Below are 72089 nucleotides of genomic sequence, written 5' to 3' on the forward strand. Positions count from 1 at the left end.
TGCAGACCAAGCTAGTCAGGCTTATGGGGCGATAGTTTCCAGGATCCGTTGAGGCACCACCTTTGTGGAGAGGGACCACAGTTGCTGTACGCCACTCTTTGGGTACATATCCTGTAGTAAGGCTGAGATTGAACAGTAGTTTTATGTTTGGGTTTAGCTCTTCTTGGAGTTCATGTAGGATGCAGCCTGGGACACCATCTGGTTCCATTGATGCTGTGTTTTTTGCTTTGGAGAGGGCGGCTCTTACCTGAGCATCTGAGATGTCAGGGGGGCAGCACTCTGCTGGGATAGATATCACATTGGTTCTTCCTGGTATATGTGTTACAACTAGAAAGTGTTGGAAAGATACCGCCCACTGACAAAAACGTAGAGCTTCTCGACATAGGGGGTAGGATCTGGTTCCCCCTTGTTTGTTTATATACCATACCACTGACAAATTGTCTGACTGGATTGCTATTGTCCCTAGAGGAAGAAAGTCGTGAAGTGCTTGCAACACTTGTAGTACTGCTCTAACCTCTAGAACATTGATATGCAAGTGAGCCTTGTGTTCTTGCCATGTGCCTTGGACTGTCTTTCCTAGATAATGCTCTCCCCACCCTATCTGGGAGACATCCGTGGTCACAACAGCAACGGGTTGGCAAGGAATGAATGGTCTCCCTATCGTTATTTGATTGGACTGGATCCATCAACGAAGGTCCTTTTTGCAAGATTCCATTATTAAAATGGGATGAGACAGATGCAGTTGCTGAAGAGACCACTGAGAAAAGAGTAGCCATTGTAGAATTCTCATATGTAGTCTGGCTAGTGGAACTTTTAGTTATGTACTTACTATAACGATAGATGTATGGGATCCATCTCGCCTACATTCATTACTGACGGGCTCGGAGCCGAGAATCGGTTCCGACTCGGCCCTATAACTAGCATGAAGTCTCTCATTGGCTGGGCCAACCCTGTATCCCAGGATGCACCACGCCCAAACCCTCAGATCTTGTTTGCCCCAATATTATCTTGGCACACACCACACCACAAGGACATATAGGTAAGAGGAGAGAAAAATAATATCCTCAAAGGGATCAGAATACAAGTTTCCTCCAAGTCCAACAGGTAGGGGGAAGGAGGGCAGGTACGTATGAATGTAGGCGAGATGGATCCCATACATCTATCATTATGGTACGTACATAACTAAAAGATGTAATGTGATCCTATCTCACCTACATTCATTACTGACGGGACAGCGTCCCTAGCACCTAAATCCTGGGAGGCTCACTGGAAAACACTCCTGAGCACTGTGGAACCGAAGGAAGCCCAACCTCTAGAGGCCACGTCCAGTTTGTAATGAGAAATAAAGGTATGTGGAGAAGTCCAAGTAGCCGCTGCACACATCTCATCTATGGATAGTCTAGCATGAAAAGCCACTGAAGTTGACATAGCCCTGGTAGAATGCACCTTAACTGGAAAGGGAATATCCCTACCCGCTAATGCATAAATAAATGAGATGCAGTCCCTAATCCACTTAGCTATGGTGCCCTTAGTTACAGATCTGCCAACTTTATTGTCCAAAAAGGACACAAACAACTGATCTGATTTCCTCTCCTGTTGTGTCCTATTTAAATAAAACCTCAGTTGTCTATGCACATCCAACTGGTGAAATTTGTATTCCGCTTTGTTGAAAAATCGTGGAAAAAAGACCGGAAGCTCAATAGGCTGGTGGAGACAAAGGGCAGAAGAGACCTTAGGGAGAAAGGAAGGATTAAGTCTCATTGATACTCTGTCCTGATGAAAAATCAAATAAGGAGGTTTAACAGAAAGGGCTTGAAGCTCCGATACCCTTCTGGCTGACATTATGGCTACCAAAAAGGCAGTCTTCCATGACAAAAATTTCAATTCGCAAGAGGCTGCCGGCTCAAAGGGAGAAGACGTTAAAGCTGTGAGCACCACATTTAAATCCCATGGCAAAATGGGTTGCGAAATCGGGGTGGGGGGGGCGAAGCAACCAGGCTCCTTTCAGGAAAGCTTTACACAGCTTATGACCCATGAGGGAGGGCTCGTGTGCAACATGATAATTAGAGATCACTGCCAACTGCATCTTTATAGTGGAGGCAGCCGAACCCTGTCTAAACAGTGATGCTAAGAAATCTAACACCGCCGACACAGGGGCTGTAAGGGGATCAAGATCACGTTGCTGAGCCCAAATTGCAAATCTCTTCCATTTACTAGAGTATATTTTCCTAGTAGAAGACTTGTGGGAGGAGGACAGAATATGTACTACTTCCGGGGTAAGGATATGCTGTCTGACTAAGGTCGGAAGTGGAGAAGCCAGGCAGCGAACTTGAGAGTTCGTAGGGATGGATGGAGCTGTCCTGACTGATGAGTCAATAGGTCTGGAGCTGGGTCCAGAATCGAAGGACCATCCACCGCATACTTTCGAAGGAAGGGGGACCAAACTTGACTGGGCCAGTGTGGTGCAATCAAGATCATCTTGCTTCCCAAGCAGGTAGCCTTCTGAATCACTCTTGGTAGAAGAGGGATCGGAGGGAAGGCACAGAGCAGACCGGAGGGGCAACTGTGGACTAGAGCATCCCTGGGTGACTCCCCCTGTGGGGGGATCAGAGTGAAAAAATTGCTGCACTTCGCATTCAGGGGGCTGGCAAAGAGGTCGCAGCAGGGAAGGCCCCACCTGGAGAAGATTTGAGCAGCCACTCGATCATTCAGAGACCACTCGGGAGGCATCAGAATAGCTCTGCTCAGCCTGTCTGTTATCACAGTTGACTTCCCCGGAATGTGCGTTGCCACTAGAAAGTGCTGGGAAGTGATCACCCAGTTCCACACTCTCATGGCCTCCCTGCAAAGGGGGTAGGACTTGGTTCCTGCCTGCTTGTTCAGATACCAGACAACGGACATGTTGTCGGAAAGAATCGCAATAGTTCCCCTGGGAAGAGAGCTGTGAAGTGCCTGCAACGCTAGAAGCGCCGCTCTCATCTCCAGAACATTGATATCCAAGTGAACCTCGTGGTCTTGCCACATACCTTGAACCGTCTCGCCCAGATAATGCCCCCCCACCCTATCTGGGAGGCGTCCGTGGTTACTGTGGCAATAGGGGACGGGGGACACAAGGGTCTCCCTTGATTCAGGTTGGACGAGAGAAGACACCAACACAGATCCTGCCGGCATCTCTCCGTGATGAGAATCAGATGGGACAAGGGACGATCCTGATATGACCACTGGGCCAAAAGGAGCCACTGAAGTAATCGCATGTGTAACCTGGCTAGCGGACCTAGCAGAATGGTAGCCGCCATTGATTCCAACAACTGAAGAACAATCCTGGCTTGTGCTTTTTCCCGGGGTAGTAAAGCCAGAACTTGGGCCTGTAACACTTTTATTCTCTCTGCCGGTAAAAAAGCTTGCATTTCTACAGAGTCTAGCACTGCGCCAATAATGGCAACATGCTGTGATGGCAGGAATACAGATTTTGCCCAGTTGAATGAAATCCCTAGTAGATGGCCCAATTTGACAGTACCTCTCATGGCTTGAACAAGTAGATGCCTGGTGGGGATGGTGAGGAGCCAGTCATTTAGATAAGGAAACACCTGAAATCCTAGACGTCTCAGGTGAGCTTTCACCACTGCCAGACACTTGGTGAACACCCTGGGGGCTGTGGTGAGACCAAAGGGCAGGGCTCAGAATTGAAAATAACTGGCTCCCAGGTGGAAGTGTAAATGATTCCTGGAGGCCTTGTTTATCTTGATGTGATAATAGGCATCCTTGAGATCGATGGAGCACATCCATACTCCTTTTTCCAGCAAGGGGAAAATGGATTGCAACGTGACCATTCCGAACTTGGACTTCTTTACAAAGCAGTTTAAATGGCTGAGATCCAGAATGGGTCTCAAGTCCCCTGTTCTTTTTGGCACCAAAAATAATCTTGAGTAAATTCCTAATCCGATCTGGTCTGCGGGGACTGGTTGGATGACTCCTTTTTCTAGCAGCCTTGAGACCTCTATTGTTGCCTGATCCCGTTGACTGGGTGGGACGTCCGGGATTTTCCTTGATGGTGTGGGGGATGGATAAAGGGAATGGTGTAATCTCCGGTGATGATATGAAGCACCCATCGATCCTGAGTGATGGACTCCCAGGTCTGAAGATGCTCCAAAAAATGACCCCCCACTGGCTCCTGAGACGCACAGTCGGGTAATCCTTCAGGGACGTTGGTAGGAGGAACAACTAAAGGACTCGCGGTCTCCTGTATTGCGGGGGCCTCCACCGCCTCTAGGGCGACGCCTTCCATTAAAATTCCCCCCTCCTCTGCCCCTGGAGGGGTGTCACTATGATGGGCAGGGGAAGACTTTTGAGACTTTCTGAACCACATTTTCCCTCCCCTCTGAGCCTTGGGATAAGGTCTAGTGGGAAGCGAAAAATGGGCCCCAACGGCAGACAAGGTCTTACCCTCCTGCTCACATCTAGTGAGGGTGTCTTTCACTTTGGGTCCAAAAATGGAGGACCCGTCAAATGGGGCATCCGTGAAAGAAGACTTGAAAGCCTCCGCAAAATGACACAAGCGCATCCAATCTTGCCTTCTGAGGGCTTCTGAGGATGGATGGAAGTAGAAGCCTCTGCCACGTCCTGCTGAGTGGCAGACGCCACCACCATAGCATCCACAGGTACTCCCTTGGTCAAAAATTCTTTTCCGGGAGGCGCAGATAAGAACTTATTAGGGTGGCTAGGAACCGGCTCCACAGAGTCAGGGTGTTCCCACACCCTTCGACAAATAAGGTCCAATAATTCATCGAAGGCTGGAGACACCCAGGAGGTGGAAGGCTGGGCTCCGAAGGCCTTGAGGAAGAATGACTCCTCCTCTGAAGGGTTTTTGGATGGCCAGTCGCCCCACTGTCTCAAGATCTCCAGTATATCGGAAAACGAGACACCATCAGAGGATGACTTTGGGGACCCTTTGGCTTCATCGAGGTCAGTATCCAAGGTGACAGACTCATCTGGGGAGTCTACGTGCTTCCTCTTACACAACTTCTTCCTTGGAGGCTCTTCAGGCACAGACTCTGAAGGGCCCTCAGAAAGTAGGGGACCACACATGGAGGTATCCTCAGGCCTAGGAGCCCCGCTGTCCAGAGATAGGGGGGCACCAGAAACTCTAGTCGCAGCATCTGGGAAAGGAGTTGCCGATTCAGGTGAAGTCACTATGGACTTGGCCAGCGTGCTCCTCATAGCCTCGAAGGCAGGTCCACCAGAATCGGACGAAAAACCCACCTCCGAGACCATGACCGGAGTCGAGGTACCCCTAGCCGAAGCACCAAGGGGAGACTCGGAGCCACAGCCTGAAGCCCCGATGTATCCCCCTCGGGTTCGACTGAGGACACCTGAGTACCAAAACCTGTAGAAGGAATGGAAAAGTTTGGAGCCGAGGTCGGATCCGAAAGACTAGCAGGAGGTTTCACAGCCAACCCAGGGACTTCACTCGATTCGGCAGACTCCGGCTCTGAGAACACCGGGGTTGTCAGAGGAGGAAGAAACAGAACTGATATAGTAGCCGACTGGGCTGGAGCTGAAAATAATTTAGTTAACACTGGCGACTGGAGGAGGCTCTGGACCACCCTATCGACATCCGAATCCAAGAGTCTGGAGGACTTGGAGGAGACAGAAGGGGGTCGAGAAACCTTCTCTGTCGGAACCAAGACAAGACTGGGGGAATGGCTCCAAATCTGCTCCAAAAGGATCAGAGCCGAAGCAGGCTCGAGAACCACCGCAACCTCCTTCGGCGCCAATGACCGTGGAGTCGAAGAAGCCGACTCCGCAACAGGCAAGACTTCCTGCGGCTCTGAGATCAGTGGAGCCGAGGAAGGAGACATAGTCTTGGACAGTACCTCCTGCGGCTCCGAGACCAATGGAGCCGAGGAAGGAGATATAGTTTTTGACCTTTTCTCCGGAGGCTCCGATGAACTAGTCGGAGCCGGAGACTTCATTTTAGTCTTGGACCTGGATTTCTCAGAGGGAGGAGAAGACGCCAAGGTTTCCTCAAAGGAGGGTTTAATCAAACCCTTAAGGATAAGTTTATTTTTTCTCTCCTGTAAAACCCTGGCAGAGAAGGCATGACACACACTGCAGGATTCCTGCAAGTGTATGGCACCAAGACAATATACAGAGATGGCGTGGTCATCAGTCAGCGACATCTTATACGCACATTTGGCCCATTTTTTAAAGCCAGATGGCTTATGTTCTTTTGGTTCCTTGCCCGACATAAGGAACACAACCCACAAGTAGAGCAACAAAAATTCGATTTAAACTATAAATCAACACGAAGCACACTCAGCAACACAAGGTAGGGAGGGAGGAAAGGGCTCTAACTTAAACGCCCGAACACTAACGACACAAGATAGGGCAAAGGCCCTCTAACTTAAACGGGCCTAGCCCGCTAAACAGAAGGATTAACTAACAACAAACGCAATCCGTCACAAAAAATGGATACAACAGGCAACGTAGCTATTAGAATAGCTTTTTTGGTATAATAACTGGAGCAACAGCTATAAGTTCAAAAAAAGGAGTGGGTACTTAGCCAGAGCCAAGTTGAGACCACGTCATTACTCTAGGAGCGGCAAACGAGATCTGGGGGTTTGGGCGTGGTGCATCCTGGGATACAGGGTTGTCCCAGCGAATGAGAGACTTTGTGCTAGTTATAGCGGCCGGGTCGGAGTCGATTCTCGGCTCCGAGCGTGTCAGTAATGAATGTAGGTGAGATAGGATCACATTACATCTAGAGTTATAGTAGAGGCCATGGTTCCTAGAAGTTTTAGCACTGTCTTCGCTTTGACCTTGTGTTGGGGAAGCAGGCTTTATTTTTGTTGTCTTAGATTTTGCACTCTGTCTGAAGGAAGGCGAGTCATCATTGTGACTGTATCTATTTCTGCGCCTATAAAAGTCACATATTGAGAGGGTGACAAGGCAGACTTTTCCCAATTTATAGTAATGCCTAGCTGAGTGCAGACTTGGATGGTTGAATCCCTGGCTTGTAGAAGTAGGTGCCTGGTGGTGGCAGTCAGGAGCCAGTTGTCCAGGTACGGAAACACTTGGAATCCAAGACATTTCAAGTGAGCCGTTACTACCGCCATGCATTTGGTGAACACCCTGGGGGTTGTGGTGAGACCAAAGGGCAGAGCATGAAATTGGCAATGACTGGCTCCCAGCTGGAAGCGTAAATGACTCCTTGATGCTCTGTCCATTTGTATGTGGTAATATGCATCTTGGAGGTCTATGGAGTACATCCAATTGTCTTTCCCTAACAGGGAGTGTAGACTGCAGTGTTACCACTTGGAACTTGGACTTCTTCACTGATTCATTTAACTTGCTGAGATCCAAGATGGGTCTCCAGTCTCCTGTTCATTTTGGCACTAAAAAAATCTGGAGTAAGTTCCGAATCCTATATGGTTTGCAGGGACGTTTTGGAGGACTCTCTTTTGAAGCAACTTTTGGACTTCTATAGTTGCTTGATCCCTGTGATTGGTTGGAACATCTGGGATTATCTTGGTTAGATATGGTGGAAAAGAGAAGAGTATGGAGTATCCTCTAGAAATTATTCTTTGTACCCACTTGTCTTGTGTGATGTCATGCCAGGATTCTGGGTACAAAGATAAGTGATCCCCCGACTGGCTCCAGAGAAGTGCAGTCGGGCCCCACTTCAGGAGCGCTGATAGGGACATTCAAGAAAGGAATCACTGCCACCCTGGTTTTACCACCCTCCCCTGCCTCTAGGGCAACGTTTACCATTATTTCCTCCTCCTCTGCCTCTGGAGAAGGAATCACCTTGTGCGTCTGGGGAAAATCTCTGAGATTCCTTGAACCACATTTTTTCGCCTCTCTGACCTTTAGGGTATGGTCTAGAAGGGACGGAAAAACGTACTTCCATGACAGAGAGAGTCTTCCCTTCCTGCTCGTATCTGGTGAGTGTGTCTTAACTTTGGTCCAGACAGAGAGGAACTGTCAAAGGGGGTGTTGGTAAATGAAGATTTGAAGGGCTCCACAAAGTTACATTAGCACATCCATGAGTGTCTCCTAAGGGAAACTCCTGAACCCGCTGCCATGCTCACTCCATCTGCTGCGTAAGATATCAGCCTCATGGAGGAGTTTACAATAGAGTTTAAGGTGGACAACTGAGCAGTAACCTTCTCAGGGACTCCTTCATTTAAAGTACCTTGGAGAGTATCTCCTAGCTCTTTTAGGAGATCTCTTTGAAGCGTAGTAAAATGGGTGAGGTAATTCAGCGATCTGAGTGTAAAGGCTGCTGAAGATAAAATATGCTTCCCGTATCTGTCCATCATTCGAGACTCTTTGTTCAGTGGGTGGACAGATGAGGAAGTTTCTGCTAGTTCCTTCTTTGTGGCTGCTGCCACCACCATGGCATCTACAGGCACACCACTGGTCAGAAACTCTTTTTCTCTAAGAGCTGAAAGAAATTTGTGCAGCTTTTTGGGGACTGGTTCCACAGCGTCAGGAGTTTCCCACACCTTTCGATTCAAAATCTAGCAGCTCCTCGAAAGATGGAGACACCCAAGAGGCTGAAGGTTGAGACCCAAAAGCCTTCAGGTACACTGACTCCTCATCAGAAGAGGTGACGGTAGGCCAGCCAACTCTATGTTTCAGGATTTCTAAGATATCTACGAAGGAGATATCATCAGAGGACGACCTAGGGGACCCTTCTGACTCCTCAAAGTCAGTGTCAGAGGTGATGGACTCGTCAGAGGAGTCTACGTGCTTCCGCTTGCAAGTTCTCTTTTGAGGAGGCTCCTCAGAAGAGTATTCTGGGGAAATCTCAGTAGACGGGAGGCCACCCAAGTGGGGGGTCCTGAGGCTGTGGGTCTTTGTTGTCAAGAGAGATAGATGGTGCTGAGACAGAGGTCACAGCTTGAGGGGGAGGAGCACCAGTACCCTTGTGTGGAGCTGAAGATCTAGACAGCATGCTTATCATCCTGAAAACAGATCTCTCCGACTCCAACGACACCACTGGTTCCAAGGAAGCGAAAGTAGCCCCTGGCTCCAGAGCGATTGGTTCCGAGACAAATGTAGGATCTGAGCTCAGCTGAGCCAACGCAATGAGAGGTAGGCTCGGAACCAAAAATGTTCAGGTCCGAGCATCTCCAATGGGGTCGACTGGTGAGCTAGACACCAGGGATGGCACCAAAGGTGTGGGAGCAGAACTTGGGTCCGAGACAGACAGTTGGGGTGCTGGAACCAACAGTTCCACAACAAACGGCACTGATAGCTCTGGCTCAGAAGGACCGGTATGGCTCAGAGGAGGAACAGAAGCAGGTAATACGGCCTTAGATGGCTCCGAAACTGATTGGGTCGGAGCCAACAACAAATTTGCTAGTACCAATGACTTCTTAAGTCTAAGCACCACCCTCTCGACATCCTCCTCAAAAATACTCCTGGAAGATCTGGAAGACAAGGTAGGGGATCAAGATTTCTGCAAAATTAGAGATCTAAGAGTAGAGGATACCGGTAATAAGTCTCTTGACTGTCTCCGAGGTATGGATTCAGCTAACGGCTCTGAAAAACTTGGGACCAAAACTGGACAGTATGTAAATTACCTCAACTGGCTCCAAAGGCAGAGGAGCCGAAGAGGTAGAAGGTTTGTCAATTTTGGCAATTTGTTCTGGAGGTCCTGATTTAACAGTCGGTGTAGGAGACTGTCTTTTCACCGACTTGACCTTCTCTTTTTTAGAAGAGGGAGACCTGGAATGAGAAGAGGAAGAAGTGGCTAAATCCTCCTCAAATGAAGGTTTAAGGAGACCTTTCAAGATCAGTTTGTTCTTCCTTTCCTGGAGAACCTGGGAACTAAAAGAATGGCTAAAGGTACATGTCTCCTGTAGATGTATGACTTCCAAACAATAGACACAAATACTGTGCCCGTCAGTCAAGGACATTTTTTGTGAGCATTTTAAGCATTTCTTGAAACCTGAAGGTTTATGGCCTTTAGATTCCTTAGACATACTAGCACAACAACAATCACAGACTATAAGCATAGAAAGATAATAAGAAGAGAGGACAAGGTCCTCTAACTTAAACTGGCCTAGCCCTGCTCAAGAAGCAACACAAGGGAGAAAGACAACAGAGGACTAGGTCCGCTAACTTAAATGGGCCTAGCCCTGCTGAGGAAACAACACAAAAGGAAAAAGGGAAATAGAGGACTAGGTCCTCTAACTTAAACGGGCCTAGCCATGAACAGAGGGATAGGCGAGAAAGAGAATAAACAAGCAACAGACAAAGGCTAAACTAGGTCTTAACCAAAAAACGGACCTATGCCTAAGAAAAGATTAGCAATAACTAGCACACAGAAAAACAAGGAACAAAACTAAGGAAGGCCTGCGGAAGTGATGGCCAACAATTAGCAACAACAATTTTTCAATAAAGTTCAAAAACGCACTAACTACTACAAGTTAATAACAGTAAGCTAAACTAACTATTAAAGTCAAAAAAAGATCACTATCAAATATTTGAAAAAAAAAATATTCCAACTTAGCCACAGCCAAGAAAGAGACACTTCTGAACTCATAGACGTGGCAAAAGAGATCTGGGGATTCTTACTAGTGCATTATGGGATACCTACCTTGCCACGAGCCAACTTAGAGACTTCGAGCTTTGTAATTGGCCGAGTCAGAGCTGAGGATCGGCTCCGAACCATATGTAAGAATGAAGGCTAGATAGGACTACAGGACATCAGTGTTTGCTCTGCTCAACAGTTCTTTACTTCATTCTCCAGCTAGACAGATAGTGGCTCTGTGATCCAGCCTCTTCCTGCTACTATCAAACGCATCGGTGGTTCGAGACAGTCTTTGTGTATTTTAGGCAGTCCACTAATTACTGGTACAGTTGGGTGAGAGACTTCAAAAAAGTCATATAGCTCCTTAGTTATCATCCTGTTCATTACCATCTTATATAGGCTATCTTTTACATTATTTATCAGTACATTTATATCTTTTTTTCCTTAGCAGTAAGTATGTTTCCTTTTTGATGAGCAGATCTTCCATTTTAGTTGTGTAGTTATTGGAGCTCTTCACCACAATAGCTCCAACTTTACCTGCTGGTCTTACCACAATATCTGTTTGCTGCCTCAGTTCATTTAACCCTTGGAACTCCTTCTGGGTCAAGTTACGATATTGCTTAGAGTTATTCCCCTCCCTGTTTTCATATATCTCTTGTTCACAAAGTCGAATGAACATTTCCACTGAAGGATGAATAGCAGGAACAAAGCTGTCTTGACATCTTCATCACCATCTTTACTACCAAATATATGCTTCAAAATAACATTTTGACCAAAACACTTCAAGTCCGTTACTATTTCATGTAGTGGTGATTGTATGGAGGGTATGAAACTTAGACCTTTTTCAAGTACACTTAATTGCTCCTCACTTAGCAGTAACCCATAAATATTTACTACGAGTGAGACTTTGTGGTTATCTAATTCACTTTTCTTTTTTTCCTCTCTCTCTGCTTGCCGATCTCGGGCTCCAGAATGTTTTTGTCTGTAATAAAAAAGGAAGTTGTTGCATGAGGGGTACATGTCCTGATCCTTTTTTAGGGATTGTTCCAGTCATATTACCAGAAATTGAAGGCATTGTTGTTTCTCCTACTTCAGTCATAGGATCTTCTTTCTGTGTTTGTACCACAATTTCACCTTCTTCTTGATGAACTATACAACCATTCTTCTGTTTCTTTGCCACTGTATCATATGTCTTGTTAGTATGCACATCAACCTGCACTGTTAGCCCTCGTATATTTTTCCCTGTTTTTTATTATTATTATTATTGTTAGTTCTGTTACTGAGCATCTTAAAGGGTCTGAACCCTTCTTTCGATGGTTCTGAAACCAACTGTTCTGGGGCTACATCTTGCTTTGTTGATAAGTTCGTGCCTTCTTGTTGTTCTTTCTGCCATTCAAACAAATTGCTGTTTTTAAAATCTTTATAGTGTCTAGGTAGTTTGCTACATTTGACTACTTAGTTTAGTATAGGCATCCAATTTTTCTTGTAATGTAATCAGTTGTGATAGATTTCTTTCTGTCAGATCCATTTCTTCTAGTTCTCTGTTTCACTTCAAGCAGATTACTAAGTTCTTCCTCATGGGTCTTAAAAAACTCTATGAGAAGTTTCATATAACTAAAACTTATTTCAATATTCAGCTTTTGCCATTTTACTAGGAAGTCAGGATGTGCATTGCCATAACTTGGCATGCATCTAACTCGCAGTCCCCTAGGAATTACTTGATGATGAAGGTATGCCTCCATATGGAAGCGCTGCCACTGTAAGCATTTCAACTTATATGCAGCATGTTCCACTTCCTTGAATATATCAACAAAATTATTCTTAGTTTCCTCAACAGAGCTCACCTCTACTTCATTGCTTTCCAAGTTCAACATTAATAATGGATTCAGTGCACTAATTGAAGGTTCGTAGCTGTCCTTTTGTTTACAGCTTCTATACAATTGTTCCCGTTTAATAAATTCTCCATATTCTCCATGCAAGCAAAGCAGCATGGAGTGATAGGCAAATAAAAATACTAAGCACAAGGAGCAACTCACATCACTAAAGGCCATTCAAACAAATATAAAATGTGTAATAAAAAGGAATGAACGTGCCACCTCTTGCTCCCAAATTTTTAAATAACTGAAACACTCTTAGTACAAACTGCAGTTTAGGTGGAAGCTTGGTAGCTAGGTGGTCACCTAATAAATAAAACGGAAGCTGAAGAAGAAAGGTGGATTATGGATCTGAGAGCAGATCATCCCCCAGGACTGAATGGGGTAGTACCCCTAAAACCTATATTAAAAGAGTGTGGCCTAAGAAATAAAAAATAAAAAGTAAATACAATCTAAGCTTTCACTTTAAGGAATGATGTCTTCAGAATGGGAGTGGCAACTGCTTTGTATATAAAAGGAAGTTTTTCTTACTTCTAACAGGATTTACTTCTAACAGGATTTAAAGGTTAAGCATAAACGAAATCGCTTATCCTGTATTTTACTGTTTGTTTTACTATTTGTTTTATGTAATAAAGAGTTTTTAACAGTCTAATTAGACGTAGGAAGCTCCTACTTAGATCGCTGTTTGTATCAAGAGTGCTTTAGCTGTTTTTAACAGCTCAACAGTTCTTGTAAGAGCTGGTAAGCTTCAATTTAAACTGCTGTTTATCAAGAGTGCTTCAGTTGTCTTTAACAGCTTATCAGTTCCTGAAGAGCTAGCAAGCTTCAACTTAAACTGCTGTTTATATCAGGAGTGCTTCAGCTGTTTTTACCAGCCCAACAGTTCTTGTAAGAGCCAGCAAACTTCCACTCTAACTGCTGTTTGTATCAAGAGTGTTTCAGCTGCTAACAGTTCAACAGTTTTAGCAAGCTTCAATTTAAACTGCTGTTTGTAACAGTTCAAAAGTTCTTGTAAGAGCTACCAAGCTTCCACCTAAACTGCCGTTTGTACTGTTTCAGTTATTTAAATATTTGAGAGCAAGAGGGGACACGTTCATTCTTTTTTCTTACACATTTTATATTTGTTTGAACGGCCTTTAGTGGTCACTTAGCAGTAACCCATAAATATTTACTACGAGTGAGACTTTGTGGTTATCTAATTCACTTTTCTTTTTTTTCTCTCTCTCTGCTTGCCGATCTCGGGCTCCAGAATGTTTTTGTCTGTAATAAAAAAGGAAGTTGTTGCATCATATGAGACTCCTTGTTCGATGGATGAACAGATGAGGACGTTTCAAAAAGTTCCTTTTTAGTGGCTGCTGCCACCACCATAGCATATACAGGGACACCCTTGGTCAGGAAGTCTATATCTGAAGGAGCTGTAATGAACTTATTTGGCCTCCCAGGAACAGGCTCCACTGCATCTGGAGACTCCCATTCCTTTCGACTAACTAGTTCCATAACTTTGTCAAAAGGCGGAGACACCCAAGTGGCGGAATGGTGAGATCCAAAGGCCTTCAGGTAAACAGACTCCTCATCAGAAGGCTTGATGGGCTTCCAGCCACCTCTCTGCTTAAGGATCTCTAGGATGTCTGGGAAGGAGATATCCTCAGAGGGCGACCGTGGGGACCCTTCCGACTCATCGAGGTCTGTGTCTGAGGTGACTGACTCCTCTGGGGAGTCCAGGTGCTTCTTCTTGCAGAGTCTCTTTCGAGGGACCTCTTCAGAAGCGTATTCTGGAGAGATTTCAGAAGAGAGGGGTTCACGCAATGGGGTACTCTGAGGCCTAGGTCTCCGCTGGTGTGTGGATGGTGTGGTGCAAAGACGGACACCGGTGCCTTAGGGGGAGGAATTTCATGACCCCTGAGTGGAGCTGTCTGAGGAGACAGCACCCACCTCATCAGCTCAAAAGCTCCCCTCCCCTGATCTGAAGACACCTCCTGATCTGAAGAGCCAGAAGTCGTCCCTGGCACCAAGGGAGTTGGCTCCAAAGCCGATGTAGGAGCCAAACTCATCTGTGCCGAAGCCCCGGACTTCAATAAGCCTCCAACAATTAACTTATTTTTCTGCTCTAGCAGTACTCTAGAGCTGAATGAGTGACATCCTGTAGATGTACTGCTCCCAAGCAATAAACACAAACAGTATGAGAATCTGTTATTGACATTTTTTGACTGCACTAGCTTCACTTTTTGAAGCCCGAAGGCTTGGTTTCTTTATGGTCTTTGGACATGTTCATATCAGTCCACACAGACACACAAGAGGAAAAAACAACTACCACGATAAATTCCTATAAAAAATCAAACAACAAATTTTTTTTTTAATTCACACAAGATAGAAGGAGCGGAAGACAGGTTGCCCTCTAATTGAAAATGGGCAGTGACAGCCCTCTAACGTAAACAGGCTGATGCCCCTTTTATTCAAGTAGTAAGAAGGAACAAACAACAATGAACACTCAAAGATGTCCTCTAACTAAAAATGGGCAACGGCAGCCCTCTAACTTAAACAGGCTAATGCCTTTCTATTAATTTAAACAAACAGTAAAAAGAGTAAAAAATTAGCCAAAATAGGGAGAAGAACAAAGCCTAATGGAAATTCAACGGCCAGAAGTAACAATACAGCAATGAATATCCTAACTAACTACAATACGTAAAGCTAACTTGCTTGAAATACAAGAATAATTTTTGAAAAATTAGTAGAAAAACGATAAAAAAAGAAGTAAAGTTTGGTTCACTTAGCCAGAGCCAAGATGGAAGCCTCTGATCTGATAAGTGGCAAACGAGCTCTGGGGAGATCAGAGAGACTATAAATATGGTACTGCTTACCCCCCCCCCCCCGGCTAGAGGTTCTATTAACTTTGTGGAGGCCAGTGTGAACAATTTTAACAACAACCATAATGATAATACAGCAGACCTGTTACCAGAAGAACCTGTCCCTTTAGACCAACCCCCACCCCCCTGAGAAGGTCAGAGTGACATATAAATCAGGGGAGGGGGTATTCAGGGGACTTTGTGAACAATGCGCAGGACTGCCACCAGGGATCGAGGGGGAGAGGGAGAGGGAGGGGGACGGGCCACGCCCACTCCACTGGAAGTAAATGACAGCCATGGTGGTTTAAAAACTGTTTATAACAAAAAGCTGATTTTAAAATATGCAACTACAGTAATGTTTCTAGTCAAACTGTGCATGCTTATTTGTTTGAAAAAGGTATGTCTTTTGTTCCTGGCAGGAAAGCAAACATTGATGAAGTACTGATTAACTTTAAAATGTTTACTAGAAAGCGGAATTTTGGCTTCTTTTTAAAAGGATGTGAGAACAGTAACCCGATGACCTTAGGATGTGTGCGGCCTAGTTGTTTTAATCCACCCCATCATTTTATAGTATCTGTGTTCAAAAAGCTTTGTGAAAGTGAAATTTGTGAGCATTTTAGACAACGTGAAGAGAGACATAGTACTCTGGTCAGTTTAAATATGGACGAAGCTATAACACTTAGGGGGATATGTGAGAATGACATGATTAGGATTATAAAACCCGACGAGGGAGGGGGGCTTGTCATTATGGACAGTAATGATTATAATAAGATGTTATTTACAGATATTTTTGAAGAGACAAGTCTGAATGTTATGAATATTGAATACTAATGTCCTAATGTATTGAAGACCTCCTTTCTAATAACCAAATTTCCCCCTCACAGTATTGGTATTTGAAGGCAGTGCAACTGAGAACCCCTACAATTTTTGGTATCCCAAAGATACACAAAGATCTCAGGAATCCCCCTCTTAGACCAATAGCTGATGCAATGGCATCAAAAACATTCTTTATAGCCAAATTCATAGATTACTATACTAAGAATGTTTTATTAGGGAATCCTTATTGTTTTAAGGATTCATCTGACTTTTTTTCAAATATAATTTTTATTGATTTTGCTTCAAGAGATAACACAATACAAAGACAATTTTGGTTACAACAATACATTAAAACAGCAGGTATCACTGAATAATAAATATCCACACTATATACAGTAGTGCTGTCAGAGGATAATTCAAAACATGAGGATAATCATACTAAGGGAAAGAAAGAAAGTATGCAGGTGGTAAGTTATTTTGTCCATATAAAGTATATAAGCCTCCATTAAGTACCTAAACCAACCCTATTCAGTTGTCTTGAGCCTCAAATATTATGGGAATTTAGAGAAACAGTGGTATTTAGGTGAGGAGAGGAAGGAGCATGTGAAAGTAGAGCAACAGGTAATAGTGTTTCATCCAATATTTTGATAGTTATCAGCCAAAAGTTCAAAAATGACCTCCCCAAATTTTTGACAGTATGTGTGCTTACGTGCATTGGTAATAATGAGCTTTTGAGAAGTAATGTATTTAACAGCCAGATTTCTAAACCCCCCCTCCCAAGTAATTTCACAGTGGTATAACCAATTTTTGGAGATAGAAATTTCAACTAGAAGGCATTAGGATGTGGAATCTTAATTTTGAAAATTCAAGGTTAGTAATGTGTAATACACCCATCTTTTCAAGTTTCACCTTTAGAGAGCACCAAATACTTTGGGGCTAGCATTCATAATAAAAACAATTATTCATACTATTCCAGATGTTATAACTCATGGTCCCATATTGATTTTTTTCTAATTTCCGATATATTAACAAACTGGCAAATAAAATACTGTGCTGAACCAAGATTTCTTTCAGATCTCTCAAAGATTTCTGTATCTATAAACCCTGCGTACTACCCCCCTGCAATCACTACAGCTTCTAACTGGTCTTTAAATAACAATTTGTTACATAATTCCTCAATTACTGATGAAATTACACTAGCTTTAAAAGTGCTCAGTACTGACCCTCGCAACGCAGACATTCATTATGACATCCAATGGGTGGCTTGCAAAACTGTGATCAGAGGTCTTTTTACACAAAAATCCACATATCTTAAAAAAATAAGGAAAGAGAAAGAAAACCGGTTGATATCTGAAATTACGGACTTGGATGACAGGATACAAATCAACCACTCCCCAGCCTTGGAAAAAGAAATGTTAGACAAACAAAAGGAATTATTTGACCTGCACCATTCCAATTACTCACATAGGTTCATAGGTTCATACTAGGCTATCTGCCCGAGGGCATTTACAAGCCTAGCCCATAGTTTTGTGGCTTACGCCACCCCTTTAGTATGGGGAACTATACCCATTATTTTGCTGTGCCTCTGTTGAGCAGTGACACTGAGGTAATCCCTGGGGTATATCTGCGATCTCCCATCCATTGGTCAAGATTTCTCTTGAACAAGGCCAGCGAGGTGCTCTGCCTCACATATACCGGGATTTTATTCCACAGCATAGGGAGTCTTTGGGTGATGAATCTATCCCTCCAGCACGTCCTATTAATAGCCGTGTCGAGGTTTAAGTCTCCGCCCTTGTGACTCTGACGGATCTAGATTTTTGAGGTGAAGCATATTCATCAAATCTGGGTTTGACATGGCCTTGTATGTTAGGCAAAGGTCACCTCTGAGCAAGCGTGCGACTGAATAGAGCTGGAGTTCTTTCAGTCGGGCAGCATAGGACAGATGTTTGAGACCCTTTATCCTTTTGGTGAGGAACTTTGTGGCCTCTCCAGCTGCTGCAAGTGTCGGGTCAGATACATTCCGAATGGGACATTGTACTCAATCATTGGTCTGATGAGTGATGAGTATAGGGAGACTATGACCTCCCTTGATCTAGATGAGAATCCCTTCATGATAAGGTGGGCAATGTAGAAGGTCTTCCTAACTACTTTAGCTACATGGGTGTCGAATGACAGACTACTATCAACCTGGGTCCCCAGGTCCCTGATAACTTCTTCTGTGCTCAGTGGATTGCCACCTATTTGGTAGCTAGGGGTAACCTTGTTTTTCGAAGGGTATGACTATGCATTTTTGGCATTTAACTTTAGGCCATGGCTCTGGCACCAGTTATCCGTTTCTGTGAGACCCTTCTGAAGGATATCTGTGTCAGATGTGTTTTCTACTATGGTGCCCAGTTTGCAGTCATCTGCAAACTTTGTCAGCCATAACCCTCCTGTGTTTGCTTGTACTTGGAAAAGTAGATGCCAAACAAGAGTGGGCCCAGGACTGAGCCCTGTGGTACACCACTTGTGACAGGCTTTGAGTCTGACATGGCGCCAGCAACTCTGACCCTGTGGGTTCTGTCACTCAGCCAGTTTGCAACCCATCTTGTGATGTATGGGTTAACATTTAAGCTGATGAGTTTTTCAATGATACCCGAGTGGGGTATTGTATCGAAGGCCTTCGCCAGATCGAGGTAGGCTGTATGGACTGCCTTTCCCTCATCACTGGCTTTGGTGACTGTTTCAAAAAGTCAACCAAGTTTAGAAGGCATGATCTGCCTTTGACAAAGCCAAACTGGGATGGATCCAAAGTCTGCAAATTCCCTATGTCTTTATTTATGAGGTCCATTATGATCCTCTCCATGGCTTTGCAGATAAGGCTTGTCAAGCTAATGGGCCGGTAATTTCCAGGGTCGGTGGAGGCACCGCCTTTGTGAAGTGGGACCACAGTTGCAGTGCGCCACTCCCTGGGTACGTATCCAGAGGTAAGACTATGATTAAACAGCTGTCCTAGCTGTGGGTTTAATTCGTAGTTGAGTTCGTGGAGCACACAGCCGGGGACACCATCAGGTCCCATGGATGCTGTGTTTTTTGCTTTGGAGAGAGCAGTTCTCACTTGGGCGTTGGAGATGTTTGGGGGCTGCAATCGCTTGGTATAGATATCTCTCCTTTTGGGGGGGAGGGGGGGGGGAGTTTGCACTGAACTTGTCAGCCAGTATGTTGGCAATGTCTGTAGGATCAGTAATCTTCACATCATTTTGAACTAGTTCTGAGCATATCTGGGAGTTTCCTCCCAGGTTTCTAACATAGCTAAAGAAGGCCTTATGATTGTCTTTTGAGTCTTTAGCTATTTTTCTCTCAAAATTTGCTTTGGATGATTTTATGAGAGCTCTTAGTTTTTTACTTATAGTGATCAAGGGTGTCTTACCTTTTAAGGATTTTGCTCTATCTTGTAGTAGCTTCCTCCTTTTGTTGTAGTGTTTGTTTATGGCTGGGGTCCACCAGACTGGACGCTTGCCTTTGGTACAAAGAGTCTTTGTTTTGCTTGGGATTGCCTTATCCATGCAGTCCTGCAGGTGCTGGTAGAAGGCATTTGTAAGTGATTCAGCGGCTTGAGTACTGTTTTCTGCCGGCTCGGGAGCCTTAAAGGAGACCACACTAGTCTTTAGAAGTGTGAAGTCGGCTTTCGAGAAGTTCTTTACTGTGGTCTTTTTATTTCAGGTGGGGGTGGGATGAGGACCTCCAGCGAGATTAGTTTGTGATCTGATCTCACCAGTGAGGGGTATACTTCGGTGTTGAACATTGTGCTCCCATGTTCGTGATGATGAGATCAAGTATGTTTTCTCCTCTTGTGGGGATGGTGACTAGTTGTTCCATGGCATTTGAGTTTATGAATTCCAGGAACTTTTGGGCTAGGGTGTTTGGGCTTGAGTAGTGTTCCCAGTCTATATTAGGGTAATTGAAGTCACCTAGTATGATGGTGTTTGGTGATACATTTATCCCTCTAGTGTTTTCAGGAAGGCCATGTGAGGTTCCTGAGTTTGTGAGGGTGGCCTGTAACATGCTACAATTTGTAGAGCAGTCTTGCCTATGGTTAATTGCACCTGGATGGTCTCCGATGCATCGTGCGTTGCCACCAGTCTTGAGGTGTGGGTGTCTTTGATGAATATGGATACCCCACCTCCTTTCTTGGTATTGTCCGGATTTTGGGGCGGAGCATGATAAGAGGTAAAACCTGATAGTGCTGGGGTGCTCTCAGGAGCCTTGAACCAGGTTTCTGTCACTGCACAGACATCGATGTTCTCCATACTGAGAAGGGCCTCGAGTGCGTGCATTTTGAGATTTAGACTTCTGGCATTGAGCAGCATTACCCTTAGTTTTTTTCCTTTTTTGTGTTCTAGGGTGGTAGGTTTAGAATTTGAGCCTTGCCTTAAAAAGGCACTATGGGGGTGGCAAGAGCCTTTGCCAATATCCGGAATCCCAGGGGTGACAGGTGCAAGCCGTCCCTTGCGAAGCAGCGTGGCTTGTCCAGCATGTCATCCCAGGCAGACAGACATTGGATCCCCTTTGAATGACACCAGAGTTTAAGCCAATTGTTAAAGCTGATCATCTTATCTCTGTATTGTGGCATCATTCTTGGTGAAGGTAGGATACTGCTCAAGGTCAGGGTCATACCTGCCTGGGCTACATAATCAGAGAGCTCCTCAATGTCTCTTTTCATGTAGTCCAAGGAGGTTCGTCTCAGGTCGTTTACACCAGCGTGGACAATGACTGAGTCGTATTTGTACCTGCTGTTGAGAGACCTGAGTGCTTGCGTTATGTGGCGGATTCTAGCGCCCGACAGGCAGCTTACTGTGACCTTCTCCTTACTCAGTCTGGTGAGCGGGACGTCAGTGTGTCTGACTATGGAGTCACCAATGACTAGTGTGTCTGGCATTGTGTTTGGCCTTAAGGGCTGTGACTGTTTGACACTCTGACTGTGAGGTCTATGTGTTGCAGGTGTTGTGTTCTGAGGTGGTGGTTGTTTGGGTGTCTGCTTTGGTGGCCTCTGCTGTTTTGGTAGATTTTTGATCAGAGCCGCCGAGTATGTCTTTGTGTGTTTATGTGTATGATTTGAGGTTGTGATGGTACTATGTGAGACTGGGTCTATAGTGTGTGTGGTAACCTTCTCCTCCTGACTGGTCTTGCCAGTCCTATGTTGAGAGAGCTCAGCCTCCAGTTTGGCCATATAGTTGCATCTCTCGCATGTATTTGTGTTTGTGTCACTGCAAGAACTTAGGTATATAACAAAGTATTCTGAATGGATTCACACCCCTTCTAAAGTACTAGCCAGACTAATTGAGAATAAACAGAAACCACCCAGGATTAACCTTATCTATCACCAGAACACACTTTACAAATCAGATTCACAAATTATCCAACTATTTCATCAACTTTATTCTGATATCTATGGAAACAACAATCAACAAACCCCAATCCCAGTGATAAAATATTATCTTAACAACATCACTTTTCCAAAACTTAATGAAGAACAGAAGAAGATCTTACTTGCCCCTCTTACCTTACATGAAGTCCTAAATAGCATTGATAATCTTAAACCAGGGAAAGCGCGAAGGTCTGATGGCTATTCTTCTGACTTCTATAAAACCTTTAAAGTGGTACTAGCTCCTATCTTGCTTAATCTATTCAACTATATCTCACTTAATGGAATATTAGACCTTTATCTCAACCATTCAAAGACCATATTGCTCCCCAAAACCAATTTGAATAAATCGAATGTGAACAATTATAGGCCAATTTCTTTAATGAATGTTGACATCAAGTTTTTTTCCTCCTTGCTAGCTGAAAGAATTAAAAAAAGTAATCACTTTATTGATCTCCGAAGAGCAAGCAGGCTTTATGTCTCAAAGACATACCTGGGACAATACACTGACATTAGAATCTATGATTTTACTTTCGAAAAATGATAAAGGCCCTAGATATGCAATGATTCCGGAAGCCTCAAAGGCATTTGATAGGGTTAACTGGAGTTTTCTATTCACAGTCTTATCCTATTTTGATATCCCCTCTAACTTTATTAATATAATCAAAATTCTGTATAACAGTTCATACACGTGTATACATATAAATAAGAAAGCCTCAAAGCCAATAAAAATTTCAAATGGGACCAGACAAGGGTGCCCCCTTTCGCCTATTCTTTTTATTCTATATCTGTAGCCACTATTTCTTTCCATTAAACAATCAACCTACCACTCAATACCTAAAATACTAAACACAAATGTAAGTCTGACTGCATTTGCAGACGACCTAAATGTTTACTTTGAACACCCTCTGACTGATTATAAAAAAATACTGGCTACTATAAACACATTTGCTCATATCTCTGATTATAAAATCAATCTTAATAAATCATTCACATTCCCGATCAATCCAGCAGCTCACAAAGAAGATCTCTTTCCAGTCTCTCCCTTTTTCTTATGTCTTATTCTTGCAAATACCTAGGGGTATGCTATGATCACTCTTTCTCTTCCACAATATTTTCTAATGTTTCCCAACTATGGTCAACTCTATACCAAGACCTATACAGGTGGCAGCAGTTGAAACAGACCCTACTATCTAAAGCATCTATTATTAAAAATAATATCCTCCCAAAGTTCCTTTATCACCTATACGTATCTCTCTCCTTCATTCCCAACTCAGTCTTCATCAAAATTCACAAAGCCTTTACAAAATTTATCTGACATCCAAAATCAGTTGGAGTATCATATCAGAAACTCATCTTCCCAAAATCTAAAGGAGGTCTTAGCATGCCAGACTTACATCTCTACTATACTATTTTGCAAGCCAACAGATTAATGTCTATCATTAATCATCTCCATCTAAACATACATGGACTCCCCTGTGAGTTAAAATGTGGTATAATCATATTATGGGTAATACCTTAAAACCCAAGGCTCTCCCCTTTTTAGACCCAGTAACTCTTAGGAAATTAAAAAAAAAAACACATCCTGAAATGTAAAATCAATTCCTTCCAAGAGAACTTTAAATCCCTGAAGCTAGATAAAGCTGTCATCCTATTCCAACCCATTCATCTAAACCCAAATATCAAATTAAATAATAATATGATCAACCTTGGTAACTTTCCTTTAATAAAATACTATTCTCTACGGGACATGCACAAACATAAAGCTCTTTCACTGTTAGAATTAAGAGACACCTTAAAAGTATCTAAGAAATACATTATAATCCTGCGTCACATCAGTGAGTTTATTACATCTCTAATTCAAGACCTCACAATTCCAGACCATGATTTCACACAGGTTTCTAATCTGATCCAGGTTTTATCAGACAATAAGAATATGCTCTCACGCTCTCATAAACTTATAGATACAATTAGGTTTCAAGATAAGTTGGTATATGCAAAATTCTGGGATCAACAAGGGATTATCTTAACAGATGAACAAAAAGTTTCAGCTATTAAATCTACCCTCATATTTTTCCCTTTCAAAAAGCTCATTTATACTCAATTCATGATTAATAACTACCTATACTACACCCCTAGTCATTTAAACAACTTTAATCCTAATATATCCCCTGCCTGTCCCTGCTGTTCTTTCCCCCAGGCCGATATCTTACATATAATGTGGTTCTGCCACTACTCACACAGTATTTGGTGCTCTCTAAAGGTGAGACTTGAAAAGATGGATTACCATAAATCAACTCTCTCTTAGGAAATGGTTGGATTCATCTGACTTTTTATCAAAGGTTTCCCAGGAACTCTTTAATGAAAACCTTACTCCCATCACTGTTGACATCAAAGACTTGTTCTCGGTGATTCCACATGGTTAGGGATGGAATTTTTTTTTAGTTATCCAGCCCAATATTCTAGGTTAAACCAGGACCTTATTCTTACTTTAAGAACACTGATGGAGATAGTACTAGAAAATAATTTCATAATCTCTGAACAACTTTTTAAACAAACAAGGGGTGTTGCAATGGGGGCAGCATGTGCCCCCATTTTCTCAAATTTGGTACTTGCAGTTTGGGAGACCAACTATATTCTCAGTTCCAGGTTTAATTCATGTTGGTCACTTTATGAGCATTTTCTGAACAATATAATAATTTTTTGGAATGGCACCAATGAGAAATTGGATGAATTATTTGAATACATCCATAGTACAACAGAGTTTTTGGAATTCACCATGACCACTTGTGAAAATAACTTCAATTATTTGGATGTCACTATTAAGAAGAATATAGTGGATAAGCATTTTATTTCAACACTTTATAAGAAGCTAACATATTCCAACACACTACTTCATTTTGATAGCTGGCATCCCATGCATCAAAAAAAGTCATTGGTAAAAGGACAGTGTGTGCGGCTTGCCAGCATGGTATTAGACCTGGGTGAATATTACACACAATGCAATCTATTAAAAATATGTTGATCAGCAGGGGGTTACCCTGATACCTTTTTAGATGGTATATTCAGTGAAGTCACACGAAAAAGGTTAAAGGGTGACTATGTCCCCTTACTAGGTTGTGAAACTGAGCAAATGAGACCCATCCAGGTTGCCAGGGGCAAGGAAAATCTTGGTAAGGCACTTGTCTTAACATATAATTAGAAGTTATGTACTTACCATAACGTTCCATCTGAGTAGGTGGATTCATTTGTCTGCAACTAGTGGGTATGGATCCGATATCGGATCCGAACCAGCATGGTTTATCCAGCTATGGATCCGAGCTCCTAGCTCCTCCCCTCCCCCATAATGCCCTGCTCTCCCTACATGACCTCAGATCGAGTTTGCCCTGCACCAACTACCCTAACCAAAGGGTAACACACCCTATGCAGGAAACTGACAAGGCCAGGGGGATAGGAGGGCGGGATGGTTGCAGGTGGCGGGTTTGTTTATAGCATAGATGTGCTCTCTTATGCGTTCACGTAACGTTCTGTTGGTTTTTCCAACATAGAACGTTTTGCATAACTGACATTGTGCCAAATAGACCACATCTGTGGTTTTGCAATTGGCAAAGCCTTTAAATCTATATGTATGCCCTGTATAAGGGTGTATGAAAGTTGCTTCTTCCGCTATGTATTTACATTGATTACATGCATTGCAGGGAAAAGTGCCTTCCTTCGATGTCAAAGTAGGGCCCCTATGCATTTGTTCATAGCATAGAAGCCTATTCAATGATTTCATGTTTCTATAACCTATGCTCGGCTTCTCGCTCACTAAGTTCCTAATTTTGTCATCGGCTTTCAATAATCTCCAATTGTCCTCCAAAATTTGTTTTATATGTGTGTTTCTATTGGTGAAAGGAATTACTAACCTATTTTTAGTTTCAATATTGCTAGTGGTATTCTCATACCTAAAATCATTGTCCCTATTAAAAAACGGGGTACCTTTACCTGCTCTATGTATATTACCCGTCTTAATGGCTTTCTGCACCTCAGTTTTTTTGTATCCTCTAGAGACAAAGTTATCTAGCAGTCTACTTTGCTGCTGATAGTAAGTTGTGTCTTGCGTGGTTAGTCTCGATGCGCTAAGGATTTGGTTCTGTACTATGTTGGAATGTATATGTCTGGGATGCATGCTGTTTCGATGTAGAAGGCTATTCTTCCAACAGGACTTCCTATGTAAATCTGTATCAATCCCATTGTTACCCTTAGTTAACATTACATCCAAAAATTCTATCATCTGATGTGAATATGAACATTCAAAAATCAAGAAATTGGTCGTGCCATTGATATATTCAACAAATTCCATCAGCTGAAGAATAGCCTTCTACATCGAAACAGCATGCATCCCAGACATATACATTCCAACATAGTACAGAACCAAGTCCTTAGAGCATCGAGACTAACCACACAAGACACAACTTACTATCAGCAGCAAAGTAGACTGCTAGATAACTTTGTCTCTAGAGGATACAAAAAAACTGAGGTGCAGAAAGCCATTAAGATGGGTAATATACATAGAGCAGGTAAAGGTACCCCGTTTTTCAATAGGGACAATGATTTTAGGTATGAGAATACCACTAGCAATATTGAAATTAAAAATAGGTTAGTAATTCCTTTCACCAATAGAAACACACATATAAAACAAATTTTGGAGGACAATTGGAGATTATTGAAAGCCGATGACAAAATTAGAAACTTAGTGAGCGAGAAGCCGAGCATAGGTTATAGAAACATGAAATCATTGAATAGGCTTCTATGCTATGAACAAATGCATAGGGGCCCTACTTTGACATCGAAGGAAGGCACTTTTCCCTGCAATGCATGTAATCAATGTAAATACATAGCGGAAGAAGCAACTTTCATACACCCTTATACAGGGCATACATATAGATTTAAAGGCTTTGCCAATTGCAAAACCACAGATGTGGTCTATTTGGCACAATGTCAGTTATGCAAAACGTTCTATGTTGGAAAAACCAACAGAACGTTACGTGAACGCATAAGAGAGCACATCTATGCTATAAACAAAGAAAATACCACCAATGCACTGGCACGACATGTAATAGAAAATGGTTTAATGCATTGTTTTAGATTTAGGGTGTTAGAAAAAGTGAATAGGACAAGTAGGTTGGGGAACCCCAAAAATAGAACAGAGGAAGTAGAAAACAAGTGTATCCTTAGGCTGCAAGCCCATAAACATGGTCTAAATGAGAAGATCTCACTAAAACCATTCTTAGCAGCCAGACCACTGAAACACTGAAGCTTTGTATATAGACACAATAAGCTTGCTAAAAAACATTGATTTTTTATATGCTTTTTTTTTAGTGAGACATTTTAAAAATGGCATATATCTTTTACTAGACATCATAGTTTTTTCTATTAGACATTTTATTTTTATATATTTTTAATAAGTTAATTTATATAGACAAAACTTTATAAATTTGGTCAATGACAGATAAGTTCAATGGAGTTTTCAGAAGACTTCAAAGGATGAAATACACTTGTTGAAATAACATTTTCATTATGTTATGCATATAATATTGTACTGAGTGACTAACTTTTAAAGCACCATTGAATTCCTTAGGCACAGGCACTTTAAATATGATTAGTCAACTGCTTGACATGAGATTATGCTGTGCAAAGAAGCTGCATCTAAAGAGTGGCTTATATGTGTTTTATGAATAATGCTGAAACAACACTTTTACAAAGTTATTTCAACTGCACTTTGTTATGCACATAATGCTGGGTTAAGTGATCAACTTTTAAAGTACTACTGAATTCTTTAGGCACAGGCACTTTAAACATGAATAGGTAATTGCTTGTTATGTGATTAAGCTGTGCAAAGAAGCTGTATTTAAAGAGTGGCTTTTCACTGAATGTTATTGAAGTCTGAAGAAGCATCATAGGATGTGAAAGCGCTTACTATTTTATTCTGTTCCTGTCAATAAAAAGTGGAATACATCGTTGGCTGTTGTCGTTTTGGATTTGTCTGCTGATAATTTTTGGATTTCTACATAGCTGTTGGTGCATCCTTGGTTTTTGTTCTCTTGATTAATGTTAGCTTCCGAAGCTACTTTAGGAAGAAAGGAGGGATTGATCCTTAGGTACACCCGGTCCGGATGAAAAATCAAATAAGGCGGTTTCATGGACAGGGCCTGAAGCTCTGAAACTCTCTTAGCCGAAGTAATGGCTACCAAAAAAGCAGTCTTAAAGGACAAGTATTTAAGATCGACTGTGGCCGCAGGTTCGAAGGGGGGAGCGGTCAAGGCCTGAAGTACCAAGGAAAGATCCCACGGGGGAACTGTTTCTTTGACGGGGGGTCTGAGCAAAAAGGTGCCTTTTAGGAAGGTTTTGCATAACTTAGCCGACATAAGAGGCCCTGAATCGTGTCCAACATGGTAATGAGATATGGCCACCAGCTGAACTTTGACCATGGAACTACTGGCTCCATCATTAAAGAGAGTAGTAAGGAAATCTAGAACCAAAGGAAGGGGAACCGTGAAAGGATCTAGGTCTTGCCGCTCTGCCCAAATGGAGAAACGCTTCCATTTACTGCGGTAAATTTTTCTGGTAGATGGCTTGTGGGCCGCTACCAGAATGGCCTTAACTGGGGACGAGATACCGGCAGTCCTGATTAGGAGTGGAACTGGAGCAGCCAAGCAGTCAACTTCAGGTTGTCCAGGTTCGGAGTTGGCAGGTTTGACGGGTGTGATATCAGATCCGGAATGGGATCTAGAATCCAAGGTGGATTCACTGAATGAGACCTTAGGTAAAGGAACCAGATCTGTCGAGGCCAGAACAGGGCAATGAGGATCATTCTGCACCCCAACCGAGAGGCTTTCTGAAGTACTTGTAGCATCAGAGGTAGAGCGGGGGTATGCGTAAAGAAGACTGGGAGGCCAAGCATGCACCAGAGCGTCTCTCGGAGAATCCCCTGGAGGGGGGATTAGAGCGAAAAAACTGTCGCACTTGGCGTTTAAAGAAGAGGCAAAGAGATCGCAACAGGGAGTCCCCCACTGTGCGAAGATACGTTTCACTACTTGAGAATTGAGAGACCACTCGTACGGGGAGAGAATGGTGCGACTGAGCTTGTCCGCTAGGATGTTGGTCCGACCCGGAATATGCGTTGCGATGAGAAAGCGGTTGGTGGAGATCGCCCATTCAAACACTCTCATGGCTTCTCGGCATAAAGGGTAAGACCTGGTTCCCCCCTGTTTGTTGATGTACCAGACCACCGACATGTTGTCTGATTGAATCGCAATTGTTCCCAGGGGAAGGAGGGCGTGAAGTGCTTGCAATGCCAAGAGCACCACCCTCATTTCCAGAACATTGATATGCAGGGAGGTCTCTGAATCGCTACACGTGCCTTGGATCATCCGGCCTGCAAAATGCCCCCCCACCCGAGGCGGGAAGTGTCCGTGGTCACCGTGGTGAGAGGGGGAGATGCACAAAAGGGGCGGCCCCTGTGGAGGTCCGGAGAATGCAGCCACCACAAGAGAGACCGCTTGCAAGCCTTGCTGATCGCAATGGGATGATACAGGGGGAGGGAGAGAAATGACCATTGCATCTGAAGTGTCCATTGAAGCACCCGCATGTTGAAGCGGGCGTGCGGAAGAAGAGTAATCGCTGCCACCATAGACCCTAGCGCCCTCAGGACCAATTCCGCAGGTGTTGAGCTGGAGTGAAGGATGGCCCTCACCTGGAGTCGCAGATTCTGAACCCTGTCGGTTGTGAGAAAGGCTCTTAAATTTCTCGTGTCTAACCTGGCTCCTATAAATTCTATTGTTTGAGTAGGGACCAGGTTGGACTTCTCTATGTTTACCGTGATGCCTAGCTTGGGAGCTAGACGAAGGAAGGAGTCTCTTGCCAAAGAGAGTAGATGCCTTGTTGGGGCGGTGAGAAGCCAGTCGTCTAGGTACGGAAAGACCTGCACCCCCTGAAGCCTCAGGTGGGCCGCAACCACTGCTAACACTTTGGTGAACACCCTGGGGGCTGTGGTGAGACCAAAGGGAAGGACCCTGAAATGGTAGTGACTGGCTCCCAGCCGGAAGCGAAGAAACCTCCTGGATCGTCTGTCCATCCGAATGTGGTAGTACGCATCCTTGAGGTCTATAGAGCACATCCAGTGATTCTCCCCTAGAAGGGGGAGGATGGACTGCAAAGTGACCATCCGGAACTTCTCTTTGGGAACTGACAGGTTCAATAGGGACAGGTCTAGAATGGGTCTTAGGTCCCCCGTCTTTTTCGGCACTAAAAAGAGCCTGGAGTAGAACCCTGGTCCGATCTGGTCTGGGGGGACGGGCTGGATGGCTCTTTTTCTCAGCAGATGGCCAATTTCTGCTGAAGCGGCCTCCCTCTGATCGGGTGGAACATCGGGGAGGATTTTTAACTTTGGGACATGAAGAAAGGGGATCTTGTAACCTCTGGATATAATCCGGAGTACCCAGCGGTCCGATGTAATGGACTCCCATGCCGCTAGGTGCTCCGAGAAACGTCCCCCAACTGCCTCCAGAGTGGAGCAGTCAGGCAACCCCTCAGGGTTGCTGCGTGGGCTGTTCAGAGAAGGGTTCTCTGGACCCAAAGTTCCTGGGAGCCCCTCTGCCCCTAGGGCGGCGTCCTCCCTGTCCTCCTCTGCTGCAGAAGGACTGGTTGTCCGGAGCGGGTTGGGGATGCTGCGACTTCCGGAACCACATCTTCTTCTGGCCCTTTTGGTTCCTAGAGTAGGACCTCTGGGGCACAGAGACGCAGACTCCGACGGCAGACAGCGTCTTCCCGTCCTTCTCGCTCTGAACCAAGGTATCGTGAACTGTCTTGCCAAAAAGAGCAGAACCGTCTAAGGGGGCGTTCGCGAATGACGCCTTGAAGGGCTCCGTAAAATCGCAGTGGTGGAGCCAGGCCTGCCGTCTTGTGACTAGGCCCACTCCCGCAGCTCTAGCGGCTCCCTCGGTAGCGTGGCAAAGTAACCGCATAGAAGTGTTAGTCACAGAACGAAGAGTGGCCATACGGGTGGAGTGCATAAGTTTGTCCTCCTCCGATATGGACTCTGGGGGGGATGCAGCGTATTCCTTGATAAGATCGCGCTGCATCCTAATGATGTGTGCCAAATAGTTGAGCGCCCTCACTGAGAAGGTCGCTGAACTAAAGATTCGCTTCCCCAAACGGTCCATCATCCGAGACTCCTTGCTCGGGGGATGGACTGAGGGACTCTCCTGGGCGAGTTCCCTCTTAGTGGCTGCTGCCGACAACATGGCACCTACCGGGGGTCCCTTGCTCCAGTGGGCACGGTCAGCAGGGGGGCTAAGGATCCTGTCGGGCCTCTTAGGGATTGGCTCCACGGTGTCCGGGTCCTTCCATGCCCTGGTGGTAATAAGGTCCACCAGGGGGTCGGCAGGAGGGGACACCCAAGAGGTAGACGGGCACGCTTCAAATGCCTCCAAGAACACTGACTCGTCCGAGAAGACTTTGGGGCAGACCACCCACCTCTGATCCATAACATTTCCATGATGTCTCCGAAGGAGACATCCTCAGGGGGTGATCTTGGGGAGCCTTCCCCTTCCTCCAAGTCAGTGTCTTCGGTCAAAGACTCGGGGGAGTTATGTGCCTCCTTTTACATGAATGCTTGCGAGGTGCTTCCTCGGGGTGGCTGTCCGAGGAGCTCTCACCAGCAATGTCCAGAACCACAGGAACTGCTTGGGGCAGTAAAGCGGGCTGTCCCAGTGGCCAGGTGATGGAAGCCTGGCCCAGAGCAGATGGAGTGCGGGACGGAGCCAAAGCAAGGGCTGGGGGTCCGGATGCCCTCAACAGAGCTCTCTCCACTACATCAAAGGCTGAGGGGGAGCCAGCCTCGACAATAGGATCCAAAAGTCGGCTCCCCCTCGGATCCGATGAGCGGATCGGAGCCGGCGCTGAGCCCCTCGGATCCGAGGGACCAGTGCGCTCTGACAAGGATGGCGCCGAAGGCACACTGAGTCCCTCGGATCCGAAGCTCGGGCCAAGGCTCCGAGAGGTCGGATCCGACAGACTCAAGGGCAGGGTCGGATCTGAAGTACCCAGTACTGTCGGCGCCGACTCACCAGCGGCTCCGAGGCTGCCCGGCTCCGAGCACTCCGAACCCGGGTAGCGGGTCGGAGAAGGAGCAATGGGCTTAAAAAAGGGGGTTGAGCTCCCCACCAGAGGGGGGGGGGAGGCAGGAGCACTCCCATCTGCATCTGGGCCTGGATGAACCTTCGCATCATCCGGTCCAGATCAGCATCGGAGAGGCTGTAATTAGACCTCAACGAGGCTACCGAGGTAGGCCTTGAGTGCCGCCTCGATAGCCTCGAAGGAGGTCAGGTCTCTTCATCCTCAGGCTCCGGTGAAAAGCATGGGGACTGGAGCTGAGGAGGGGGAAAGCCAGCAGCCAGAGAGGCCGGAGGAGAAGCGCGTTTAGCCGGCGGGGCCGAAACGGAGGTCTCGGCCCGCCGCTTGTGGTGCTTCTCTCTCCGGTCCTTTTTCCTGGCTTCCCTCTCCTCAGACCCTTTGGCGGGAGTTTGAATTCCGGGTGGAGGAGGGGGAGCAGGCAAGGCAGGGACTGCCGAAGCAGTGACCACCAAGGGGGCGGGGGCCAAAGCCGAGTCCGGGGGCAAGAGTCCCGCCAAGACCAGCTTCGACCTCCGCTCCTTCAATGCCCTGGGGTTGAACCCTGCACAGATTGAACACCATGAAGTGAGGTGTTCAACCCCAAGGCATCGAACGCACCGAGTGTGGCCATCAGCAGGGGAAAGCTTATGGCCACACTCGGAGCACTTTGAAAAAACAGCCTTTGGGTCCTCAGACATCACTATTTTTTTTTTTTTTTAAAAATAGTAACAATAAACTAAAACACTCACACAAAGGCCCCAAAAAAAACCACACACACACACACCAACTACGAACCAGCGAGGGGAGGGTAAAAACTATATTAAATTAACCCAAAAAAGATATAAACAGAAGGGAAACCTATAACTTTCACTCAAATTTAAAGTTTTAAAATTTTTAAAACCCTTTAATAAAGAATACTATAACTTAGCTTTTGGAGCTCTGGCGACCCAGCCTTTACCATGCGCGGCAAACTAGATCTGAGGTCATGTAGGGAGAGCAGGGCATTATGGGTGAGGGGAGGAGCTAGGAGCTCGGATCCATAGCTGGATAAACCATGCCGGTTCAGATCCAATATTGGATCCATACCCACAGGTTGCTGACAAATGAATTCTCCTACTTCAGATCACTGGTTTTGATGAAATGATAGGTATTATTAGGAAATATTGGGGTGTATTTGGAATTGACCGAGAATATCAGGAAGTGGTGGGCTAAAAACCCTTAATATTTTATAAAAAGGAATGATGTTTTAAGAACATGCTAGAGAGGGGCTACCAACATAGGCAAGTTGGTAAGATGGTCAAATGTGGGCAATGCCATCAATGTGAATACATGATGGAAGGAAATTAAGTTGAACTGAATGGGTTTGGTACAATCAAAATAAAAAAAAGAAATATAATTGTAGTTCAAAAGGTATAGTTTATGTGGTGGTGTGCCAAGAATGCCCAGGTTTCTATACTGGGAAAACTAAAAATAGATTTAGGAAAAGGGTTTATCAACATATATATGATATCCACAAAAAGGACCCTAACAATGTGTTGTATCACCATATCTCTGCATATGATAGGCATTCTTTTAAATATATTATTATTGACCTTGGCCAGAGGGGTGGACCATTAGACAACTTTTTGGAATATAAAGAACTACAGTGGCAACTATGCACCAATGCCACTATGTATCCAGGTTTGAATGAGGACATATCTGTTGATCCAGTCCTAAGGTTAAAAGCTGTTAGTGTTATATAAATTTTTTTTTAGTAATTTAGTAAAATTTGTTTGCTGATAGATCAAACTTATTGTATTGGACTAGCTATTTTTGTTGGTTTTACAAGTTCAGTATATTTTATGCACATGTCTGTTTTATAGTACTTCTTACATTTTGTTATGTATTTAATAGGTAATATGATGAAAGGGCAGTTTTACTGTTAACCATTTGAGATAACTGGTTCATTGATGGGAAGGGTTATATTATATTCTCTGGAGTACTTAAGTGTGCATTTTTGGCTTGTATTTTATTCTGATGAAGCCCTGCTCTGTGAGGATGAAAGCGCTAAATAAATTGGAAAAATAAGTGATTCTGCCTCGTGTTTCCACCTTTTGTAATTATCTATTATGGTTTTATTTAGCAACAAATGATCCTTTGTTTCACATGACTTCTAATATATAGGGGGTCCAAATGGAGAGATAAAAAGCAAGCAAAGGAGAGTAGTATTGCTGGAAATGAATTCATCCTCAAGTCTTGGTGAGTACCTTTATGAGGTGGATCCTATATTTTACAAACTCTCACCAACATGACACTTATATAGCATATACCATAGACAGAAGGAGTTAAAAAATAACAAAGACAGCTGGGTGCACAAGTTCCAGGATAAAAAAGTGCCCAATCATGGTAGGCACACTAGTGCCAGGAATGGAAAAAAATGACAGTGTTGAATTCTCAAGACATGGAATCACTCCTACAATGGGGTTAGACCAGATTCACAGAGAGGATGCCTCCCCCTCTATTATAGAAGGAAATAGTAGTCAACAAAAATCAGAAAAACTGATAGGCCCCCCAAAAAAAGCCATAAAGAAGAAAGGGGTGGACTATTGAGGGTAAGAAAGACATTATGTATTGTTACTATTATGCAAGAAGCCCAGAATTTCCAAACAGAAGCTATACAAAAAGAATAAGAGAGAAATTAGAGGAAAGAAAAATACTTGCATAAGAAAAACTGTCAAAAGCTTCAAATGCAAATTTGCTTTCATTAATACAACAGATTCATGAAAAACATATAGCCTGAGAAACCTTGAGCCATTTGGAAAAAGAAGTGCTTGAGAAAATGTGAAAATATAAAGAACGAAATCTAGAGATTTTGAAAGGTATAAAAAAATAAATATGGACATAGGAAAGAAAGCAAGGTCTGATATGGTGCAATATGTATGCAAAGGAGAAAGCTAAATTAATCAATACAAAAAAGTACCATCAAAGACATTCAAAGAGAAATATAGGCAAAGACATCCAGGTATGGAAAAATTTTAGAATACACAAAATAAGATCAGAAAGTGGGAACATAGAACAAAAGATTAGTAAAGAAGTTGTTAAAAAAATAGAAGCTGAAGTTATGGAATACTTGCAATGTGAAGGATTTAGTGTAGAAAGTCTAACAAGAACTTATGTACTCACCATTACATTCCATCTGTGTTGCCAATTTTAATTCCTCCTTGACTGATGGGTTCGGATCCGAGGTATCGGATCCAATTCGGCTACTTGTAAAAGCTCGTGGCAATCCAAAACTCTTGAGCTTATCCATTACCCATAATGCATCCTCCCCAATAACTCCGATCTTGTTTGCAAGCACTAAGAAAGACATAGTCTTATAATTTATACATATACTTGTCCAATTTTGATAAAGAGAAAAGATAGAGTCATAGCGAGAAAGGGGCAATGCCATTTCTGGAGTTGGTAAAGGCATAAAGATGCAACCCAATTGTTATTGCTTCTCATTCTCCAAGAAGAAACCTAAAAAGTTTGGGGGGGTTGGTGGGAGGGGAGTTGAGGAAGAATGAAAATTGACAACACAGATAAAATGTTATGGTGAGTACATAACTGATTTATCTGATGCTGTCAATTTTCATTCCATCCTTGACAGGACAGAATCCCAGTTACTTAGAACCCTGGGTAGATTCAAGGAAGGATATTCCTGAGCACCACTGAGCCAAAAGACACTCCACTCCTGGACACCAGATCCAGCTTATAATGAGAGATAAAGGTGTGAGGTGAAGTCAAGTTACTGCTGAGCAAATATCATCCATGGAAGTCCTTGAGTGGAAGGCTAAAGAAGTAGCTATTGAGCCCGTACCTGGTATGGCAAGGCCATGCCTGTCTTGTTATAAATAAAGGAGATACAGTCAGTAAGCCATTTAGCCAAAGTGACTTTAGAAATAGGTGCGCCCAACTTCAATACAGCAAATGAAACACACAGTCGATCAGTTTTTCTGTTATCTTTTGTTCTATGAAGATAAAAACATAATCATCTATGAACATCTAGCAAATGTAGTAAATATTCTCTTTTGCTGGAATAACTTGGAAACAATACTGGAAGATTAATACATTAACTAATGTTGACTTGAGACACCATCTTGGGCAAAAAGGATGCATTAGTTCATGAAGATACTCTGTCCTTATGAAAAATGAGATACAGAGGTTCCACCGACAATGTCTGAATTTCTGAAATTCATCTGGCAGATGTGATGGCAACTAAAAATAAGGCCTTTGAATTCAAATAGCTTAAGTTACAATCACTGGCAGATTCAAAGGGTGGTAGAATCAAGGACTGCATTACCAGACTGAGATCCCACGGTGGCATGGGATCTTTAAAAGGAGATTTAAGAAGAACTGTGCAACACAAAAAGGCTTTTGAGAGGTCATCAAATCCATTGTGGAAATTAGAAATTGCTGGTAATTGTATTCCCACTGTTGAAGAACTAGCGCCCTAGTTGAAATGCTGTGTCAAGAACTCTAGTGTATGATTAATTGGTGCCGAAAAGGATCTATGTGCTTTTAAGTAGACCAATGCACAAATCTTTTCTACTTGCTGACATATAGCTTTCTAGTGGATGGCTTAAGGGAAGATACCAAGATGTGATGCACAGGGGAAGAGAGCATAGAATATCTGGCTATAACTTCGATCTTCAACCTGGCAGCTCTCTGAAGGAATTTTGGGATTAGAGGAATTGGGGAAAATGCGTAAAGCCATGCAGGGGCCAATCATGGAGTACAGCAGCCCTCGGTGACTCCCCCTATGGGGGGATCAGGGTAAAGTAACTGCTGCACTTGTTGTTTAGGGGGGGATACAAAGAGGTCACATCATGGCCGGCCCCATTTGTGCTGCCACTTTCTGACTGAGGGACCATTTGTGAGGTGACAATATGCACCTGCACAGCTCGTCTGCTAGCATCTTGGACTTCTCCAGAATATGCATTGCTAACAGAATGCGGTTGGAAGATATTGCCCATTGCCACACCCTTAGCGCTTCTCGACATAGAGGATATAATCTGGTTCCTGTTTGTTTGTTTTTTGATGAACCAAATCACTGACATATTGTCCATTTGAACTGCAATCATTTCTGATGAGAGAGCATCCTAAAAGGCTTGCAATTGTAAAAGCACTGTTTCCACTCTAGAATGTTGATATGTAAATTGGCCTCTTTGTGGGACCATATGCCATGGACTGACTTTCCCATTAATGCCCCCCCCCACCCTAGCTGGGAAGCATCAGTGGTCATTATGGCCTTGGGCTGTGAGGGGATGAATGGATGACCTTGTAATACCTGATCCGACTGAATCCACCATATCAGACTTTTCTTACAAGAGTTTGTAATTTGTATTGGGGCTGACAAGGATAGATGAAGACACGACCACTGAGATGTGAGCATCCAGTGGAGAATTCTCGGGTGAAACCTGGCTAGTGGAACACGGGTTATCACTGAGGCCATTGATCCCAGAGCTTGTAATACAAAGCAGGCCAAGACTGTGGTACTGCAAAGTATTTTGTTGACTTGTGACCTTAAGGTTTGAACTCTGGGAAGGGGAAGAGAGGGTATTGTTGACCTTGTGTCTAGCAGAGCTCCTATGAATTCTAGAATTTTAGTTGGTTCTAGATTTGACTTCTTGAAATTTATGGTTATTCCTAATCTTGTACAGGTGCAGATGACCTCTTCTTTTGCCATAATGAGTTGATGTCTGGTCAGATTTGTAATAAGCCAGTTGTTTAAGTATGAAAACACACAAAATCCTTGCAGTCTCAAGTGAGCTGCTATCACTGCCACACATTTGGTGGGCACCCTTGGGACTGGGTGAGGCCAAAGGGCAGTGTTCTGAACTGATAATGATGGTCTCCCAGCCAGAAGTGTACGAATCTCCTAGATTGCCTGTTTATTTTTATATGATAGTACGCATCCTGGAGATCTACTGGGGACATCCAGTTATCCTTTTCCAGAAATTAAAGAATGGCCTGAACTGTGACCATCCAAACCTTTGTCTTTTGAAAAAATATCTTTAGATCGTTGAGATCCAGAATTGGTCTCCAGTTCCCTGCTTTCTTTGGCACTAAAAAGAATCTTGAGCAAGTTCCAGATCCTTTCTTGTATGGAGGCCTCTTAGATGGCTCTTTTGTCTAGCAGCTTTTGTATTTGTAAATAGAGCTGCTTGATCCCTTTGATTGGGTGGTACATCAGGGATTTTCTTGGAGATTGGAGGAGAAAGGGAAAATGGAATTATACATCCTCTGGATATGATCCTCTGCACCCAAGTATCTTTTGTCATCTCTAGCCAGGCCCTCTGGTGCAGGGATAAATATCCCCAATTGCCTCCAGAGGGGAACAATCGGGCCTCTGTTCAGGAGCACTGAAAGGATTTGCCAAAGAAAAAATCTCTGGAACCTAGATTTTGCAGGCCTCCTCTGCCACAAGGGTGTCATTTACCATTTGAGTCTCCCCCTCTGCCTCTAGGGGAAGACACTCCACATGTGTCTTGGAAAGATCCTTGTGATTTCTTGAACATTTTTCCACTTACCCAGTGATTCTTAGAGAAGGATCTTTGGGGATGGAAAAACACACGCCAATGGCAGAAAGGGTCTTTTCATCCTTCTCACGTCTGGGCAATGTATCTTTTACTTTGGGACCAAAAAGAGTAGTGCTGTCAAAAGGACCATTGACGAACATAGACTTAAAAGCCTCTGCAAAGTCACAGAAGCACATCTAGGGATGTCTCCTGATGGCTATGCCTGAAACCGCTACCCTTGAGGTTCCTTCGGCCACACTGGAAATCAGCCTCATGGATGAATTTGATACTGATTGAAGGGCCACCAGCTGTGCACCTCCTCCAACATGGTTCCTGCAAGGGTATCTGAGAGTTCCTTTATCCGATTCCTTTGCAATCTGGTGAAATTTGCCAGGTAGTTCAGGGACCTCAAAGTGAAGGTCCCTGAAGCCTAGACACACTTCCTAAATCTTGTTTTGTTGTTTTTTGTCTTGTTGAGATACAGCTCTGAATAAATCGTTGAGATACGTTTTATGGTGTGGTGCATCGCTCATCTTTTAGTTATTGTGAATTTGCTGAGCAAGCTTAAACGGAACATTCTTCTGCTTTTTTGTTCATTGTTTCTATTGGAAGTTCTGTACACACCTTCAAAGGTATAATATGGAAGCAAGAAAATTTGCAAGTGGACTTTTATCTGGTATAAGCAATCCGCTTATACAGTTGGATCTAAGGAGAAATGAGAATATGACAACTGAAATAGCAGGAAAGAATCCTGAATTTGAAACTGTTTTTAGGACTGTAGATAATGCTGCTTTTCGTCTGAAGAGATTACAATGGCAGCGCTTCCATATGGAAGCCTGCCTTCACCATCAAGTTATTCCGAGAGAGCTTAGAGTCAGATGTATGCCGACCTATGGAAATACATTTCCAGATCTCCTTGCGAAGTGGCAGGCTATCAATATACAAACTAGTTTTAGTTATATTAGGCTGCTGATAGATTTTTTTGAACCTCAAGAAGAAGAAATTAGTTCCCTAATTGAGAACAAGCAGAAGGAACTAGAAAATATGAACCTTTCTGAAAGTGACTTTATGAAATTGGAAAACGTACAAGATAAGCTTTTGGCTTATGAGAACAAGCTGAAAAGTATTAAGAGCAATAAATTGACAAGAGACTTCAATGACATAAAAAATGGCCAGCTGTTCGAGTGGCCTAGGAACACTATTAATACTCAAAAAGTGATAACAGGAGAGAAACAAGGATTGATAAAAGAAAAAGAAAGAGAGAAAGATAAAGAAAAAGAAGAGAAAATAAGTGCAGCTACTAGCACAAATAAATCAAAGTTAATTGGTTCTAAAGAATTTTGTGTTAATGCACAAGTACACAAAGGAAATGGACCTAATTCCTTTATAAAGTTACTTACGGCAGGGTTTGTCTGTTGGATGACAATATGATATCCCTGGATTTACCAGGGACTACAGATGAGGTGGCGATAACTTCTAGTCATGAACAAGATGAACGACCCTTAGGGGCGATTTACAAGAAGGGGGCCATACATGCACCTATTGTTGAACAACTCCCTTTTTTAATTATGAACAAAACTCCTCGAACAGGAAGGTCATTGAGCAGGGAAAGGAAGAAAAGGAAGATTGTGCAGCCCATCCCTAGTTGTGAACCTGTCTACTGTTCAACTCACAAATCCTAAATGAATCTACTTGAAAAAGGTCTAAGCTTTATACCAGCTACTCTAACTTTGTTTGATGAGTTTCTCTTAGATCTCAAATTATTTGGTAGAAACCTGACTTTGAAGTATATTTTTGGGAATGATAATAAAGTTAAACAGGGTGATAAAGAAATTATGCTAAAGAAACCTAGTACTTTTGCTCCCATTAATTTACCAGCTGTTGAATCTTTTATACATGCTGTTGAAGAAGAAGTGGCTGCATTGAGGCAGATGCATATGAATACGCAATTTTACAATTTAACCAAGGATGAAAATCAAGCATTGAAAGAACTAAAGACAAGAAATGATATAGTTATTAAACCAGCAGATAAAGGTGGAGCAGTGGTAATAATGGATGCTGAAACCTATTCTTTTTCAATGAGAAAGATGTTGAACGATGATAAGACATATCATGAGATTAGTAAGAATGAATTGAACTCAAGGAAGCAAAGAGTGAAAAATGATTTATATGACCTCTTGATGAGTAGAATCATTGATAAAGAACAATATGAGCTTTTTGAGGTTGAGCATCCTTCTGTACCTTCTATTAATGGTCTACCAAAGATACATAAGACCTTAATATCGCCTCCCTTACATCCCATTGTAGCAGGAAGAGGATGGCTGACTGAGCCTATTTCAATATTTGTTGAGAAAGAGCTCAATAAATTGATTCCTAAAGCTAATACAGTTATTAAAGACACAGGAGATTTTTTACAGCGATTATATGAAGCTACATACAATGTAAATGATTTTGAGTGTCTATTACTGGTGACTTTAGATGTTAATAGCCTTTTTACGTCTATACCCAATGATTATGGGGTTGAAGCCATCAGAAGATTTCTTATGGAAGAAAAAACTAATCCTAGGCTAATTTGTATACTTCTTGACTTAATTCTCAGCAATAACATCTTTACGTATGAAGGCAAATACTATTGGCAAAGTTGGGGGGTAGCCATGGGCACCCCCTGTGCCAATAGTTATGCGAATTTGGTCCTAGCACAATGGGAGAGAGAATGGATGAGAGACTCAATGAATCAATGGAGCAAATGTATTACTTTATACAATCGTTTTGTTGACAATATTTTTATCGTTTGGAGAGGTGATGGAGAGCAGTTAAATTGTTTTGTTTACTATCTGACAGAGACTACTGATTTTTTAAGGTTTGAATACAAAAGCTCCAGGTTTGAAATGGATTTTTTGGATGTTAGGATACGCTTAGACCTGAAGGAAGGTATTTCTACCAGCCTCTTTCGTAAACAAATGTGGCGGAATCATATGTTGCATTATACTAGTATGCATCCTCGACATATTTTCAATAATATCGTGGAAAATCAGACAGGATTTCTAAACTCTGTACTGATGAAAAAGAGTTTATTGAGGAAAGGAATAGTTTACTGAAGAGTTTTGAACAGAGAGGCTATCCGACTAGGAGAGTGAACTCAAATGTCATAGAAGCCACTGAACTGAGAAAAAACAAGGGGAGACCTTTGTATTCAACTAGAAACGTAGGGAATGAGAGTCACCATACCAATAATAAGAATATGAATTCTTTGAGAGTTGGCTTAACTTTTGGATCTGATCATAATACTATCTGCCAAGTGATTAAGAAATACTGGCCGGTTCTGACTGCTGATAGTAAGATAAAAGGCATAGTAGGTTCAACTCCAACTTTTCAGTTCAAAAATAAGAAAAATCTAAAAAGACTATTATGCTATAGGGAAGGAACAGGCTCTTCTGGCAGAATGATGAAAAAAGAAAGCTCTATAGGAACTAAAAAATGTGTTTTTTGTAAGACCTGCTATGTAATGAACTGCACCAAGTCATTTACACATCCGGACACAGGAAAAATATTTTATTTTTCTGGGACTGCTAATTGTGATAGTAGAAATGTGATTTACATCGCTACCTGTACAGTATGTACAGCTTTTTATGTAGGGAAAACCAATATGAAAATGAAAGAAAGGATTCCAAACATTTATCAGACATAAGGACCAGAAAAGAAACTAATGCTTTATTTACACATATAAAAAGCAATGAAGGGGCATAATTTTCATTTCATGATAATATCTCAGTTAAAACAAAATGAAAGAGAAGGTGATTTGGTGAATTTGACTGAACGTGAGGAATCCAAATGGATTATGAGACTGCGGGCTGATCATCCACCTGGATTAAATGGAAGTGTACCAATCAAGCCGTTTTTGAAGAATAGAAAAATTATTCAATTAACCTATCTTAATAAATAAATAATTTTCATATGGTTGACTTGTTAACAACTATCAATCATATGATCTTTATATATTGTGTACTATCGTCTGTTTGAAGGTTCTGACTATGACCCATATTGCCTTATTAATTGTCCTAGTGACTTGTATTATATTTGTATATATTTATTTTTATTTCTAGTCACTGTTGTTTATAGTAGAAATTCCAGATGGTTATCATATCTTTTTATGGTGCTGTTCAGACTTTTTATAGCTCCTAGGGTTCGTTGTTTATGACATCTTCAACGATAATGTTTGCCTATACTATTAATGTATATTTTTATGTAGGTAGTATATATTACATAATTTATGGATATATTACATTTTATATATTTTATTAGCACTTTGTTATTAAGGACTTTGCATACGTATTTTTTTAAATGCTAAAATGTTTTAATTATTTATATTTTAGTAAGATATGTTTTGTCAAATGTCTTTATAGGATTGTGCTTATTGATGAGTGAACTTGGAATAACTTGGTTTTTATTTTTATGAAAGTGATAGGGAATACTCTTTTGATATAAGTTCCCTATGTTTTGTCTAATGTCTAATGCAAACCAATGATTTCTAAGCAAGCAAAGTCTGATTTACATTTCTGCTTTCATTTGCTAGCCCAGACCAATGATGTTTGAGAAAGTGAAGTTTAATTTACATTTTCCATCCTAACTTGCTAGTTAAAGCTAGGTTTTGTCTAATGTTTAACGTAAACCAATGATTCTTAAGCAAGTAAAGTCTGATTTACATTTCTGCTTTCATTTGCTAGCTGAGACCAATGATGTTTGAGAAAACGAAGTCTAATCTACATTTTCCATCTTAACTTGCTAGCCAAAGCTAATTAGAATAACGAAACACATTGGATGATGAAGTGCTTGTATAAGCACTTGTATTGGTTAGAGAAAAGCAGCTTGTTTACATGTTTTTGCCATTGGCTGCTATATGCTTTATATTAGATTGAGATGTGGCTTTTGAATGTGGATCTGAAGAAGGCTTTGATAGTTGCTTGTTGTTTTTTGTCTTGTTGAGATACAGCTCTGAATAAATCGTTGAGATACGTTTTATGGTGTGGTGCATCACTCATCTTTTAGTTACACTTCCTAAATCTGTCCATGACCCCAGAACTCCATGTCGGGAGGATAAACAGAGGAACTTTCATTGGCTATTTCCTTCCTGGTGGCCACCACTACAAACACGGCATCAACAGGGGGCTCTTGGACCGGAACTGTCTGTCTTCTGAAGGAGACATAATTTTGTCACACTTGTTTGATAATGGTTCAATGGAGTTAGACTTCTTCCACTCCCACTGCAAGACCAAATCTAGGAGCTCATCAGCAGGCGGTATCACCCAGGTCATAGATGGGTAATACCAAAAGCCTCAAGGAGCACAGATTCCTTCAAAGGAGGATTGCTGGGCTTCCAGCCACCTCTCTGTTTTAGGATTTTAAGGATGTATCCGAATGAAACATCCAAAGGAAGTGACTGTGGGGATCCTTCACCCTCCTTACTATTCATGTCTTCTGTGACAGATTCAGGAGAATCTGGATGCTTCTTCTTACATGTCCTCTTCAGAGGGACCTCTTCTATGGGATAATCTCGTGAGGTATCAGAAGAGGTAAAAATACCCAGTTGAGTGTCCTGAGGTTTTTGTACTGGCAGCCCCTGTGGGAGTTTAAGCTGAGACTCCTGATGAAAAGCAGGGGATATGGAACCCAAGGGAATAGCAACAGTCTGGGTCCTAAAGGCTGACCTTCCTGGAGAGGGATAGGAACCCAGGTCCAAAAGGCGAGCTTTCTGATCTCTGGTCCCACGCTGCTCTGAGGAAAGCCGGCCCCAAGCAGAGGTCAGAGCCAAACTTGACCCTTGCTGAACCTCCAAGGTGAAAAGATGGCTCCGAGCCCTTGAAGTTGACTGAAACACCTCGGATCCGACAGGGTGGAAATGGCCCTGAGAGCTCTTGGGATCCAATAGTGTGGAGGAGCACAGAGCAAACTTCTTATCCTAGGATACAGTGATCTTCGGACATGAAGACTGTCCTGGATGACTTGGATCCATGGGCTCCAAACCCACAGCGGGAGTCAGAGGAGGAAGAGTCAAAGGTGGATTCTTAGATACAAGGGCTTCCTAACCCAAAGGGGTAGGGCCTGAAACAGCCACTGGGAGGCTCTGCACCAAGACTGCCTGGAGGGAGATTCTGGTCTGTATAGAAAAGAAGAAGGTACCCTTGGTGGAACAGGGTCTACTTGTCCTAGGTATAGTGTCTAGAAACATGGGGGGATTGAAGAGCCAATGAATCCTGTGTTTTAGGAGACCTTGGATCCAAAGAAGCCATCTGATTTGAGGAAGCACTCTTTTCTTTTGTCTGATCCTAGTGGGTCGGATCTGACAACTTCACTTTCTTCTTCTTAGGCGGATCCAAAGAAACTGTCGGATCTGAAGAAAGCCTTTTAGAAACTTCAAGTTCCATGATAAATCTGAAGAAGAGCTCAGAGATGATTTAGACAAATTTTCTGACAATTCTCCAGAAATAACATAATCAAAAGAGGACAGTAGAAGTCCTTTTAAGATTAACTTATTTTTGTGCTCTACCAAAGCATAAGGGTTAAAGGCAAAGTAGATTGCACAACTTTTTTGTAAGTGACAGTAGCCTAGACAGTAGATGCAAAGAGTGTGGGCATCAGAAAAAGGAATCTTCTGGCCACATTTCCCACACTTTTTAAATCCTGTTGTTTTTTTTCTTTTTAGCCATAACTGGAAATTAATAACAATAGAACAAAAAGGCTGTAAATATCTACAGTAATTATAAAAAGTTTAAGCACAGAAAAACAAGGTAGAAAAAAAAACTTAAAATCAGATATATACATTTTTTTTTAATGGAAGAAAAAGGTATTAAGGCTATGTTTAAATGTAGAGGGTAAGGGAATAAGAAAATTACAGAGAGATACTAACTAAAGTATCTAGCGTACACTTGTACAAGGGTAGAAAGATAGAAGATGTCAAACAGATATAGAAAGCCAAAAAAGATACAAAAAAAATCACACATCTAATTTCAAACCTCAAGAGTGAAATAACCACGTCTTTCATCTAATCGCAACAAACAAGATCTGAGGTAATCTGGAGGATGCTTTATGGGTAAGGGAGAAGCTTGTGAGTTTTTGATTGCAACAAGCTTTTACAAACGGCTGAGTTGGATCAGACACCTCGGATCCAAACCCATCAGTTGAGGATGGAATAAAAATTGGCAAAATCAGATCATATCACAGCATTATGGAACAATGAGCCTACAAAGTAAGGAGAAACAGGAGGAGCAGGCGACATCTAAAGCAGAAACATGGACACTGGAAAGAAAAAGAGATTTACTATGGTGCAATATTTATGCAAAGGAGAAAGCAAAACTATACAAAATACAAAAAGAGCAGCACCAAAGATACTTGAAGAGAAGTACAGGCAAAGGCATCCAGATATAGAAAAGTTTATAATACCAAAAATAAGAAAACAAAGAGGGAAAGAAGAAAGGTGGATTGTTAATGGAGAAGTGAAAGAAATAGAAAGTGAGACTATGCAGTACCTGCAAAAAAAGAAGTTATGTACTTATAACGTTCCATCTGAGTAGGTAACTTCATTTGTCAGCAACCTGTGGGTATCGGATCCGAATCGGATCCGATCAGACAGCTTTATTCAGCTAAGATCCGAGCTCCAAGCTCCTCCCTCTTACCCATAACCCCCTGCCATCCTCCTCAGTCCTCAGATCGAGTTTGCTTAGCCTTATAAACTACTACAATCAGGATCAACTAAACATCCTAACGTGATGTCATGTGGTACAGTGAACACAAGGTCCTAAAAGGACGAGCTACAGGTTAGGGGGATGGAGGGGGAGGGTTGGTTGCTGACAAATGAAGTTACCTACTCAGATGGAACGTTATGGTAAGTACATAACTTCTTTATCTGAAGTAGTTAACTTCATTTGTTCATCAACCTGTTGGACAGAGTCCCCAGCTACCTAAACTTGGGAGGTCCTCATGGAAGAATATTCCCGAGCACTGCAGAGTGAAAGGACGCCCTTCCTCTGGAAATTAAATCCAGCTTGTAATGTGTAATAAAGGTATGGGATGAAGCCCAAGTGGATGCAGAACAAATATCATCCAAGGACACCCTTGACCAAAAAGCAGCAGAAGTTGAAATCGATCGAGTAGAATGGGCGTGAACTCCGACAGGTTCTGGTCGGCCAGAACTCTTATATGCAAGAAGTATACATTGTGAAATTTATCTGAACAATGTAGCTTTTGACACAGGTTTGCCCAAAAAGGGTTTGGCAAAGGATACAAGGAGTTGCTCAGATTTTCTATGACCAGCAGTCCTGTGTAAATAGAACCTCAATTGTCTGTGCACATCTAAAGAGTGTAATTTGTATTCACCTTTGTTTTGATAATTTGGGAAAAACAATGGTAAACTGATAGATTGATTAATGTTGGACTCAGAGGCAACTTTAGGTAAGAAGGAGGGATTGGTCCTGAGGGAAACTCTATCTTTATGGAAGACCAGATATGGAGGTTTGGAGCAAAGGGCTTGAAGCTCTGAAACCTTTCTAGCCGAAGTGATGGCAATGAGAAAGGCCGTCTTCCAAGATAAGTACTTAAGATCCACCGAAGCTGCAGGTTCAAAGGGGGGGCCAGTAAGAGCCTGAAGAACAAGGGTTAAATCCCACGGAGGAACTGCATCCTTCACAGGAGGCTTTAACAGGAAAGTACCTTTAACGAAAGTTTTGCAGATCTTGGAAGAAGCTAATGAACCGAGATCACTTCCCACATGAAAGTGTGAAATTTCTGCTAATTGGACTTTGACGGTGGAGGAGCTGGCACCTTGATCAAATAGGTGTGACAAAAACTCTAATACAGCTGGTATCGGGGCTGTAAAGGGATCCATATGTCTATGTTCCGCCCAGATCGAAAAACATTTCCATTTCCTCTGATAGACCTTCCTGGTAGAAGGTTTATGAGCAGCTACTAGAATAGCTTTAACGGAAGAGGAGATACCGGGAGTCCTAGCTATGACTGGAACTGGATCAACCAAGCTGTGAGCTTGAGATTGTCCAGGTTTGGAGTTGTCAACTCCAGGGGTGAGAAATCAGATCAGGAGTGGGATCCAGAATCCATGGAGGATTGACCAGATGAGACCATAGGCAAGGGAACCACGTTTGACGAGGCCAGAATGGGGCTATGAGGATTACTCTGCTCCTCAACCGACGAGCTTTCTGCAAGAATCTTACCATGAGGGGAAGAGGTGGATAAGCATAAAGTAGATCGGATGGCCAAGCATGGACTAGAGCATCTCTGGGGATTCCCCTGGTGGGGGAAGTAGAGCAAAGTACTCGCTGCACTTTGCGTTCGAAGGCGACATGAAAAGATCGCAGTAAGGTTGACCCCACTTGAGGAAGACCTGCTTCGCTACTCTCGGGTTCAGAGACCACTCGTAAGGTGAGAGGATGGTTCGACTCAGCTTGTCCGCCAAAATGTTGGACTGACCCGGAATGTGCATTGCTATGAAAAAGTGGTTGGTGGTGATCACCCATTCCCAAACTCTCATGGCCTCTCAACACAGCGGATAGGATCTGGTTCCCCCTTGTTTGTTGATATACCAGACTACAGACATGTTGTCTGATTGAATCACAATTGTCCCTAAGGGAAAAGGGCCTGGAGTGCTTGCAATGCTAACAGCACCTCTAGGACATTGATGTGCAACAAGGTCTCTGAGTGTGTCCACGTGCCTTGGACGGTTCTGCCCATGCAGTGCCCCCCCACCCGAGGCGAGAAGCATCCGTGGTCACCGTGGCTTGGGGTGGGGTCATAGAAAAGGGGCGCCCTTCCCGGAGATCCAAGGATTTGATCCACCAGAGTAGGGACCTCTTGCAAGCATTGCTGAGGGGGATAGTCGTACTTAGCGGATATTGCAGGATGGACCATTGGACCTGCAATGTCCATTGCAGGACCCTCATGTTTAGATGAGCTAATGGTGAAAGACTGATGGCAGCCGCCATGGAGCCTAGTGCCCTCAGGACCAATTCCGCTGGGGGGGTGGGGACTGTAAGAGAGCCATCACATGGAATGTCAAGGTTTGAAGCCTGTCCGGAGTTAGGAAGACCCTCAAAAGGTTTGTATCTAGCCTGGCCCCTATGAAATTTAAGGTCTGAGTTGGCTGAAGGGAGGATTTCTTGAGATTGATAGAAATTCCCAGATGAGAGGCTAAGTGAAGGAAGTAATTCCTGGCTGAACAGAGTAGATGCCTGGTGGGAGCGGTCAGGAGCCAGTCGTCTAGGTACGGAAAGACTTGTATTCCCTGAAGCCTCAAGTGGGCCACTACAACTGCCATCACTTTGGTGAACACCCTGGGGACTGTGGTGAGACCAAAGGGAAGGACCCTGAACTGATAGTGACTGGCCACCAGCCGGAAGCGGAGAAACCTCCTGGATCGTTTGTCCATTAAAATGTGGTAGTACGCATCCTTGAGGTCTATAGAGCACATCCAGTTGTTCTCCTGTAGGAGTGGGAGAATGGATTGAATGGTGACCATCCGGAATTTTTCTTTGGTGACCGCTAGTTTCAGAAGGGACAGGTCGAGGATTGGTCGTAAGTCCCCCGTCTTTTTTGGCACCAAAAAGAACCTGGAGTAGAAGCCTGATCCGGACTGGTCTTGGGGGATGGGCTGGATTGCTCTAGCAGCTGCTTTATTTCTGCGGCTGCTGCCTCCCTTTGATTGGGTGGGACATCGGGGAAGCTCCAGGGTCTGAGAGGACGATTCAGAAAAAAGATAGTGTAACCTCTGGATATGATTCCAACCACCCAGCGATCCATTGTAATGGACTCCCAAACTGCTAAGTGCCTCAAGAAGCGCCCCCCCCCCGACTGCCTCCAGAGTGGAGCAGTTGGGTAACCCCTCAGGGTTGCTGCGCAGGCCGATTTGAAAAGGGTTCTCTCGACCCGAAATTCTTCGGACCCCCTCTGCCTCTGAAGGATGAGGAGTCCGGAGCGAAATGGGACTGTTGAGATTTCTGGAACCACATCTTGTTTTGTCCCCTTTGGTTCCTGGAGAAGGACCTTTGGGGAGCCGAGAAGTGGATTCCGACGGCAGACAACGTCTTCCCGTCTTTCTCGCTCTGGACCAGCGTGTCGCATATGGTCTTGCCAAACAGCGAAGAGCCGTCAAAAGGGGCATTTGTGAAGAATGCCTTGAAGGTTTCTGCAAAATTGCAGAGGTGGAGCCAGGCATGCCACCGTAAGACAATGCCCACTCTGCTAGCTATAGCGGCTCCTTCCATGGCATGGGAAAGGAGACGCATAGAAGTGTTCAAAATGGACTTGAGTGGCCATTCGGGCTGAGAATACTTTCTTATCCTCAGCTGACATGGACTCTGGGGGTGACCCTGTGTATTCTTTGATAAGATCCCACTGGAGTCGTATCACATGTGCCATGTAGTTCAGCGACCTTACAGAGAAGGTGGCTGAAGCAAACATCCGCTTCCCTATGCGGTCCATCGTCCGAGACTCCTTGTCGGGTAGATGGACCGAGGAACTCTCCTGGGCCAATTCCTTCTTGGTGGCAGCCGCCACCAACATGGAATCTACTGGAGCACCCTTGCTCCAAACCGTCCTGTCTGTGGGTGGACTAAGAATTTTGTCAGGTCTCTTTGGTATGGGCTCCACAGTGTTCGGTTCCTTCCATGCCCTGGTAGTGATCAGATCGACCAGGGGATCAGCGGGAGGGGACACCCAAGAGGTAGATGGGCCTGCGTCAAATGCCTCCAAAAAAACAGACTCATTAGAGGAAGGCTTTTGGGATGACCACCCCACTCTAATACGAAGCATTTCCATAATGTCTCAGAAGGAGACATCCTTGGGGTTGACCTTGGGGAACCTTCCCCTTCTTCTAAGTCTGTGTCCTCTGTCAGGGACTCAAGTGAGTCCAAGTGCCTCCACTTGCACTTACGTTTGTGAGGAACCTCCACGGGGGGGGGGGGGGGGCTGTCCGAGGATGCCTCACCAACCACATCCTGTTCCTCTAAGGGAACCATCTGGGACGTAGGCACAGGCTGTCCCTGGGGCCGGATGATGGAAGGTAGGCCCGTCTGAGAGGGAGTGATGGGTGGAACAATAGCAGGAGCCTGCGGCCTCGAGTCTTTCGACAAGACCCTCTCCACAACATCGAACGCCGAAGGAGAACTACTCTCTCTAAGCTCCTAGAGCAGCCCCTTCGGATCCGAGGTGCGGACCGGAGCTGGCGCCGATGCATTCGGATCCGAACGGCCAGTGTGCTCCGACTGAGATGGAGCCAAAGACACACTAACACCTCTGGATCCGAAGGTCAGCACACGGCTCCAAGAGCTCGGATCCGAAAAAGGACCCGATAAGCTCGAGGGTACGGTCAGAGCTGAATAAGGGAGTACTATCGGCGCTGAGCCTCCCCCGGCTCCGATGCTGCCTGGATCTGACAGCTCCGAACCCCAGAAGTGGGTCAGAGAAGGAGCAATTGGGGTGAAAAAGGGGGTCAAGCTCCCCCCCAGGGGGGGGCAGGATCACTCCCATCTGCAGTTGGGCCTGGAGAAACCTACGCATCATCCAGTCCATATCTGTGTCTGACAAGCTTCTTGTGGATCTTGAAGAGGCCACCGAGGCAGGCCTGGAGTGAAGCCTCAAAGACCTCAAAGGCAACCGGGTCTCCTCCTCCTCTGGCCCCGGGGAAAAACGGGGAGAATAGAGCCGGGAAGGAGAAGGCCTGGAGGCCCTAGGAGAGACTAGTTGCTTCGCTGGCGGAGCCGAAGAGGAAGCTTCGGCTCTCCGCTTGTGGTGCCTGTCCTTTTTTCTCTCCCTCCTAGATTCCCTCTCCTCCTGAGCCTCGGTGGGAGGGTGAGTCCCGGCCAGGGGAGCAGGGATGGCAGGCGGTACCGCTGTGGTAGCAGCCGGTGCCGCCGAAGGAAAAGAGGATGAAGCCGAGTCCGGGGGCAGAAGTCCCACCAGAATCAACTTCGACCTCCTATCCCTCAAAACCCTGTGGTTGAAGGCTGCCCGAAGAAAGATGGTCAACCCCAAGGCAGATAACACACTGAGTGTGGCCATCCACCGGGGATAGCTTATGGCCACACTCGGTGCATTTAGAGAAGAAAGTTTTAGGGGCCTCGGCCATAATTGTAAAAGGGCCTAACCCAAACACACCTTCACACACACGGGAAGAGGGAGACTAGTAAAACTGAGAACATATAAAGTTTTAACAACAAAAATTAGTTAAATCAACTACAAAAGGGAACAACACTCACTCGCTAACAATTAAACTAAAAACTAGGTAAAAAAAAGAGGAAATTTTCTTCAAAAACTCAGAAAACCCTATTCCTGGAACTCGTTCTAGTTGCTTGAATAAGCCACGGCAAATGAGATCTGAGGACTGAGAAGGATGGCAGGGGGTTATGGGTAAGAGGGAGGAGCTTGGAGCTCGGATCTTAGCTGAATAAAGCTGCCGGCTCAGATCCGATTCGGATCCAATACCCACAGGTTGATGAACAAATTAAGTTAACTACTTCAGATTAAAGGATTTAGTGTAGAAAACCTAACTCTGATAACACCATGGGAGGATAGAATAATGAATCCCTAAACTAAGGAGAAACCATTGGAGTATGAAACATCTGATCAGCTGCCATATGAAGATACTTTGGAGCCTTCAGTAGGAAACCAGTATAAAAGTTCATTTGAAGTTGTACAGCAAAGGAAGGAACAGGAAACTGTGACAACTCTGATGCAGTTAATGTTGTGGAGTGATAGGCCAGTGAATTCCCATATGAAAGAGCAATGGATGACACTGGATAAAACTGAAGAGAATATGGCACAGGAAGATGCCCTGGAGCGTTCTGCAGAATGCCCACAAGAAATGGAGAGCAAAGATTGTGGCCTCAGTTTAGAGGAAAATTTTCTAAGGGAAAAGTTGCTTGATTTAATAGACACAGACATATTAAGATCAATGAAAGAAACAGACTACAGAAAGTCAATAAGACCCAAAATGTTAGAAGTTTGATAAAACAACTGAACACAGTAATCAGGACTGTTCATAGAAATTCATGCAATATAACAGAAGTAAATATGGCTATATTACTACTCACCTAAATTAATAACAGATAAAGTCTTACCACAAAAATACAGGGCAGTAAGGGAAATGAAGGGGAGAAATCAAATACAATACCGCCATTGAAGTATTGAACAGAGAAAACTATAAAGCAATTAAGACAAGAACTGTCACTCAAAGAAGAGTACAGAAGAAGGAAGATAAACAAAAATACACAGAAAGATGGACGTGATAAAAGCAACACACAGTATCAGAACAGATCAGGATCTATCGTACACTATTGCAAATAGTAAACTAAAGATAGCAGGGGAAGAAAAACGTAGAGGTTATGCAGATAAATATAAAGGAAAAGTGCAAAATAAGCAATTTATTGATGACCCAAAAAGTTTTACAGAGAATTGAGAAACAAGGCAAAATGAATGGAAACATCACCCAAAAAAAGAAGAAATACACACATTTTGGAGAAATACTTATGAATATCCCATGGAACAAATGAAAGATGCCGAATGGATAGAAGAAGCAAAAGGAAGTTCAAATGTACAGGATATGAAATGGGATGAAGTAACGGCCAGAGAAATTGAAACAACATTAAGACAAACTCCTAACTGGAAAACCCCAGGCCTAGATGCAGTACTTGACTTCTGGCTAAAAGTATTAACATCTTTATATGAAGATTTAGCCATGAGTAAGAATTAGAAGTTATGTACCTACCATAACGTTCCATGTTAGTTGTCTTCTTCTCTCCTTCTTTCTTGCTGGATGGGTTCGGCTCGGCCACTCTAAAAGCTCGAGAGCTAGTTCCACCGGCTCTAGGCTCCCCTATATCCCACAATGCTAGGCGGTAACTCCTCAGATCTCGTTTGAAAGCTAAGGCCAGCAAGAAAATTCCATAAGGAACAAAGAAAAACTCCTCTAGGTCTGTCCTGGCTAGGGGGAAGGAGGGTGGGACGCAAGAAAGAAGGCGAGAAGAAGACAACTAACATGGAACGTTATGGTAGGTACATAACTTCTAAATGTTAAGTTGTCAATCTCGCCTTCATTCTTGCTGGATGGGACCGCGTCCCTAGCACCTTGTCCCGGGTGGCCTATCGGAACAGACTCTTGAGTACAGTGGAACCAAAGTTGGCTCGGTCTCTAGAGGCCAAGTCCAACTTATAATGAGAAATGAAGGTATGGGGAGAAGCCCAAGTAGCTGCAGAACAAATCGAATCAATAGGCAGCCTATCTTGGAAAGCTATAGAAGTGGCTAAAGCTCAAGTTGAATGAGCCCTGGGTTTGGATGGCAACCGTTCATGTCTTATCTCATACACTAGGGTAATCAATGAAGTAAGCCATCTAGAGAGAGACACTTTAGAAACTGGAAGGCCCATTCTACCTTCTGCATAAGAAACAAACAGTTGGTCAGATTTCCTGAATTGTTTGGTCCTGTCTAAATAGTACCTAAGTTGGCGATGAATATCTAAACAGTGTAACTTTTGTTCTGACCTATTAGAATAATTTGGGAAGAAAACAGGAAGCTCAATGGTTTGATTCAAATTTGCCAGTGAAGCTACCTTGGGCAAAAAAGACGGGTTAGTACATAAGGACACCCTATCCTTATGAAATACAAGATAAGGGGGTCGACTACACAGAGCATGGAGTTCAGAGACTCTTCTAGCTGAAGTGATAGCTACTAAAAAGAGTGTTTTCCAAGAAAGTAACTTTATTGAACATGAAGCCGCAGGTTCAAAGGGGGAAAGAATTAAGGACGTCAGAACCAAGTTGAGATCCCATTGGGGAGGAGGATCTCTGATGGGTGGTTTGAGGAGAAAAACTCCCTTTAAAAAGGCTTTGCAGAGTTTGTGAGACATAATGGAGGACTCTGAGACTCCAACATGAAAGTTCGAAATTGCTGCCAATTGAACTCTAATGGTAGATGGAGACGAACCTGAGTGGAAAAGTTTGGCTAGAAAGTCTAGAACTGATTGAATGGAAGCAGTGAAAGGATCTATATTCTTTGACTGCGCCCAATAGGAAAAACGTTTCCACTTGTTATGATAAATCTTCCGAGTGGAAGATTTATGAGAGGCTATCAAGATATCTCTAACTGAGTGAGATATCAGAGGAAGCCTGGCGAAAGTTGGAATTGGAGGAACCACGCTGTGAGGTTCAGAGAGGGAAGGGAGTGGTGCAACTGACCCGACTGATGGGTCAAGAGGTCTGGAACTGGGTCTAGATGCCAAGGTTGCTCCAACAGATAACGGTGGAGAAATGGGAACCAAACCTGTCGAGGCCAGTAAGGGGCAATGAGGATCATGGAAGCTTCCTGAGCGATGGTTTTCTGTATCAGCTGAGATATCAGTGGGAAGGGAGGAAAAGCATACAGAAGTCCCCGGGGCCAAACGTGCACTAGAGCATCTCTGCTGGAGTGGCCTGGTTGGGGAAAGAGGGTGAAAAAATCGTCGCACTTGCTGTTTTGGGGAGTAGCAAAAAGGTCGCAGCAAGGCCGGCCCCACTTTCGAAAAACTTTCTCCAACACTGAATTCTTCAGAGACCACTCGTGAGGCATGAGAATAGCTCTGCTCAATTTGTCTGCAATCACATTGGACTTCCCGGGGATGTGCGTTGCTAACAGAAATCGCTGAGAAGAAATCGCCCATTGCCACAGTCTGAGTGCCTCTCGACATAGGGGTAAGATCTGGTTCCGCCTTGTTTGTTGATGTACCACACTACAGACATGTTGTCTGTCTGAATTGCTATAGTTCCCTTGGGAAGAGAGTCTTGTAAAGCTTGCAACGCTAGAAGCACTGCTCTCATCTCTAGAACGTTTATGTGCAAGTGGCACTCGAACGGTTGCCACATGCCCTGGACTGTCCTGCCCTGGTAATGTCCCCCCACCCGATCAGGGAGGCGTCCGTTGTAACTGTAGCAACCGGAGGGGGAGGGACGAAAGGTCTCCCTAGGAGGAGCTGGGGAGATGTGATCCACCAAGAGAGATGATTCTTGCACGATTGAGTTATCCGAATAGGATGGGACATTGGAAGTCTTTGGTAAGACCATTGTGTGAAAAGCATCCATTGTAAAATTCTCATATGGAAGCAAGCTAATGGTAGAAGGGGGATGGCCACCGCCATAATCCCTAAGACTTTCAGGATCAGTCTGGCTTTGACTTTGTTGCTCTGCAAGACAAGAGAGACCTGTCTGTGTATGTCTGCTATTCTCTGCTCTGTGAGTCTGGCTGACATATTGACTGTGTCTAGATTTGCGCCTATGAAGGTAATAACATGACAAGGCAACAAGACAGACTTTTCGTAGTTTATTGAAATGCCTAGTGCCTGACATGTGTGAAAGGTGTAGTCTCTGGCGAGAAGTAAAAGATGCTTGGTGGGGGCTGTAAGGAGCCAGTCATCTAAATAAGGAAACACCTGGAATCCTTGACGTCTCAGATAAGAGGCTACCACTGCCATGCATTTGGTAAACACTCGGGGGGGCTGTAGTGAGACCAAAGGGCAGGGCTCTGAATTGAAAATGACTGGTTCCCAGCCTGAAGCGGAGAAACCTCCTGGAGCGTCGACTCATTCTGATCTGATAGTACGCGTCCTGGAGATCTATCGAGCACATCCAGTTGTCCCGCCCCAAAAGGGGTAGAATGGACTGCAGCGTGACCATCCGGAACTTTGTTTTCTTGACAAACTTGTTCAAGTTGCTGAGATCCACAATGGGTCTCCAGTCCCCTGTTTTCTTTGGAACCAAAAAGAATTTGGAGTAGATTCCGAATCCTGTTTGGTCTGCTGGAACTGGTTGAATGGCTCTTTTTGTGAGCAGCTTTGAAATTTCTAATGCTGCTTGCTCCCTTTGACTGGGTGGAATGTCTGGAAGGGATTTTTTGGATTGCTTCGAAATGAAAAGAAATGGGATTCTGTAGCCTTCGGAAATGATAGACTGTACCCACTTGTCTTGAGTTAGGGATAGCCAGGCTTTTGGGTACAGCGATAATCTTCCCCCAACTGCCTCCGAAGGTGGACAGTCGGGCAACACCTCAGGGATGCTGAAAGGGCTTGTCGGAAAAGGATTCTCGGCTGCCCTGATTCTGCGGGCCCCCTCTGCCTCTAGGACGGCATCTACCATTATTGTTCCCCCCTCTGCCTCTAGAGGGGAATCGACTCTGTGCATCAGGCAAATCTCCTTGAGATTGTTTGCGGAACCACATCTTTCCGCCTTTCTGGCCTTTGGGGTAAGGTCTAGAAGGAGTAGAAAAACGGACTCCGACGGCAGAGAGAGTTTTGCCATCAGTCTCGCACCTAGTCAGGGTTTCCTTCACTTGAGGACCAAAGAGGGATGATCCATCAAAGGGGGAATTAGTGAAGGACACCTTGAAAGGGTCCGCAAAATTACATAGCCGCATCCAGTTGTGCCTACGCAAGGCTACACCTGTACCTGCCGCTCTACTTGCTCCATCCGCCGCATATGAAAGGAGGCGCATGGAGGAGTTAGTTATAGAATTAAGGGTTGCCAGCTGAGAGTTCATTCTATCCTGAAAACCCGCAGCTGTTGGGTCCTTCAACATTTCACTCGCTTCCTTGAGCAAATCCCTCTGAAGACGAGTAAAATGGCACAGGTAATTCAGCGATCTCATAGTAAAGGTCGCTGACGAGAACATCCGCTTCCCGTACCTGTCCATCGACCTAGACTCCTTGTTAGGAGGATGAACAGGCACTGAAGGATCAGCTAACTCCTTCTTGGTGGCCGCAGCCACCACCATAGCATCAACAGAGACGCCTTTGGTCAAAACTTCTTTGTCCTTGGGGGCCGTAATGAATTTTGATGGTCTCCTGGGGGTGGGTTCCACTGAATCAGGAGCCGCACAAGCCTTCTTTGCCACCACTTGCATAAGGGGGTCAAAGGGAGGGGACACCCAGGAGATGGAAGGGCGAGAGCCAAACGCCTCAAGATACACTGATTCATCCTCTGAAGGGTTGAGGGATGGCCAATTCCCCCTCTGTTTTAAGATTTCAAGGATGTCTGCAAAGGAGACATCTTCAGAGGGGGAATGAGGGGAACCTTCAGAATTCTCTAAATCAGTGTCAGAGGTGACAGACTCAGGGGAGTCAATGTGCTTCCTCTTGCACTGCCTCTTCCTAGGGGGCTCTCCTACAGGGTTAGGAGAGGCCTCGGAAGAGGAGGAGATCCCCACTGGGGAAACTTGAGGAGCTGGCTCTCGACGGTCGGGGATGAGAGAGTGAGTAGAAATCACCGGAGGCACCATGGGGGGAAGGGCAGAAGGAGCCGACTGTGGAGTTGAACCTGGTTCTAACACGTTCCTCATGACCTCGAAGGCACCCCTGTCAGGCAGAGCCGGAGGTCTCCGTTCCGAAAAACTGAAAACCTCCCCCGGCACCGACAGTGATGGCTCCGAGGCTGATGTTGGAGCCAAACTCACCAGCGCCGAAGCACCGAGAGGGAGAGCGGGGTCGGACAAGGGTCCGATGCCACTCGCCCCCTCGGAGCCGACGAGGGAAGTCCGGCACCGAGATTCTTCCAAGGAAGACATCGGAGCAGACGACGGAGCTGAAGACAAAGGTATCGGTTCCGATGCCACCTCAGTCTCGGGTCCGAGTCACCCCGGCTCCGAACTCAAAAGAGTCAGAGGAGGAACATTTTGAGTGATGGGAATCGTTCTCGACTGTTGAGTCGGACTTTGAAGCATCTGGGCTAGTGCCTCGGACTTAAGAAGTCGACTCACTACTCTCTGAAGGTCATGGTCCAATAACCTGGAAGACCTAGAAGAGTGGGATCTATGGCTCCGTTCAGACAGCAAAGGTGATGCTGGAGCCGAATGAACGGAGCCGATAGATGGAGATCGGGACCTTTTTCTAGATGTCGGTTCCGACAACTTGATCGGAGCCGACTCAGTTATGTCTTCCTCGGCTTCGGCCGGAGCCGAGGACACCGTAGGGGCTTGTATTCGAGATTCATCGGCTCCGGCCGGAGCCGATGTTCGAATAGCCTTAGGACCTCCAGAAGACGGCTCAGAGGCTGGAGCCGAAGGTCTGGGAGGCTTAGAGGGTTTCCCCGAGGACTGAGTCGAGGGACCCTCAGGCTTTAATAAACCCCTTAAAATAAGTTAATTTTTTCGCTCCTGCAGGACTCTAGGGCTGAAGCCATGGCAAACAGCACATGAGTCCTGCAGGTGCAAAGGTCCCAGGCAGTACACACAAGAAGTGTGACCGTCTGTCAGAGACATCTTCTGACAGCACGAGTCACACTTCTTAAAGCCTGAGACCTTTGATTCCTTAGACATGTCTAAGGGGAAAGTGCAACCACACAAACACACACACACCGATTACACTTAGAAATAAATTAAACTAAATTAATTTAAGTTAGAAATAAAATCCCTACAAAACACAGTCACTCACTACTAGGAAGGGAGGGACTGGGCCTAGGGCCCGAGGGAAAATTTGTAGAGAGTTTTTTGGAAAGAGAGGGAAATTAACAGGGAAAGGGATGGAACTACTTCACAATATAAGAAAATAGAAAAAACTAACTTGAAAAAGGGGAAAAGGCTAAGAAAAACTAGTTTCTTTACAAAAACTAACCTGAGCCGGTAAGAACGCACCTCGATCGCTCTAGCGGCAAACGAGATCTAAGGAGTTACCGCCTAGCATTGTGGGATATAGGGGAGCCTCGAGCCGGTGGAACTAGCTCTCGAGCTTTTACAGTGGCTGAGTCGGAGCCAAGGATCGGCTCCGAACCCATCCAGCAAGAATGAAGGTGAGATTGACAACTTAACATCTATTTATATGTATACCCAGAACAGACTCCAATCTGGTTAACAACAAGAAAAACAATACTCCTCCTTAAGAGTGAACCTGCAATCTATCTGAAAAGCTATAGACCAATAACTTCCCTTCCGACGATGTGTAAACTATACACTGGAATTGATGCGGACAGAGTTTATATTCATTTAGAAGAAAACGCAGTAATGGCAACAGAACAAAAGGGTAGCAAAAGAAAGTCATGGAACAAAGGTTCATTTGTTGTTAAATAAAGACATAATGGAGAACTGCAAAAACAGGAAGAATTTAAGTATGACAGAGACATAGTACAAAAAAGCATATGACAGCCTCCCACATTCATGGATAAAACAATGTTTACAAATGTGTAAGATACAACCTGCACTGATTGATTACATTACAGCAACTATGAAACAATGGCAAAACACTTTGCAGTTAAGCCATGATAAAGGACAAATTATTATTCCAGGGATAAAAATTCAAAGGGGGGTATTCCAAGGTGACTCATTGTCACTACTGCTCTTTTGTCTTGTCCTTAACCCATAAAGCTGCCTACTTAACAGATTAGGTCATGCCTGCAGTTTGGCTCCCAGAAAACAAAAAAAGTGTAAAGACTTCTCATCTTCTGTTTGTGGATGATTTGATGAGGAACTGAAAGCACAACTAAAAGTGGTCAAAACTTTCTCAGATGATTTAAGAATATCATTTGGTCTTGATAAATGTGCAAAAGCAACATTTAAGAAAGCTGCAGCACCAAGAAAATATCAGTCTGTGGACAGGAATGTGATACAAAAGAAACTGAGCAAGAGGGAGTGTATAAATAATTGGGAGCTGATGAAGGACCAACAATAAAACATGAATAAATGTGAATAAAACTTAGTAAGGAATACTTTAGAAGACTAAAAGTAATACTGAAAACAGTTCTGATATCTAGAAACAAAGTCCGAGCTATAAACCAATTTGCTCTTCCTGTCCTAACTTACAGTTTTGGAGTGACTGACTGGCCCCAAAAGGTAATGGATCAGTTGGACAGGAAAACAAGAAAAATGCTTCATGCTTATCAAATGATTTATAAAAATCAGTATACACCGAGATTATATATTCCCCGTTCTGAAGGAGGTAAGAGGCTCCTCAAAATTGATTACATGTATAGATCTGCAATTATAGGACTGCATACATATCTGCTGACCTCACAAGATTCAAACATTGGGAAAGTTTTAAAACATGAGGAGAATAAATTTAAGATAACTTCCCTGCTTACCTTAGCAGAACCATATTGATGTCAAGCTAGAATGGAAATCAAACCAAAAGTAGATAAAAAATCAGGCAGCAACTGAATATGCCAAAAAAAAAAAGAATATAAGGTGAATGATCAGATGAGAAGGCAAGAAATGTGGAAAATGCATAAATATAGTTGCAAGTATAGAAAACTCTCCGAACAACCTCATGTTGATCAGGGCCGGATGCAGGAATAGTTAAGAAAAGGTGAATTTAAACCAAGCGATGAAAGGTTAATACTGGCAGCCTAGGATAGTGGACTACTTACAAACTGGTTTACAAAGTGCATTGAACATGTGGGAGAAACAAACAAATGCAGGTTTTGTAAAACAGAATTGCAAACAGTCACACATTTCGTTACTGGCTGTGATATACTAATGGCTGAAGGACTGTATACTGTAAGCATAATAATGTGGCAAAACTGTTGCATTGGGGATTAGGCAAACATTATAATACTGAAGTTTCTGAGAAGCATAGGAAACATGAGCCACAAAGGTTTATAGAATATGATGAAATTTATATCATATAGGATCACCCATTACCAACAGCTCAAAAAACATATCTGAAAAAAACAGATATAGTAGTGCATGAAAAGAAGACAAAAGTAGCACTGATCATCGAAATTGCTACACCAAGTGACTACGATGTTTTATGTACAGAGAGACACAAAGTCATAAAATACCAGGATTTACAGGTAGAAATGACAGCAATGTGGAAAGATACCCGGACAGTTCTAATAGTATTAAAAGAAATGGGGCTTACAAAAAAGAATTTACAATCATACTTAGATATGTTACAGATACATGTAACTCCATGTGAATTGCTGAAGGAGTCACTTCTGGGCACACTACGGGTGCTGCGAAGAGCACTTCTGTGTAACATCAAAGACCGAAACAATACTAATTTCATGAACTTTAATCATACTTTGACTTAGGAATAGAGACCATTCCTGTCTTGGTATTAGAAACTCAAAAGACAAGGAGAAATTAAACCATTTGTATATCGTCAGAAGGCAAGTTATTGGTCTATAGTTTCTGGGATGGCTTACAGGTTCACTCTTAAGAAAGAGTATCGTTTTAGCTGTTGTTAACCAGGTTGGTGTCCATTCAGGACACGCATATAAGTAATTCCTACTCAAGGATAAATCTTTGTGCAAAGATGTCATTACTTTCACCCAAAAGTTAGGTACTGTATATGGGCTTGGAGTTTTTCAGTTTAGAAACTTTTCTTAATTTTGCTTCAATTTCTCTGGCTGTTACTTCATCCCATTCCATATCCTCTACATTATAACTCCTTACAGTTTCTTTTAAAATTTTCTGTTCATTCAGTATCTTTATGTTACACAGCATCTTCATAAATATTTTTGCAAAATGTGTCAATTTCTTCTTTTTCAGTGGTGTTTCTATTCCTTTTGCCTTACTTCCCAGTTCCCTATAAAACTTTTTTGGTCATGGATGAATTGCTTATTTTGTACTTTTCCTTTATATTTATCTGCATGGCTAAGATTTTCTGCCTTAGCTAATATCTTTAATTTATTATTTGCAATAGTATGTGATAGATTCTGATCTATTTCGATACTGTGCATTGTTTTTACCATGTCTGTCTTTCTAAGTAATTTTGATGATCTGTTCCTTCTTTATATTCCTCTAATAGTGATACTTATTGCCTTAACTGCTTTATAGTTTTTTTCTACTCAAGCTCCCCTGGTGGCATTTTAATTCTTCCTTTTATTTCCCTTATTTTTCTGTTTTGCAGTAAGAATTTATCTGATATTAATTTAGCTGCACAGTAATATACCTATTTATTTCTTTGATATCACAAGAATTTATCTTAATATCCCAATTACTGTATTCAACTGTTTATCAAACTTCTAACATTTTGGGTCTTATTTATTCTCCGTAATCTATTTCTTTCATCAATCTTAATATGTCTATCCATGTCTATTAAATCAAGCAGCTCTTCCCTTAGAGCATTTGCTTCTAGACTGAAAGAACTTTCTTTGCTCACCTTTTCCTGCCAGGATTCTGCAGAAAGCTCCAGAACATCTTCATGTGACATATCCTCTTCAGATGCATCCTTCTTCATCTGCTGCCCCTTCATATGGGAACTCATTGACTCATTAACATTGTCTGCTTCAGAACTGTCACTCTTTCCTGCTTTTGCCCTTAATGTGCAACTTCAACTAAACTTTTGTACTATTCTCCTACAGAAGGTTCGAGTGCATCCTCATGTAGCAAGTCTTAGTGCCTCCTGATCCACCTGTTTCCCTTAATCTGGGGAATCATTGTTCTATCATATGGTAACATTACTTGTGTTGGATTTTCTAGACTAATGCAGATAATCCATAATTTCAGTTTCTACATGTTTAACTTCTTCCTTACTAATCCTCTTTTCTACTTTCCCCCTTTGTTTTCTTATTTTATGTAATGTAAATTGTTCATGTCTGGGTGCATTTACCTGTATTTCTCCTCAAGTATCTTTGGTGCTGCTTTTTTATAAAGATTAATTTTGCTTTCTCTTTTGCATAAACATTGCACCATACCATACTTGATCTGTTTTTCCTTCCCATGTCCATACTTCTACAGATACCTCCTTCTCCTCTTGCTTCTCCTTAATCTGGAGATTCATTGTTCCATCATGCTGTGACATTGCCTATGCTGGATTTTCTACACTAAATTCTTCACTTCGCAGTTAATTCATGACTTCAGTTTTTTTAACTTATACCTTACTAATCATCTTTACTACTTTTTTCCTTTGTTTTCTTATGTTTTGCTTTGTTTTGTGAAGTTTTCCATATCCAGATGCCTTTGCCTGTATTTATCTTCAAATATTGTTGGAGCTGCTTTTATTGTCTTGATTAATTTGTCTTTCTCGTTTGCATAAATATTGTATCATATCAGATCTCTTTTTATTTCTCAAGATTATGGTTCTTTTTTACACCTTTCAAAAATCTCTGGGTTTTGATCTTTATTTTTTTTTTTGCAGTTCCTGTGTCTCTTCTTTTTCCAGGCAGCCCAAAATTGTGTTCATCTATGCAATGTTTTTCATTGATCTGCTGTATTAATGAGAACACATTTTTATTTGAAGCTTTTGACAGTTTTACTTGTACAAGTATGTTTCTTTCCTCTAACGTCTCACTTATTCATTACAAGTATCTTCTATCTGGAAATTCTGGACTTCTTACATCATAGTAACAATAGATAATTTCTTCTTTATCCTCAGTAATCTACTGTGTCATCTTTATGGCTCTTTTTTTTGCCTGTCAGTTTTTGTGGACTATTTCCTTCTATCACAGGGGGCATTATCCTCCTCAGCCCGGCTAACCTTGTTAAAGTAAAGGTTCTGTGTCATGAGGATTCTAGACTGCCAGTTGTTCCAGTCCTGCCACCAGTGCATACTCTAGGATTGGGCAATTTTTTATCCTGGGACCTTTACACCTAGCTGTCTTTTTTTATTTTTTTAACTTACTTTTTCTTCATGATATATAAAATAAAGACTATATAACAGTGTCATCTCAGTGAGATTTTTGCGAAAACAGGGTCTCCCATGTGAAGGTACTTTTGACGCCCACCCATGCCCTGGCCCAGCAAACAAGGAGCCTCAATCCTCACCACCAACACCAGTGAGGGGTGTCTCATCAAGGAGGAAAGGATAACAAATACACACAGTAAAGTGCAATTTCCCTTAAGAGCACACAGAGATCACAATCAGTCTGGGGCTGGCCGCTCCCTTGCTCTCCAGGTCCCCAATAAGACTCCCCACTGGCACAGCTATAGGGTCCAGATATCAGACTAGTGGGCAAGCTAAAACCTCCAGCACCCTCTCTGTTCAACCAGTGCTTCATGTCCCTGCCCAAGTAGCTGACACACACACACACACTCACACACACACACACACACACACACACACACACACACACACACACACACACACACACACACACTTTGAGAAGACACTCCTGGGGAAGGCTGGCACAGGTTCTCCAGCTGTGCCCCTTTCTCCCAGACTATACGGTAGTATCAGCTGCCACCACCCACTAATATTTATCAGCTACTCAATGGCCCTTAAAAAGGTGTCCAATTATTACTGTGCAATAGTATTATCCAATTGGTAGTATTACCCAGGGCTAAAGCTACAAGAGTGGCTTTGTACAATTTTACCAAAGGCATGCAAGTACTCTAAAGAGCTTAAATTATCTCTACACAAAACAGCCACAGTTGAAAGGTCTAAAAATATTTAATAAATAATAAAAATGCAAGACAATACTTTTTACTACACAGTGATAGTCAAGAGTTCAGAGATCACAGAGAAATACTTAAAATAATTCAGTAGTACTGTTCTGACATCACATAAATACACTTAGTCTAATCTTTCTAGTTTCTAGCTATTTCTAAGAGAAAACACAAATCTAAGATAAACTTACATATAGAGCAAAGGCAGTGCTGAGTTGGATGGTCAAGACAAAAATGCTCAATGCTCTCTGATTCTCTCTGTTTTTAAAATCACATTCCTGGTTCACATTACATCATTCTTCACACTTCCCTGGGTTCCCAGGCTAACAGAAACTACATTTACATTCTTCACCTCTGGGCAGAAACCAGAGCAATAAAGAACATTTATGCATGCAAATTCTGGCCATTAACTCTGGCCTTAAAAGAAGTGCAAGAATTCCTTCATCTAGACTGGCTGCAGCTGTGTTTACATCAAAGGGTCACAGTATGCTTTACTTGGTCAGTAGAGTGCACTGTTGTTACATTATTTTCCAGTTCCACGGGTAACACTATTTTTACAATTTAAGACAACAAGCCTGTGGTTTACATTAATATTTACAGATGACAGAATTATCTCCAAAATTCTATCTGGCTAGGCTGGCAGCCTTCACCTAACTTCACCCAATCTTCACAGTACTCATCAAGACTTCAGGATGAATTCAGTCCCAGCAGTATCACTCTCCTTTTCTTGCTGATTCCATCTCTCCATTTGGACCCTGATAATCTGATTATCTGCAGTATGATGAAGCTTCTGTTTTTTTTTCCTTGTGAACTTCACTACTAGAAAAAATATCTAGGTACAGAGTTTTTTTGTCTGGCAAGGAGTTTCTTACCCCAGATTACTCCAGCACCTGAAGGGTTTGTTTCTCCTGTACCTGTGTCAGGTACTGGAACTGCCCTGGTGGATGTGTCTAAACCCAGTTCCATACTTGCCATTGAAGCTACATTAGAGGGAGATGGAGAAAAAGGTAAGTGATGTGCAGGCCAAGTACAAGCCCCAACATAATCACTAACCATATGCTCTGGAATATTTGTTGTTGCTTTTTATTTTAGGTGCAACTGGATTTGATGTAGGGTACCACCGTTAGGATCCATCAAGTCATGGGAGAGAATACCAGCCAGCATAATAAAATGATAGTACTAGAAAATATATCACAATAAATACTTAAAGTTTCTAGTAATAAGTATGTCCTCAGACAACTAAACTTTGCCAAACTGCCATATTATTACAAAACAAAGTAAGAAATATGTTCAGAATTCTTTTACAACTGACAGATGTTAAAGAATTTCCAGTACACAAAGTCCAAACACCAAATCAACCAGTGTGTTAAGTCAGTGGTAAAATTAGCCCCACAAACTTTAAGCACTTTAAACTACCATTAAATAATGTTTAATAGCAATTTAAACTATATTTTCACGCCAAACAGTAAAGTCGACACAGTACATTCAAATAACTTAATTTGCAGTAAAATCACAATACGGTACTAAAAACTCACACAGCAGAGTCATACCTGTAGTAAGTAATGCATAAATGCTGAAAAATCCCAAGTACTGCATTACCTTCCTCTCAAAAGATGAAAATAAAGCACAGTAATAACAGTAAATACAGGTATGATTAACTTGCGGTTCTGACTGCATATGTACACATTGCACTTCTGACAGAAATACTGAAAATTTCCTCAGAAACAGTAAAAAATAGAAGTTATGTTCTTACCAAAACGTTCCATGTTAGTTGTCTTCTTCTCGCCTTCTTTCTTGCTGGATGGGTTCGGAGCCGACCTCGGCTCCGACTCGGCCACTCTAAAAGCTCGAGAGTTGGTTCCACCGGCTCGAGGCTGCCCCTATATCCCACAATGCTAGGCGTGAATTACCTCAGATCTCGTTTGTGAGCTAGGCCCAGCTAAAAATACAACCAGGAATACTGGAAAATTTCCACCTCTAAAAACAAAGGGAAGAGAAAGGGTGACCTAAGCCTGACTCTAGGAAATATGCACAGCAGAGCATATACCTATCGCAAAGAGGTGGTAGAAAGAGAGGTCACAATCAAACTCCTCTAGATCTGTCCAGGCCAGGGGGAAGGAGGGTGGGACGCAAGAAAGAAGGCAAGAAGAAGACAACTAACATGGAACGTTATGGTAAGAACATAACTTCTATATGTTAAGTTGTCTATCTCACCTTCATTCTTGCTGGATGGGACCGCGTCCCTAGCACCTTGTCCCGGGTGGCCTAACGGAACAGACTCTTGAGGACAGTGGAACCAAAGTTAGCTCTATGCCTAGAAGCTAAATCCAACTTATAATGAGAAATGAAAGTGTGAGGAGTAGCCCAAGTAGCCGCTGCACAAATGGTATCAATAGGCAGTCTGTCTTGGAAGGCTATAGAAGTAGCCAAAGCTCTGGTGGAATGGGCTTTAGGTTTGTTAGGCAGCTTTTGGTGTCTAATTTCATAAACAAGGGAAATCAGAGATGTTAGCCATCTAGATAATGATACCTTTGAAACTGAAAGTCCCTTTCTGCCTTCTGCATAGGAGACAAACAGCTGGTCAGATTTTCTGAATTGTTTGGTTCTATCCAAATAGTACCTTAACTGACGATGAACATCTAGCCAATGCAATTTTTGTTCAGACCTATTAGAATATTCTGGAAAAAACACAGGGAGATCAATGCTTTGATTTAAGTTAGACGCCGAGGCTATCTTAGGTAAAAAGGACGGGTTGGTCCGTAAAGATACCCTGTCCTTATGGAACAACAGATAAGGAGGTCGACAGCTGAGTGCATGAAGTTCTGAAACTCTTCTAGCTGAAGTAATAGCTACCAGAAAGAGAGTCTTCCATGATAGCAATTTTAAAGAACAGGAGGCTGCAGGTTCGAAAGGGGGAAGAATCAAAGAACTAAGAACTAAATTTAGGTCCCAAGGAGGAGGAGGATTTCTTATAGGAGGTCTGAGTAGAAAAACTCCTTTCAAAAAGGCTTTGCAAAGCTTGTGGGACATTATGGCAGACTCTGAAATGCCCACATGAAAGTTAGAAATAGCTGCCAGTTGAACTTTAAGAGTAGAAGGAGATGAACCTGCATGGAAGAGTTCAGCTAGAAAATCAAGGACCATTTGGATGGAAGCAGTGAAAGGATCTATGTCCCTTCCTTGAGCCCAATAGGCGAAATGTTTCCACTTACTCAAATAAATCTTTCTAGTGGAAGATTTATGGGAAGCTATCAAAATATCTCGAACAGAGTGAGATATTTGAGGAAGCCTGGCTAAGGTTGGAATTGGAGGAACCAAGCAGTGAGGTTCAGAGAGGGAAGGGAGCGATGAAACTGACCCGACTGATGGATCAAAAGATCTGGAACTAAGTCCAGATGCCAAGGTCGCTCCAACAGAAAATGATGTAGAAAGGGGAACCAAACCTGTCGAGGCCAGTAAGGAGCAATGAGGATCAACGAGGCCTTCTGAGCGATAGCTTTCTGTATCACTTGAGAGATTAGTGGGAAGGGAGGAAATGCATACAGAAGTCCCGGGCCAAACTTCCACTAGCGCGTCTCTGCTGGGCTGGCCTTGTAAAGAGAATAGCGTGAAATAATCTCTGCACTTGCTGTTTTGGGGAGTAGCAAAAGGTCGCAGCAAGGCTGACCCCACTTGAGAAAAATTTCTCTCACAACAGAGTCTTTCAGAGACCACTCGTGAGGCATGAGGATAGCTCTGCTCAACTTGTCCGCGATTTGATTGGACTTCCTGGGGATGTGCGTTGCTATCAGAAACCGCTGAGAAGAAATCGCCCATTGCCACAGTCTGAGTGCTTCTCGACACAGGGGGTAGGACCTGGTTCCGCCTTGTTTGTTGATATACCACACTACGGACATATTGTCCGTCTGGATTGCTATCGTTCCCAAGGGAAGAGAGTCTTGAAGGGCTTGCAACGCTAAAAGCACTGCTCTCATCTCTAGAACATTTATGTGCAAGTGGCATTCGTCTGGTTGCCATGTGCCCTGAACAGTTCTGCCCTGATAATGCCCCCCCCCCCACCCGATCAGGGAGGCGTCCGTTGTCAGAGTAGCAACCGGAGGGGAAGGAACAAAGGGTCTTCCCAATAAGATCTGAGGGGAAGACATCCACCACAGAAGATGATTTCTGCATGTTTGCGTGATCATAATGGTGTGGGACATCGGAAGTTGCTGGTATGACCATTGCGTGAAGAGCATCCATTGAAGGATTCTCATGTGGAATCTGGCTAATGGAAGCAGAGGTATGGCAGCCGCCATAATCCCCAACACTTTCAGAACTAACCTGGCTTTGATTCTGTTGCTGCTGAAGAGGAGCGAGACCAGTTTGTGTATGTCTGCTATTCTCTGATGTGTTAGTCTCGCAGACTTGTTGACTGTGTCTAGATTTGCGCCTATGAAGGTAATAGTACGACAAGGCGACAAAACAGACTTTTCGCAATTTATTGAAATGCCTAACTTTTGACAAATGCGAAAGGTGTAGTCCCTGGCCATTAGAAGAAGATGCTTGGTGGGAGCTGTGAGGAGCCAGTCGTCCAAATATGGAAACACCTGGAATCCTTGACGTCTCAGGTGAGAAGCTACCACTGCCATGCATTTGGTAAACACCGGGGCAGTGGTGAGACCAAAGGGCAGGGCCCTGAATTGAAAATGACTGGTTCCCAGCCTGAAGCGGAGGAATCTTCTGGAGCGTCTGTTCATTTTTATGTGATAGTACGCATCCTGAAGGTCTATAGAGCACATCCAGTTTCTCTTTCCCAATAGGGGGGGGATGGACTGCAGCGTGACCATCCGAAATCTTGTTTTCTTGACTGACTTGTTCAAGATACTGAGATCCAAAATTGGTCTCCAGTCCCCTGTTTTCTTTGGAACTAAAAAGAACCTGGAGTAGATTCCGGATCCTAGTTGGTCTGCTGGAACTGGTTGAATTGCTCTTTTTGCAAGCAGCTTTGAAATTTCCAAAGCTGCAAGATCCCTTTGAGCGGTGGAACATCTGGAAGGGATTTTTGATTGGTTTGGGATGCGAGCGAAGGGAATGGAATAGCCTTCGGAAATGATGGACTGTACCCACTTGTCTTGAGTCAGGGATAGCCAGGCTTCTGGGTACAGTGACAATCTTCCCCCGACTGCCTCCGAAGGTGGACAGTCGGGCAACACCTCAGGGATGCTGAAAGGGCTTATCGGAAAAGATTTCTCGATTGCCCTGGTTCTGCAGGCCCCCTCTGCCTCTAGGGTGACGTCTACCATTATTGTTCCCTCCTCTGCCTCTGGAGGGGAACCGACTCTGTGCGTCAGGCAAATTCCCTTGAGATTGTTTGCGGAACCACATTTTCCCACTTTTCTGGCCTTTGGGGTAAGGTCTAGAAGGAGTAGAAAAACGGACTCCGACGGCAGAAAGAGTCTTGCCATCCGTCTCGCACCTAGTCAAGGTTTCTTTCACTTGAGGACCAAAAAGAGATGACCCATCAAACGGGGAATTAGTGAATGACGTTTTAAAGGGGTCCGCAAAATTGCATAGCCGCATCCAGGCATGCCTGCGTAAGGCCACACCTGTACCTGCGGCCCTGCTCACTCCATCAGCCGCATAAGAAAGGAGGCGCATGGAGGAGTTAGCTATGGAGTTCAGGGTAGCCAGCTGAGTGTTCATCTTGTCTTGAAAACCCGCAGCCGTAGGATCCTTCAACATGTCACTCGCTTCTTTAATCAAGTCTCTTTGAAGACGAGTAAAATGGCATAGGTAGTTCAGCGAACGCATTGCAAAGGTCGCTGACGAGAACATCCGCTTCCCGTACCTGTCCATAGACCTAGATTCTTTGTTAGGGGGATGAACAGGCACTGAAGGATCAGCTAGTTCCTTCTTGGTGGCAGCAGCTACCACCATAGCATCCACAGAAACACCTTTTGTGAGAAATTGCTTGTCAGTTGGTGCTGTTATGAATTTTGAAGGTCTCCTGGGGGTAGGGTCCACTGAATCAGGAGCCGTCCAGGCCTTCTTTGCCAACACCTGCATGAGGGGATCAAAGGGGGGACACACCCAGGAGGTGGAAGGGCGAGAGCCAAACGCCTCAAGATACACAGATTCATCCTCCGAAGGGTTAAGGGCTGGCCAATTTCCCCTCTGTTTCAGGATCTCTAGAATGTCTGCGAAAGAGACATCTTCAGACGGGGAACGTGGGGAACCCTCGGAATCCTCTAAATCTGTGTCAGAGGTGACAGACTCAGGTGAGTCTATGTGTTTCCTCTTACACTTTCTCTTCCTAGGGGGCTCCTCTGCCAATTCAGGGGAGGCCTCGGAAGAGGATGAGATCCCCACAGGGGATTCTTGAGGAGCTGGCTCTCTGCGGTCTGGGATGAGGGAGTGAGTTGACATAACCAAAGGCACCGAAGAGGGAGGGGCGGACGGAGCCGACTGTGGAGTCGAACAAGGTTCCAACACACTCCGCATGACCTCGAACGCACCCCTGTCCGGCAGAGCCAGAGGTCCCCACTCCGAGAAGCTGAGAACCTCCCTCGGCACCGACAGAGATGGCTCCGAGGCCGATGTCGGAGCCGAACTCACCAGCGCCGAAGCACCGAGAGGGAGAGGGGGGTCGGACAAGGGTCCGATGCCACTCACCCCCTCGGAGCCGACGAGGGAAGCCCGGCACCGAGATTCTTCAAAAGAAGAAATCGGAGCTGACGACGGAGCCGAAGACAATTGTATCGGCTCCGACGCTACCACAGTCTCGGTCCCGAGACGCCCCGGCTCCGAGCTCAAAGGAGTCGGAGGAGGAATATTTATAGGAACAAGTTGAGGCATCGACTGATGAGTCGGACTCTGGAGCATTTGGGCCAGTGCCTTGGACTTTAAAAGTCGACTCACTACCCTCTGGAGGTCGTGATCTGAGAGCCTCGATGACCTGGAGGAGTGAGATCTATGGCTCCGTTCAGACAGCAGGGGAGACGCTGGAGCCGAATGAACGGAGCCAAGGGATGGTGACCTCGATCTCTTTCTAGATGTCGGCTCCGATGGTCTGATCGGAGCCGACCCAGGAATCTCTAATGCCTCAGCTCCAGCCGGAGCCGAGGGAACCACAGATACTGCAGTCAAAGACTCATCGGCTCCAGCTGGAGCCGATGAAGCAGTAGGCTTCGAAGCCTTAGGCCTCGACTCTGAAGCTGGAGCCGAGGTCTTGGAAGCCTTAGAAGGTTTCCCCGATGTCACAGAAAGGGAACCTTCAGGCTTAAGCAAACCCCTTAAAATGAGTTTGTTTTTTCTCTCCTGCAGGACTCTAGGGCTGAAGCCATGGCATACAGCACAAGAGTCCTGCAGGTGTAAAGGTCCCAGGCAATACACACAAGAAGTGTGACCGTCTGTCAGAGACATTTTCTGACAGCACGAATCACACTTCTTGAAGCCTGAGACCTTTGAATCCTTGGACATACTCAAGGAAGCGAAGTGTAATCACACACAGAAACACACACACACAGATTACACTGATAGGGGTCTAAAAAGAATTATTTAAACTAAACTTCTGAAGGGTAAGTTAAGTTAAAAC

This window comes from Protopterus annectens, chromosome 12.part0 (genome assembly GCF_019279795.1).
Source record: "Protopterus annectens isolate FY-2018-M chromosome 12.part0, PAN1.0, whole genome shotgun sequence".
NCBI classification, from domain to species: Eukaryota; Metazoa; Chordata; order Ceratodontiformes; family Protopteridae; genus Protopterus; species Protopterus annectens.